This window comes from Diospyros lotus, chromosome 12, assembly GCF_014633365.1.
Source record: "Diospyros lotus cultivar Yz01 chromosome 12, ASM1463336v1, whole genome shotgun sequence".
In the NCBI taxonomy this organism is placed as follows: Eukaryota; Viridiplantae; Streptophyta; class Magnoliopsida; order Ericales; family Ebenaceae; genus Diospyros; species Diospyros lotus.
Window position 1 is genome coordinate 11,280,362 of NC_068349.1, and position 72,089 is coordinate 11,352,450.

At 34.9% G+C, this 72,089-nt stretch overlaps 4 protein-coding genes across 5 annotated transcripts; 3 read left to right on the plus strand and 1 right to left on the minus strand.

Moving 5' to 3' along the window:
* The first annotated feature begins 9,308 nt into the window (after positions 1-9,308).
* LOC127787708 (E3 ubiquitin ligase PQT3-like) lies at positions 9,309-38,783 on the plus strand. 2 transcript variants are annotated; one of them, XM_052315780.1, is made up of 16 exons: positions 9,309-10,024; positions 10,598-10,709; positions 10,963-11,047; positions 11,212-11,378; positions 11,496-11,560; positions 11,778-11,843; positions 11,979-12,135; positions 12,304-12,452; positions 12,836-12,997; positions 13,080-13,229; positions 14,456-14,497; positions 14,659-14,905; positions 19,245-19,352; positions 36,346-36,625; positions 37,305-37,442; positions 37,545-38,783. In XM_052315780.1, exons 1-14 carry the CDS (start codon positions 9,859-9,861, stop codon positions 36,437-36,439), a joined length of 1,770 nt encoding a protein of 589 aa, XP_052171740.1. In that variant the 5' UTR covers positions 9,309-9,858; the 3' UTR covers positions 36,440-36,625; positions 37,305-37,442; positions 37,545-38,783. The 2 variants fall into 2 exon arrangements, with proteins under 2 accessions (XP_052171740.1, XP_052171739.1); XM_052315779.1 differs by lacking the exons at positions 36,346-36,625; positions 37,305-37,442; positions 37,545-38,783 and adding an exon at positions 20,496-21,417.
* Positions 38,784-40,706: 1,923 nt separating this feature from the next.
* On the plus strand, positions 40,707-43,324 carry LOC127787151 (60S ribosomal protein L15). Its single transcript, XM_052315051.1, has 4 exons — positions 40,707-40,864; positions 40,958-41,124; positions 42,478-42,675; positions 42,776-43,324. Exons 1-4 carry the CDS (start codon positions 40,861-40,863, stop codon positions 43,019-43,021), a joined length of 615 nt encoding a protein of 204 aa, XP_052171011.1. The 5' UTR covers positions 40,707-40,860; the 3' UTR covers positions 43,022-43,324.
* Positions 43,325-45,575: 2,251 nt separating this feature from the next.
* On the plus strand, positions 45,576-48,121 carry LOC127787152 (60S ribosomal protein L15-like). The gene is made up of 4 exons (XM_052315052.1): positions 45,576-45,724; positions 45,858-46,024; positions 47,395-47,592; positions 47,693-48,121. The coding sequence occupies exons 1-4, from the start codon at positions 45,721-45,723 to the stop codon at positions 47,936-47,938; spliced, it is 615 nt and encodes a 204-aa protein (XP_052171012.1). The 5' UTR covers positions 45,576-45,720; the 3' UTR covers positions 47,939-48,121.
* A 7,108-nt stretch (positions 48,122-55,229) lies between these two features.
* LOC127787013 (probable aquaporin TIP-type RB7-5A) lies at positions 55,230-56,449 on the minus strand. Its single transcript, XM_052314839.1, has 3 exons — positions 56,237-56,449; positions 55,801-56,051; positions 55,230-55,711 (listed from the first exon to the last, which is right to left on the minus strand). Exons 1-3 carry the CDS (start codon positions 56,361-56,363, stop codon positions 55,337-55,339), a joined length of 753 nt encoding a protein of 250 aa, XP_052170799.1. The 5' UTR covers positions 56,364-56,449; the 3' UTR covers positions 55,230-55,336.
* Between the last annotated feature and the right edge of the window lie 15,640 nt (positions 56,450-72,089).

Sequence of the window (72,089 nt, forward strand, 5' to 3'; positions counted from 1 at the left end):
AATACATTTAATAATATACTATATGTTATCTTACATTTTTAATTATACTATAGATACACTATATTTTTAAAATTTTAAATAAATATATAATTTTATTTTCAAAATTTAAGAATAATTTTTTTCCTTTTTATTTTTATTTTTATTTTTCTTCTTTTTTTCTCTCTGGTGCCATGCATCTTTTCCATTGCCGACGACCACCACCGATTGGAGATTCACACGATCAAAGTCTACCATTAGAAACTCATATTCACAAAAATGAGTTAAATTTAAAGGCAAGATTTTCATAGATTTGATTTTTAATTTTCGATTAAAATTGAAAAACGCATTGTCAGTCGTCACCGGCTATCGTGGCTGGTGGTTTCCAATGATCAAAGGCAACCATCCAACACTCTAATCTCCATCGACTAATATACCAAAAAATTAGCAACATTCAATGGCAAAATCTCCTCCATAGATCGAAGCTTAAATTTTCAGCTAAACGCACACCCACATAAATGCACTGGCAATCGCCACCAGCCACGAGGGTCGGTGGTTTCTAGCGATCAAATCCAACCACTCGACATCCTTATCCACATCGACCAATATACTCAAAACTCAACAAGAGAATGAATATAAGATTGGAGAAAAGGGACAAAATCAGTGGTCGGGCAAACGGCGGGGGGCGATCGACGGCGGCTCGCAATGGTAGCGGGCTCAGTCAACGACCAAGCCTTGAGAAGGAAGGGAAGATAAGAGAAATGATAGAAGATACGAGGGAAAGAAATGAGAAATCTGTGTGCGAGATTGGGAGGGGTGAGTGTTTTTCGTGTTTTGATGTTTTCAGCCTATTTTGGCTAAGAAAACCCTTTTTGGGGTTTCCTTTACAAAAAAATTTCTTGTTTTTGAAAATAGCAAAGTAAACACGTTTTCAGTGTTTTGAAAAATTAAAAACTTAAAATGAGATGAAAACAGCAAAGAGAACGCAGTCTAACCTTATTTATTCTTTTTGATAGGGCCAAGTAATAACTTTTACAGTGCTTTTTAATGGGCTGAAGCAATAACTCACATGTAATACCTTTTCAAGACTAAAGCGATAATCTTACAAGATAGGGAGTGAAATACAAATAGAGAGAAAAAACTCTTAGCACTAGGGTTCCGTAAAAAATAGGCTCAACACAAATAGGAGACAAAAATGAATAAAATTAAAGAACTCTCTCCGTGGATGAGAAAAATGAGAAGAATAAGGATCAGTTAGGCTCTTGTTCTTTTTTAACTCTGTTCTTGCTCTCTTGTTCTTCTTCTCATTGTCATTTTTGTGCTCTAATGTGGATATATATATAAGGAAACCTTTTTAGCACTTTAGAACTCTGTTCAACAATAATAACTTTTTTTCATGTAAATGATTAGATAAAACATTCTACTTACAGATAAAACATATTAGAGTTTGTAATCTCTATAACAACTCTTTTTCATGTAGATGATTAGATAAAACATTCTACTTATAGGTAAAACATATTAGAGCTTGTAATGTCCAAGAAATCAAATGTATATTAAAAGAAATGTAATAGAGATTCAAACTAGGAGAATTACATGTTTCATATTGTATTAAATGCGACCATAATTATAAATTTCAAATTTTAAGTTTCGCAGGCCATATTACTCAAGTAATGTATGAGTGTTATTCGAGTAATATCTTGAACACATTTTAAATTCTTTTTAGGTAACTCGAGTAATAAATAATTATTACTTAACTAATTTTTTGAAACTGTTTCTCTACAAGTCACTCGAGTAATAAATACTTGTTACTCATCTAATTCTATAAGGCTCTCTGTTTCTCTACAAGTTATTCAAGTAATGTAAATCATTACTCGACTAAAACTCATAAACTCTTAGTTTCTTTACAGATTACTCGAGTAATGTTCAGAATTGCTCAACTAATATTACATATTACTCAACTAATATTGTATGTTACTCGAGTAATGTAAAGAATTACTCAATTAATACTGCATGTTACTCTAGTAATGTAAAATATTATTCAACCAACTTTTTTCTTGATGCTTTATAACTTTAATTTCTTAATGCAAGTACTCAACTAATAAACTTTGATACTCGAGTAATGTCCTCAAATGAAGGCAAAGTTAGATTTTCATAGACAATACCCGATTAACATATGATTCATAGTTTGATTATCAATTAAGTTTTTAACGTTCTTGATTTATTAGTAAAATACTAAAGTAATACACTTCAATACTTGAGTAAAACTTTGTCTTTCCAAGATGTGTCTTAGACTTCGTCTAAGTTACTCGAGTGATATATTTTAACTTGGGAAAATACTCAAGTAGTATTTCCTAGAGTCTTGATACTCGATTACATAATCATTTTCTTTTGAGTATTACTCAAATTCTTATTAAGCTACGAAAATAAAAAAAGTCAATCCTTGAGAGTTTATTTCAGAACCTTTAGATTTGTTTTGTTGAGCACTAACACTCCATTCTAGTTTTTAATCCTTATGATTCAGTGAGATTACTTGAGTAATAATATTTGATACTCGAGTAAGGAGTTAAGATCAAGTTTAATATATATTACTCGATTGATACATGTTCGAACACTTAGGATTTCATCTCAAATCATTCACACATGTCTCGAAACATGTTCTATTACTTTCTAATTGTCATAAACCATGTTTTGTTAGGTAACCCTTGAGATTTTATTTAAACACTTATATCAAGTTTTGTTAAGTATCAAAATCAATCCAATAAGAGGTTGTGTAATGGAGTCAACAATTCTTACGAAGCACTAAAGGCAAGAAAGGGATCGCCTTGCTTGTAATGTAAGTCCCTAAGCCCTCATGCTTGGGACGTTAAAGATGAGAAGTGGATCGCCCTACTCTCAACCTAAGTCTTAAACTCTCATACTCGAGACTTCAAAAACAAGAAGGGGACCACCCCATTTGCAACCTAAGTTGCAAGCCTTTGTGCTTAGGATGTTAAAGACGAAAATGAGACCACCCTACTTGAGCTCCTCAACCCATTAAGCTCGAGGCAAGTATCAACCCTATTAAAGGCGTAACACTAGAAGAAAAAAAAAAAAAGAGGAAAAAAGCACAGTATAAGGGGCATGATATTTGTTGAGCATTTGATACTTAAAAAAAAGGAAACAAGCAACATTGATGTATACAAAAAAAAGTATTTATTATTCACAAAACAAGTGGGTCGAGACTGAGTGTAGAAAAAGGAAAAAAAACAATGGAAAATGAATAGTATAAAAGAAAATTAAGCTATTTAGATGGCCTTTTGCAGTGGCCTTTGCTAAGGGGTTACCCTTATCCTTGGGGGTTGGATCAATCTAGTACCCATCACCTTACCTGTCAAAGGTTCCTCTAGTGCAGAGTGATTTTTACTTGGGAAAGGGTTTGGGGTAGCAGCTCAACCCCGCAAAGTTAAGCAGTGATCTCTTTAATGGATCGACACTAATTCCAGTTGAAGAAAGGGGTAGCCTGGGACACTTATGCCTTGCATTGTTTAAAGCCCATCTCCCAGCTCTTCATGAGTTTGGGCAAAGTACATCAACAACCTCTGGATTGCTAGTTGGGTTCTTCTCCAACTACTTTACAAAAGGACAAGCTTTCCCTCATCAACTACTCGGCCTAGCTTCTCCATCACTACTCTCCCTACTAAGTTGCATCCAACTTAGTCAAAAGATGAACATTATCCACGTTGGTCTTCTGCTTCACCCTTCAAATGTTGTCTATATCAAGCAATGAAGCCTTTATCTTCTTCGCAACCTCATCCATTTGGCTATATTTGCTCATCAAAGTCTCATTGAGCTTGATTAGCTTGGAGGAGACGTTTGCTAGATACTTAGAAAGTTCTGAGCAACAAAAGGATAACTGCACACTAATAGAATAATTAGAAAAAAAAATCATGACAAGTCGATAACAAATCTTTAAAAGACTAAAGCTCACTCAACCGATACTCTTAAAGCCTAAATTAATGATGTTGTCAGAAGTCAATTACACAATGTTGGTTCCATTCATTGGAGTATTGGAGTCGAGAACCAATTGTCTTGCCACAACCCTACTCTTAAATCTATCTTTCTCTTCAACTAACCATTTAGGCATAAGGATGTCACCTTGAGGATGATTCCTACTTATTCCACAAGTAGGAAAAACCTCTTTCCCTTTCTTCCTCGAATTAGAGGTCGAGAAAGGGACTTATACTCAAGTGTCCAAAGGGTTGGGTGAGAAAGGGGGCTTGAAGAGACCTTTTTGCTCAAAAGGTGTTGTCTTGGTCTGTTTTTTCTAGTGCCTCTTTCGCTTGGCCCTCTTAGACTCCTCCTTGACTACACATCATCGAACAACCTTGATTAATATATGATACGCTCTTCCATCACAAAAAGATGGAGGTGTGTTAGTCAAATATTAATATATAATTCAAAAAAAAAAGAATATAAAAAGGGGAAGAAGATGACCTAAGTAAGGCCTCGACTTCAAGCAAATATGAGGGAAATACCAGTTAACCTCAAAGAGTAGTCGCTCACAAATTTTAAGCACTAACATGTTTCAGGCACACCAACTCCTTGAAGGTTGTTCTCTTTTCCTCAATCAACTTGATCGATGGGGCACAAACCTTCCCATTCATCTAGAAGGTAGGGAAAAAGACCTTGATAGTGGCTAAATGTCAACTATGAAGCATCAACAAGCAATGGTTGTGAAAGAACATCGCCTTTGCCCTCAAGTTGCAGCTCATAACAAGGATAGGAAAAGTCAAGTCATGGGGGAAATCTATTTAACTACATAACAAATGAAAATGGAGAAAAAAAATCCTCCACCCATTTGGAACGAACTAGGAGGGGTTCATTTCTAAAATATAGAAGACCTCGACAGCTAAGGAATATGGAGACTAATCTCCAATGCATCTACATAAATTACCAAGGTGCCCTGAGAGCTTCATGGGCTCAACAAAACTTAGGATGAGTATAGCAATATTCATCCTTCGATAACCTAGACATACCCATGAGAGCCTCGATTGCTTCCTTATAGAGGTAAGTAACCTCCTTAATAAGGGGAGCATCTGAATTTGAGTCAAATATGTTAGAACCTACCTAGAAAGACACTATAACTCCCCATTTCCCCCCTTTCCCTGGTGGATTCTAATGTTGGATCTCCCATCGAAGTTCGAGGAGCTAGAGTTGGAAGAAAAGCCTTAGCTAGAGCTTAAGCTAGCCTTGTTGCTTGAGCTCACAGTTTTTATGTCTACTTGCTCAGAAGAAGAAGACATACCTAGTGAATGTTGGAAGAGAAATAAAACCAAGCAGAGAAAGATGACCCAGGACTTTGAAGTCAAAAACAAAAATAGAGAAGTCCAAATGCGAAGTAGGGAAAGGATTGGGTCAAGTTGCCAAACGATGCATGTTCCTTCACCCTAGTGATGCGCCAACCCCTCATTCATTCACACCTAGGAGTGAAGAGATAGAAAAATTTCTCTACCCACCAGTTAGATGAGTACAACTAATAGTCGAGTAACACATTAAATGCTAAAGGATATGTTGATCAGAAGTTAAAAAAGCCATCATACTTTATTCTCTAGCCTAACTTTTGAGACTTAGCCTAAGGAGTAAAGGGCAAGTGATGATGGGGGCATCCCAGCTCTAGGGAAAAAAATGAAATGCCTCTCATTGAGATGGGATCTAAGATAGAAGCCTAGAGTTAGAGGCCCATCCAACCCATGAAGATTAGATGGGTTGGGTTTGGACTTAACTAGGCCTAGGGCTCAATTCGCTTTTGCACCTAAGGTGACCTATGGGCTCAAAATCTAACTTCACATGGGATATACTGGGACATCCACAAGGTTGGAATCCTAATTGTACACCACATCGACCTTCGATTGGCCAAGTGGCACAATCATAACCCTTTATTGGTCCCTTAATGTGTCTTTATAAGAGCGTAACTTTTCAGAGCTAGGTATCTCATTTATTGCATATTGATTGCATTATTCAATCTTGGGTTTAGTAACTGGTTTGAGCATAAAATGATAGATATGTGGGGGATTGAGCCCCACTTTTTTCTTACATGTCAAGCTAATCCTAGACAAGGTTGGGCTCCGGACCAACAAAGACTGCCTTAGGATTGAGCAAAATTAATAACAAACACCATTACCAAACTAATTGGATCGAATTTGAAAGCTCATTATTAGTAGTTGGTTGTTTATGTTAGCATTTTCAGTACATGTAACATATGAGCTAAATCCTAATAGATATGAATTTGAGTTAATGGGCATTTGTGAGTAAGAGCCTCTTTGATTAAATAGTACAATCAAGTCTATTTTTTTTTTGGGTTTTGTAAACACATAAAAGGTGTAATTATGTATGTGCTAAGTAGCAAGTGCAATAGAGATATGCACGTGTTTTTAATATTGGTTAGATGTACAAAATAGCCAAACAAAACATGAGCACTTCTAAAAATTTAGAAAATTCTCATAATAGAGAAAACGTTCACTCATGAGTGCTAAACTAGACAGTTGTATCAACACATGACAATGTGTATAATAATTGAATTTTGTAAACTTATCAAATTTTATAAGTTAACTATTACTTATTGAAATTGTAATTTTTCATTAAAATTTTGAGAGAGAACAATAACTTGTCATTTTTTATAAATTTAAAAACTTGTGTTAGACTTTTATTGTGCCTTTAAATATTTTGTACATTATTCTTGTACATCATATTGTCACTCCTACTCCCTCAATTCGTTGAGATGTTAAAAAAAATTAAGTAATCATTAGCATAGTAATTTTTAGTTCATGAAGTGAATTTATAAAATTTTCTATTATTTTTCAATCTTATTACAAAAAGGGACACAGAGGCTGTCTCGTTAAGACTAGCGGGCTATCTTGGCACTGGAATCTTAATATATATTAAAGTAATAGAGTTCTTGCAAATAGTTTCCTGCCCAAAAGTTGTCTCTAAAATTTGCATTAAATTTATATGAGTTTTCCAATGTGTTAGGATTTGTGATTCAATATATATTAATAAATGTTTGCATTTGATTTCCATTTTATTTGCATTTCATTTGGCCTTAATTTCATTTGTATGTGGATTAGTTATTTGGGTTATGTATAATTAAGCTGGATTGGGCTATTGGTGTCTGCAACCAACGAGTCCAAGTCCAAGCTTATTGTGAAACCCATTAATCCCAGCCATGTCCTTTGGCCTGCATATATATAGATAAGATTGGGGGAAATTATTATGTGTGGCTTTTCTCTTGCACACACACACACGAATAGTGAAGCCTTAATCGGGCAACAAGAACGTGCATAGAGAGAGAGGGCAGAACGGAGAAGCTCATGAAGAGCTCGAAGGTGCTCGATGATCCAAGAACGAAGAAGAAGACGCAAGGTATTTCCGATCTTGAATCCCAGTAAGTGCATAATTGCTTGGGTGGTTTGAGGGAGAGATCTGTGAGGTTTGAGTGCTTGGGATGCTCGGGTTTTGAGCATTGTACTCTGTATAATTTTGCCTTGTTTGTTTTGGTTTCTAATTTGCAATGGTCGTGAGGTTCTTGTGCGTGTATTGTGTAAATCCCTTGTTCATATTCATATAGTGGATTGACTAGAGGCGGAGCTTCTGCCGTGAGTAGGATTCGTTTGGATCGAACACGTATATCTTGTGTTCTTGCGTGTGTGTGTTGTGTGGTTCATTTATGTTTCTTGGATTGGTATTGTTCTTGGCTTTGTGGTGGTATGGCCGATTACAGGAAACTACGACACAATGTTATTAATTAATAAAAAATAAATATTTTCTGTTATATCTTCTCATCAACTAATCTCTCAATTAATTAAAAATAAATATTATTTTTAAAAATATGAATAAACAACTTAAACTATTAATTAAGTCATAAAAAACCATTCATATTTTTTAATATTTTCAATATTTGCAATGTTTTGTTATTATTGCATAAATTAAATTTCAATAGTATAAATCAAAATCCATATTTTTAATACTATTACATACAATTTCCCGCCAAAAAGTTGCCTTTAGTTTTTTTTTTTCAATAAGTAATATTCCTTCCAGTTAAAAACGTGTTATTAAATTCCTTTGAAAACATGTTATGCAATATTCAGATCATGAACTATTCGATTTTCGTGTATAGATTACTTTATTATTTGATATTAAAAATTGAAAAACGTGCATCAACAATAATTAATGGCTTTTTCAATGTAATTAATTAATCAAAAATAAATATTTTATATTATTTCTTCTCATCAATTAATCTCTCAATCAATCAAAAATAAATATTATTTCTGAGAAATATGAATAGACAACTTAAACTATTAATTAAGTCATAAAAAATCGTCCATATTTTTTTAATATTTTCATCATTTTCAATATTTGTTTATTATTGCATAAATTAAATTTCAATAATATAAATCAAAATCTATATTTTCAATATTATTGCACACAATTTTTTGCCAAAAATTTGCCTTTAGTTTTCTTTTTTTAGGAAATAATATTTCTTCCAATTAAAAACGTGATATTGAATTCTTCTGAAAACGTGTTATGCAATATTCAAATCATGAACTGTTCGATTTTCGTGTATAGACTACTCTATTATCTGATATTAAAAATTGAAAAACGTGTATAAGTAATAACCAATGAATTTTTCAATGTAATTAATTAATCAAAAATAAATATTTTATCTCATATTTTCTCATCAATTAATTTCTCAATTAATAAAAAATAAATATTATTTTTGAGAAATATAAATAAATAAATTAAATTATTAATTAAGTCATAGAAAATCGTCCATATTTTTCAATCGCATGTAGGACTTTATTTTAAAAAATTAGTATTCAGTCATGCTCATTTATATATAATTGTATCAAGAGTTACAAGTTGGAATAGATTAAATATACTAATATGTGGTAAGAAATGAGAACAAACAAACTCAACCACAAATGTTGTATTCAAATAAGTTTTTCAAAATTTATAATATTTAATCTTATTATAAATTTTATTTTTTATAATATTTACAATTTAATAAAACTAAATTATTATGTTTTTAATATTTATTAAAAATTTATATATTTTTTATTGAATTCAATTTATGCACGGGTGAATAGCTAGTATGGGTTAAGCCCTATGGGCCGTGGTGGGCTGCTCGCTCCTCACATTGGGCACGGCAAGGTTATACGATTCACGTGACCTGCACGTCACCTAATGGACGTGGCTCCGCGCTGCACGTTTCGTTTGCATGCCGTGCACGTGTTGAGTTGGGCGCTCTTCGTAAGATGCAACGTACCAGCACGGACGTTCTGTTTTGACACCTTTGAACTCCAAACCGAAGTTCTCTCTCATCAGTGTTCCGAAGCTCTAACCCTGTCGCTGGTAAGTTTCCTTCTTCGATTTCTGCTGTCTGAAGATTGAAGCTGCTCGAAGGTCGATCTGATCCCTGGGATTGAATTTGGATATCACCATAATCTTCAAGCGTGGAAGATCCTTACGCTCTATCGCGATCGAGTTCGTGTCCTTCTTCGAGGAATCGGCGGATCGGCAAATGTCGGTTGTCTGATTGAATCAGGACGCTTAGCGTCAAGACGGTGCGGTGCTTTTTCATTTTTGATTGTCCATCGGTTGATGGGGCTTTTCCGTCCGGTTTCTGAAGGAAGGGTGTCCTGCTTCGCGCGGTGCTTGATATCCCCAAGTGCTTGAATGAAGGGAGAAATTGAACTTCATTTTGTACTCTTACATACTGTTCTCCATGTTCAACTTCCGGCCATTGTTTCTGTTCGACGGCCTTTAGCAGTTTAAGGCTTTTTTTGTTTGTTCCCGATTTCTCTATATTTTGAGAGCAGGGGGAAGACAGGCCATCTTAGAGAAGATATGTCGGTGTATTATAAGTTTAAAAGCGCGAAAGATTACGACTCAATTCCAATTGATGGTCCTTTCATATCAGTTGCCGATTTGAAAGAAAAAATATTTGAATCTAGGCATTTTGGCAGGGGCAACGACCATGATCTCGCTATTGCCAACGCCCGGACTAAAGAAGGCTAGTTTGATCCTATAGAAGTAGTTTATTTTCATAAAGCTTGATATAATTTTGTATGCAGTTTCTGTTCTATTTTTTGATTTCCTCAAAACCTTGGGTGGGGGTATCAGAGTAATGCATGACTTTCCCTTTGATTTTGGATCTCTGTAGTTTGTTCGGAGTGGGGCGTGCTCATGAAAACACAGTTCAAGCTTATGGGTGTTCAAAAGGCAATATATAGCCCAACATATTTAGAATGATAAGCTGACTAGAGAACTGTGAATCTTCTGTACTGTAACAATGTCGATTTGTTGTTCATGATGTAATAATGTAATCTGGCTCTATTTTTAAAGCGTTTGAGTTTGCTTGTAATCAGAAAGTGTGATGTTAAATTTGAATATTTGGAATGTGAAGGTTAAGCTGGTGCTTTAGTGTAAGGTCTTATTGATGTATGTTTTGAACAATTCAGCTGATTTGGTTTTATAGACTAATGGAAAATGCATTTGGGTGGTCTAGTTTTAGCCAATTGTGTGCTTAGTTATATGGATAGCTGTTTGCCGAGTGTTACAGACTTTTCTCTGCGTGCAATTTCAGAGTACCTTGATGAAGCAACTTTGATTCCGAGGAATTCATCTGTTTTAGTTCGTCGACTTCCTGGACAACCTTGCATGCGCATAGTTACTGAACCAATTATTGAACAGGACAAGTACAATCTTGATCTTTAAGTATTTTGACCAGTTAGTTGTTTTCATTCCTTTGGCTAAATATAACTTGCATCTTCAGAGCTCAACCACACCACATCTTTTTATTTCTGAGCATGCTGATACTCTAGTGCTTGCAAAACCTATTTAGTATTGTAACAAGGTTGTACTGACTTTTTGTTTGTTTAATAACCCTTTATCAGTGCAGCAAAAATGTTGTTCTTGGCTGACTGCGTTGTGGTGTATGTTCTTGTGTAGGCCTAGGATGGAAACTAAAATGTCTGATGGTGCTCAGGCAGTGAAGACTAGTTACCCAAGAGCTGATTCATCTGGTATAGGACATGTAAGGTCTAGTTTGCTTTGTTTTGTTCAGTTGAAAAACTGACTTTTATTAAGGTTCCAAGGATTAGTAATAGTCTTCTGTGTCATTTTTACAAGAAAAAGGAAAAAAAAAAAAAAAAAACATTGATCTTGGCATGATGACTTAATAATTGTGGGGCTTTGCAGCCTGAAGATACAGAATGGGATGAATTTGGAAATGATTTATATGCAATTCCAGAGGTTCAACCTTCTTTGTCTAGCAAGCTAATACGGGATGCTTCCCCTCCTAGAAAAGTTGAGAAGGACAGCAAGATCAAAGCTTTAGTTGATACCCCAGCACTGAATTGGCATAGGTGGCATGTTGTCCTGTTATTGTTTCTCCGTCTGTCAGTTTGATGATTGGTTTCTGATTATTGATGTGGAATTCTATTTGATAGACTCTCATCTGGTCTAGTTCTTTTTGCTTGCAGGCAAACTTCTGACCATTTTGTCACTGGTAGAGGTTTTGGATGGGGTATGCATGGACGTGGTTTTGGTATACTCTTGTACCAATTCTGGTTTTGTAATATACTTTATTCTGCTCATCGGTTGCATGAATCATGTTGCTTAGTACTTCAGTCAATTATCTCCATTGTCTACTGTGCATGTTTGTTTGGATTGGTTTCTTTTGTGTTGTGATTGTGGTGGATCATGTACAATGCTAATTAATTGTTATGCTTTGGGGACTAAAGTTAAATTTTTTATTTCTGGAGGTCGAGGTGGTTTTGAGCTGAAAACTCCTCCACAGGGCTATGTGTGCCACAGGTGTAAGGTGCCTGGTATGCATATTAGATGATTTCTTTTGAACTTATAATAAGAGAGCAGGAGGGACAACAAGAAAGAAATGGTTATTTCTAGTTTTCAGATATACTGGCAAAACAGGTAAAATATACTTGTGTAATTGTTTTGTTCAGGGCATTTTATTCAGCACTGCCCTACTAATGGGGATCCTAATTATGATATTAAAAGTGTTAAACCTCCAACTGGTATACCAAGAACTATGTTAATGACAACTCAAGATGGCTCATATGCGTTGTCAAGTGGAGCTGTTGCTGTTTTGAAGCCAAATGAGTAAGATTATTGCTTCAGCATGAAATCTTGTATTGTTTTCTTTTGCTAGGATTCTTGTTTTGCTTTCTTTTTCTTCTTCTCTTGAAGGGTTCCCTTGGTTTTCTTTTTCTTGCTTTGTTTCAAGACTACTTTTATATGAGTGCTTATTCTCTATCAGATGTCTTGCAGAGCTGCTTTTGAAAAAAAAATTAAAGGATTGCCTTCCACTCGTTCTGTTGGCAATCTTCCGCCTGAATTTCACTGTCCTTTGTGCAAACAAATTATGAAAGATGCAGTGCTGACTGGAAAGTGCTGTTTTAGAAGTTTCTGTGACAAGTGTAAGATTCTAAGTTGTAGTGTCTTTATATGCTGCATATACATCTTTTAAATAACATTCTAGTTTTCAGAAATTTGGCATGTTCATAATATTTAACTTGTTTAGTCTGCCTTTTTCTTTTCCCACCTGGGCAGTTGCGCTATTTTAGATGTTACTGGTGGGTACTTCTTGTATTTTCCGTTCTTGGTGCTCGCATAAATGCTTTTATGATTCTCACTAGTATCCATAGGAAGCTACATTCTAATTGTTCACCTCCACTCTCTGTCTTGTGTTTATTAGAGTGGTGATGCCATGGTTTCCTCTCGTGGAGAAATTGAATTTGTTTGGCTCATGTTTAAAATTCAATTTCTCCGGATTTATCTAATTGCTATTATTTACTTTCAGGCATAAGATATCACATCTCGTCTAAGTCAATGTGTGTTTGTGGGACCACAAACATACTTGCTGATGATATTTTTCCAAACCTGACTTTAAGAGAGACAATTAATCGAACATTGGTGTCCTATAACAACAATGCGAATGGTGGTAGTGCTTCCCAAGTCCGAGGTTCGTATTTTATTTATTTTTCAATGTTTTAAGTTATAACGGACTGTAATTGATCAATATTTTGTTGATTTTGTTATGTTAGAGATGGACTCTAAGATTCCACAGCCTGAGATGGAGCTGAAAATTCCATCAGCTACTTGTGATTTTGTGAGCATGAAGGAACCTGCTTTCCAGGGGAGTGCTCTACCAGCTGATGAAGGCGGCCAACAGAAGCCAGTTTGTGGTGAGGCAGGTGATGTTTGTGTCTTAGATTGACTCTTTGAATGATCGGTGGTACTTGCTTAACCTGCTTAGACATGCCTTATTATTTTTTTAAGTCCTGAAAAATCAACCATTCTTGGAACAATTAAGGGATACTCGTGTCCATCTTATTAATGAACTTTTTCATTGCCTAAACTCGGATGAAATACATTGCATGTTTAAAGAGAACAATCAAATATGGAAATTTTACTAATAAAAAGTATATGTTTCCTTTGTTACCATGTTCCTGCAGTGTTGTAACTTCCAAACCAACCCCCCCCCCCCCCCCCCCCCAAAAAAAAAAAAAAAAAAAAAGAAAGAAAGAAAAACAAGGATAAAAGAAAACAAAGGTGCTACAACACTTTGCTGTATCTATTTCATTTGGTTTATAGTGTCATTCTAGAGAATAGTAGCCCTGTTCTCAATATAGTTATTTTCTCTGTTCATAAAATTTTTTTATTGCCACTATATCTATTTCATTTGGTTTGTGGCCTAGTATTTTCTTTTTCTGTTAATCTCCTCACTATATTATTCATGTCATACACGTGTTTGTATCTATCTTGTTAAAACATAGGCAAGAAAAATCTTATCTATTTCCGGTAGAATAGGACTCAATATGTACAGTTTTGAGGGTTAACAACCCACTCCCCTGAAAAATAGGACACACTATCTACCCACTTAATCTGAAAACAAACAAAAAGATAAGGACCAAGACTCAGTCCTCTTTGACCATAACAACCGAATAAGACTAACCAAAAATTAACCAACAAATTAAGGATAAAAATAATGAGACATAAACTCATCAGATAAACTTGATAAAATAGGGAAAATAAGCTCCTTATCTTCCGACATATCTTCTTGGCATTTGGATAATCTGCTATATTGTCGTCGAGGTGATTGATTTCTTCTCTGCATCAGGTAGTTAATGAGTTGTCAATTATGTATCAAGTGATCGTGACCCTCAAGCTTCATGTTTCTATATTCCATCACATGTCGTATTAAGAATAAATCTTACAGGCATAAGAGGTGAATGTGCACGAGGAACAACGTTTAATTACTATTGACACTTTGGAGAGGAACCCGCTAATTATAATATGTTGAAGTACAAGCACCATTTTTACTTCTACAACAACAATTACAAACCTTAATCTCACTAGGTGGGATCAATTATATGAATTCTAGACCTCCAGCAATCTCTAATAATTTTTAACTTCTCAGGGAAGAAAAAGAAAAAGAAGAAAGCGCACTTCTCAGTGAATGGTATGTTTGTCATTTGTTTGATACACATTTGGGGTCATCGGCAAGATATTTCCCTTTTTTGTTTTTGTAAATTAGATACTGAATATCTATCACACTCAAATCTGAGTTGTTTGCTTGTATGATGCTGACATCATCCTGTTCCACTCATGGATGGATTGCAGCTACAGAGCTTGAGTGGAAAAATTCTCAAGACCATGCTGCTAACTATATGATGAATCAGGGACATGCTGCCTATGATCCCTATTGTAGTGGTACGCTAGCTGGCATGGAAGGATATGCAGCCCTTTATGGTAGTTCCCTACCCTATATGGGTTACAGTCTTGGTCCTTTAGACATTCCATTTGGCATCTATCCGCAGGATCCATTTTTAGAACAAGGTTATATGATGCCTCCAGTTCCATCTGATAGGTATGCTTCATGTGCTGTCATTATTTATGCTTTGCCCCTCCTTTATATACATTGAATATCATAGTTTCATTTTTATGGCATGGATTAGTTGACTTGTTCGCCTTTTTCTTCTTATGGCTTTAAAAAATTAGTTAAATCTAACAAATCACACACAAGATATAATGAAAGCAATAAAATAGGGATGCATATATATGTGTGTGTGTGTGGAAACTAGGGAAGATAATCATGAGATTGCCTCTCTCATCTAATATGATTTTTTAACTATAATATTGAATGGTTACCAGGCAACCTTCTGGGTAAAGCTGCGAATGATAATCTACTTTGGTTGATTACTGAATTCTTGTAAACCATTCCTCATGCAAGATTTTGCTGCACCAAATTCTTACCTATTGTGTTCACCTTTGCCTTTTGTTGTACATCAACAAAGTTGAACAAAAATTTGTGAAGAATGATACTGAATCTTTGAATACTTACCCAAGAATCAGCACAGTTTTTCTCTTGTATGAGTCTGTGAGATGCTTATGCGAAACCCTGCATACCCTCGTACCTATACTGGAAGAAGATAAAACAATTACACTATTTATAAAAAAGAAGTCCATACAGAAACAGGAAAATTTGGATTCATCTTCTGTACTATCTTGCAGACTTAGAGCTAGGGGGCTTGCATGTCCCAGAAAAACTTGAGAAATAAGCCCGTTAGACCTGAATCCTGTTTGAATGGTCACAGGCAGATTGAACACTCTCAATTTGTTCTGGTGGGGTATATGGCATCTCCTCTTATATTTAATCCAATTTTGATTCCCCGAAATTTTTGTATGATATAAAGTGACATCTCCTCTTATATTTAATTTTAAATGGTTCACAAATCAGCTTTATTTATTATCTAAGAAAAATGTCATGGCCAAAACATTTTATGGTGTATAAAGTTGGAGTTTTCATTTCTTTAATATTGCTTGGAAATTGATTTTCCTTTACCCATTATTATTGGAGATCTATACCATGAATTTTATCATTTCAAAACTAAATCTAGGATATTAGTTAAAAAGATTTTAATTCAGGCATTTTGTTCACAAAATTTTATAATATTGAAAATTCACCGTATAGAATTTATTTGTCTAGAACGAGGGCATGATCTTTCACATGAAAGAGTGCATCCGATGTTTATGTCATAGTTACTGAGTTCCCTCCAATCCTTTGGATATGCAATTCAGATCACACATTTCGAATCATAGTTCTTTTGCGTCTTGGGATTGCGAGGAATTTAGTTAAAGCAATTAATGGAGTCTTATTATCACATAAAAAACTTAGTTACCAAGAACTTGCATGTTCCGAGTCATGGTACGGGGTACGCTAGTATGCTAATTTTGGGTGTGAGAGTGAAGGAAATCCCGTATGGCGGTATGGGTAAAATTAAAATTTTTACATGTATCAGATACACAGCGGAATTAATCATACACAAACCATACGCAGCTTGGGTATTTAAGCAACACGCATATTCTTCACATGAATATAAATCATACCTGTTGTTTGATGTAGGGTTGAGTACATAAACTATTTTTGTACTGAGACCGTGTCCACCTTAGCCTGTGGTGGGTCTAGTCCGTCCACACCTAGTACATTGTGCGGTACCATTTCGGTCACCTATTCCCGTGCTAAACACAAAGGTATCTCGTATCACCCATACTCGTGTTTCAATTTTTTCCTGCGTGACTCTCACGCGTATTAATTTCATAGTGGCAGCAGAATTTACAAAAGAAACAAAAGAAGATGCAGAAGAGTGCAACAGTAAAACTCTTTGCTTCTCCAATTTATTTCTACCCCCAAATTCGTTCACCGCCTGCCTAATTGCGCACACGTGGCGCTTTAATTTGGCTGGCAGTTGGGACCGAGAATCGACTCTCGTTGCCCTCAAGAGTTGACGCTTATGGCCTGCTAGTCAACTTTCGACCAACCAATCCTTGAGACACTTTGGGTATGAGATGTCGATATTGAACGCGACACTATAGGGTGTGTGACTTTCTAAGTTCACTTCTTATTAGTAATCAGATAGCACCAAAACTCATTTCAGTATTAGCCAACACCTTGACCCATCATCAAAATCTCTCCATATCCCAATGACGATCTAAGGGTTTCTGAGAAGTGGCTAGCAGCGGCTCAAGACAGTATAAGTGGCAGTGAACTCTCACTTCAAGTGAACCTATTATGGCTGACGATTATCGTGTGTTATAATCCTTCCATCACCTAACATCCCGACTGAGCGAGAGCCATGGAGTGATAAACTCACAAGCTCAGTAACTATTAGTGTTCGAAAATTCGGCCTAGGCGGCCGCCTAGGCGTTGGGCGGCCACTGGCCGCGACGATTTAGGGCTGGTTGGCACCCCTAGGCGCCGGCCTGACTCTCGGGCCACAGTGGCCACCTGGGTCGCGCGCGGCCTGGGCCGCCTAGGTCATGTGCGTCCCTGGGTTGACCTTATTTCCCCATTCCCTTTCTCTCTGGTTGTTCATCGCGGGTCCTCTCTCTCTCTCGCCTTCGATCTCCTCTTGGTCGTTCGCCGCTGCCTTCAATCTCCTCTTGGTCGTTCGCCGCCGCCATCAATCTCTTCTCTTGGTCCTGCTCTCTCGTCGCCGCCGACCTCACCTGTTGGTCGTTTTCTCTCGTCGCCGCCAATCTCATCTGTTGGCTGCCATCTCTCGCCAATCTTGTCTTCCTCTAGTTTGTATCCATCTTCCTCCGCCTCTAGTTATTTAAGAAAAAACATTGAAGAAGCTGCAGCAGCAAGCTTGCGTTGTTGCTTGCTGCTTGTTGCAGCAGGGAGAATATTAAGAAAAAAATAAAAAATATTAATTTTTTAGGTGCCGCCTAGGCGCTAGGCGCTAGTCTGCCACCCGACTAGCGCCTAGCGCCTTTTAGAACACTGGTAACTATGTGTTTGACCTCATCAATGTAACTAGATGACACCTCAGGAACTTGACCACCTAACCATTATCCACTATGCAATGTGGTCAGTCATCAGCGTCACATTTTGCTAGTTGCTCCCCAACAACCACCCACAAATCTACTAGTGACATCTCCATGTCATATAGTGTGTGATACACCACCCTCCCATCAGTAATTTGTACTGAACGATGTAGTAACCTCTGTGCTAGTCCATACTCAACTAATCGGAGTCCTCGTTCGAAGAATCTAAGGATTAGGAATAGTTTAAGACATTCTGTTATCAAAGAATCCTATCACACAGTCTCAATACCTTGATAATAAGATTTTCAAATAGAATATCTAGGAACTCATTCATGTAAGAGAGCTCATGAATGAAGAAAATTTGCCTTTTATTAAGATATACAAAGACACAATAAATGTGTTCAGTTACAAGCCCGCTAGACGTCATCTAAATCTAGCATTAGGGCACACAACACTAACAGTGTAGGCTTAATTGGTTTGTTTCTCAAGTTGTACATTTTATAGTTGTACTCAAGTCAAAATTAGTTGGATTGGTGCTTTACTGTTATAAAAGTGTGTTTGTTCCATTTTGTTTTGAATTTTTTTCTATGTTCTTGTACAGCTTGTGGAATGAAGAATCATATGTGCAAACAAAGTTAGGTTTGAATATAATTCAAAATGAAATATAGTATACAATAAAGTGGGGTGGGCAAGCTTTTTTTTTTTAACTCATGTTCTTTGAAAATTGTTCTCACTCTTAAGTTTTTTTTCCCGTAGTTTTTAATTCTTTTAACTAAACTTGTGCACCACTTGGGATCCCCATTTTTGTAATCTAGATCACATTCCTTGTGATCCCAGGATGCAAATGAACCATGATTAGGAATGTATGATCCACATTGCGGTTTCAAGGGTGTAGGAGAGAACCCAGGTAACTATGGATTTGATATTTGGGGATGTGGCACTGTTGATAATTGCATCCGAGAAATATAGACATTTTATATATGAAATACATTAATGAATGTATAGGCATGTATATATGTGAAAAAGATGGATGGAGGGTAGTGGTTAGGTGGGGATTTGTTGTGCTATAGGTTAGTGAGGGATCTATTTTATTCAGGATTATGTGCCACGTGATGCATATGGTATTTGTCTATATGATATTATGTGTGGGAAAATAAGGGATAGAAGAATAGTCAAGGAAGTATAGGGCACTGTAAATGATTGATATTATGCCTGTATGATATTGAATTTGTATCTTATTTAAATTCTAATGTGGAAGTGTTCCTTAGGTGAATGCATTGGGATACGAAGTTTGGTTGGCCTTTGTGCATCTGCAATTAGATGTTCAGTTATGTTGGATTCATATATGTTGCTAACTAAGATATTTATTTAAATTATAGGGATGTTGCAGACTTTGGGGGACACTTGAATGCTGGACCACCAATCATGACCAAGGAGGATTTTGAGGCTCAAAAAGCTAATATGAGGAGGAAATGTGAAATTGAGAGGTGAGGTGAAAGGTAACTTTTTAAGTGATACTAGTTTACTTAAAGGTTGTTGATGTGCCATTAGATATTATTCTGTATTGCCATGTCATCTACTTGAGTTATTAGAAAAGGGAAAAAAAGGAATGTCATCGCCATGTTTCGTTATCTGGCTTTGCTAGGTTTGATTAAGAACTTTTTTTCTCTCTGTTCTTGTTTTTTTTTTGTTTGAGACTAGTGAAATGCTAATTCAAGAATTTTTCAGAGTTTTTCATCAAAACATTTGTTACACAGTCACTGGAAGGAGCATTCAACAACTCCCTGAGCCCAAAAATAATAATCAATAATGAGAATCGGGTGGGATATTTTTTTAACTACATTGTTGGTGAATCTCTGATGTGCTTATTCAGTCCTATTACAAGGCTAAGGTCTAAGTAAACAAGCCATCAAAGGGAGTCCTAGTGAAGCAACAATTTTACCTCATAAGTGAGTCTTAAATGTTTATACTGTGTGAATGGAACTCCCATAAATACAATATTAGTTGGTGGATCTAGACAAAGTTTCATAGATTGCATGGTATGTAAGATATTGACTTGGCTGAGCTATGGTAATGATAGACTATAATCTTTTTCTTTAGAATAGTTATTTAGGCAATCTTACATTTGGCTAATGTATTAATGCCTTCTCTTAGAGGAATCTCATGGAATGGAAGGAGATCTGTCAATCTAAATTTTCTGGTTAATTTCTTGACGATGGTATTTTTTCTTCTTTATTTGTTCTCTTTTCAGGCCAGTCTTAATATCTGAATGGCATTTTATTAGTTTAGTTGACACTTGAAGCTATGGATGCATTGATTAGATATTAAGACCATTTTATTTTTCATTGCTAGCCCCATCCCTTTCAGAAATAATTCCAGTATTTGCTATGCTTACTTAAATTTGTTAAGTCCTATCTGTATGCTTGTTTCAATTTGGATCCTTTTGCTCATTTTGATTATAAGGGTTAATTTTTGTTTGTAAAACTCTACAAAGTTAAATAGTAAATGAATCAATTGAAGCATGGATAACACTTCTCTAGTTATATTTTTGCTTATGATGTATTGTTTTCTTTGTAATTTATGTAGAAGTGGAACCAATAATTGATTGAAGATTTACATTTCTTTTGTAGCAAGGAGGTCTCCAAAGATGTGAAATTCAACAGCAGTGGAAATGTTTCTTCATTGAAATCAAAATCTGTATGTTATTTGTTGTCTAAACTTCCTTTTTCACTTCATGTTCTTTTTTATGGAGAAGGTTCACTTAGTGGTTAAAATCAACAAAACTTTGGGTAGGAAAAGGATAATGTGAAACTTGCAAGAGAATGGTCACAATTTCTTCTATGTAGGATAAAGAAAAAGGGGAATGTGTTGCAATTTGGTTTAAAGAATCAAAAATTTAATTTATCTCTCTCTCTTTCTCTCTCTTTTGATTTGATACTCTATGTAATTGCCAAAAGAATTTGTTGCCAAAGAAACAAACAGTTGGACCCTTTTCTGTTTTATTTTTATTTTTTTGGTCTTTTTTCATATTATTATTGCATAATCTCATGTTTCCATTTTTTTTCCCCAAAGCTTGGCCCTTTGACAATGAAATGGATGGAGCCCAAAGTAGGAAATGGAACCCATTTGCATGCATGAAAACATTTGAGACATTCACTATCATAGCTTAGGTTTAGTTTCTATATTTGGCATTTGTAGGGATTTCACTAGTTTTTATCTGCTTTATTTTGGACTATATTCAAATATATATTAAAATTTTGTTCTTTTGAACTTCTATATTTGACTCATCATTTACACTTGAGTCATTAGTTTATTTTATGGTATTCCCAACATTCTTAGTATGAGAAAATTGAGCTCATTACATGCATCAAAATTGATAAACTCTCTACCTTCAAGGATTTTCTCTAAATTTAGAAAGCAAGGGTAACATAATGTGGGTTTTGGCTCTTGATTTGACTTGTGCACTAACATAATGCAGATAATAATGAATGCCTATTGATTCCTATCAATCTTGGGCTCATATTGATTTGTTTAAAGTTTTGGGGTAGCCCATATACTGATGATGGTGTGCTCAAAATGACAACTAATGTGCTACTTTTATACTTGGGCAGGGCTAAACCATGTTAGAGCTTGGTTGGCCAATCAAAATGTATGAAATGAAGTAAACCTTTCTCTTTTCTGATAAATGAAAAGAAGTAAACTTAGTAGTAGTAGTAGTAGTAGTAGTAATAGTTGTAGGGCATTAAGAAAGGATATTCTATAAATAAAAGTTTTGTAGTCATTAGTTATATTTCTTTTCCTATTAAATTATAGCTTATTTTCTTATTAATTTAATTTGTTACTAGTGAAACATTACATGTTTTTCTTCCTTTATTGAGTTCATACTTAAATGTAATTTAAATTTGCTTGTTTTGTGTAGAAGCTCCTTTCACAACAATCAAGCATGGATCATCATCATCACCATCACCGACCAAAGAGGTCACCGATGGAGCACCTTGCACATAGAAGGGAACTTTCACCCATATCCAGGAAACCAAGTCAAGATAACAGTGACCACAACCACCACCATCATTGTAGCAATCACCATCATAGTTTAGATAGGGAGGACTAGAAGGAGAAGAATGAGAAGGCGTCACCAAATTGAAAAGATGAGGGGAAGAATGTCCTCTTGCATCAATTTCTTAGACGATGACTTGTTCGCAATAGCAACATCGAATAAGAAAAAGATGTTGTCTTCTTTGTTTTGTTTCGTAATCAATGAGGAGGCCTGTAAGAGGAAAAACGCATCGGTTGGCAGCAACGAAGAGTCTAAGTAAGGTGATGATGTTGGTATTTAACATAAAGCTAAAGTACAATCTTCAGTTGTAGTAGCAACATCCAAGAAACATAAGATGTTGTTTTCTTCGTCCCATATAGTATTTGATGAGAAGGTTTGCAAGAAGAAAAACACTTTAGTTGGTGACAGTAATGAGATGGAATCAAGTGATGACTATTGGTATTTTAACAGAAAGATGAAATAGAAGTCATCACTCATAGAAGCAACATCCAAGAAGCAAAAAAAGATATTGTCTTCTTTGTCTCATGTTGTAATCAATGAGGAGGTTTGCTAGATGAGAAATGCTTTGGTTGGCAACAATAAAGCGAGTCTTGTGATGAAGATCAATATTCTAAGAGAAAAAGCTGAAGTACAAGTTGTTGCCTGCAACAACAATAACCATGAAGAATAAGGTGTTGTTTATCTCATGTTGTAATTGAGTAGGGTCCTCAAGAAGAAACACTTTGGTTAGTGATAGTAAAGAGTCTTAAGTCGAGTGATGACGATTGGTATTTTAAGAGAAAATCGAGGTACATGTTGTCGCACATAGCAACAACATCCAAGATGTAGATGAAGATGTTGTCTTCATCATTATGTGCAATCGCCGAGTACAAGTCATTGCCAGCAGCGAAGTGAGGGTATATCTCCACATTTCATTTCATTTTTTGTGAAATTGACAAATTAAGAATTGGTTCGTTGAAAGCAAAATGTTTTGTTGTAACATTTTGTCAATTTCCAACTAGTTAATAAGATTTAGTGGGCAAGTAAATGAAAAAGCTCGATCATTACCCAATCTTTCATCATGTAAATATGTGTTTCATGAAGCAAAACATTTCATGAGCTAGTTCAAAATTGGTGGTTATATTGAGGACAAACAAGAGAGACCTAAGAATTCCCAATATGGATCCACAAAACCACACAAAATAGAAATTGTACATGATAATGATATGTTGCTTGAATTAATGGATCGAAGTCCAGACTAAATGGGAAAAATTCCCATTTTTGTCAAGCCCTTGCAAGGATAGAATGGGAAAATTTTCAATTCAATCAAGGGCTTCAACTTGTTAATTCAAGCATCATATCATTATTCATTTATGCACAATCTGTACGGGAAATCTAGGCAAACAAAAGATGATTCAATTGCCTATTGGTCGTTGTAGCCCAAACGACTAGCCTTGTCTCGTTAGTAGTAGGTTTTGTTTGTTGAAAAACTCTAATCTATGACAACTATCTCTTAAACAATGAACCAATTCCAAATTTGTCAATTTCACACACACAAAAAAAAAGTATAAGAGAGACTTGCACTCTCTCACTTACATTGTTGGCAACAACTTCTACCTTGGCTTTCCTCGTCATTTTTCTCTTGTGAACCTCCATGTCGATTACAACACGAGACTAAGAAGACATCATCTTTTGCTTCTTGGATGCTATGGCTATAGATGATGACCTGTACCTTGGCTTTCTCTTAAAATACTAATTGTCATAACTTAACTAAAACTCTTTACTACTGCTAACCAAAGCATTTTTCTTCATATGGACCTCATCAATTACATCATGAGATGAAAAGACATCATCTTATTCTTCTTAGATGATGTTGTTGCTAGCGATGACTTGTTCCTTGGCTCTCTTAAAATACCGTTCGTCACCACTTGACTCAGACTCCTCACTGCTTTCGAACTGAAATGCTTTTACTATTGCAAACCTTGTTGATTATAGCACATGACGAAGAAGAAGATCTTCTTCTCCTTCTTGGATGTTACTACTACGGATAAGAACTAGTATTTTAGCTCTCTCTTAAAATACCAATCACCATCACTTGATTCAGCCTCTTTACTGCAACTAACTGAAGTGTTCTCTAGTTGCAAACATTCTCATCAATTACTACATTGGACGAAGAAGAGAAAATCTTATGCTTCTTGGTTGGTGTTACAATAAGAGACCAACTTGTACTTTCCCTTTCTCTTAAGACACCAATTGTCATCACTTGACTCAGACTCTTTACTACTACGAACCAAAGTGTTTTTCCTCTTGTGGACATCTTTGCCAATTACAACACAAGATGAAAAGGACAACATCTTCTGCTTCTTGATGTTGCTATTGCGATTGGATCTTCGTTTGGGAAGTTAATGCAAGCAAACATTCTTCCTTTCTCCTTATCTTTGTCTAGTGTTACCTTCTTGTTCTTCTACCTCTAGTCCTCCTTGTCTGAACTATGGTGGCGGTAGTTGCGATGATGGCGGTGGTAGTGGTCACTATTATCTTGATCTGATTTACTAGATATAAGGGTGAAAGTTCTCTTTTATGCATGGGGTGCTTCACCAATAACCTCTTTGGTCAATGATGGTGGTGGTGGTGGTGCTGGTTGTGAAGGGCTTCTACACGAAACAGGTGAAATTACATTACATTGCAAATGAACCTGGGAATGGACTAAATTAATAAGAAAATTAGTTATAATTTAATAGGTAAAAATAAATATGATGATTAGAAAACTATTTATTTATAGAATATCCATTCTTAATGCATCACTACTACTAAATTTACTTCATTCTATACATTTTGATGGGCCAATCGAGACTCTAACATGGTTTGCTCATGCCCAAGTACAAGTATAAAAGTCGCATCTTAGTTGTCATTTTGAGCCAAGCATCGTCAGTATATGGTTTTAGTTCAAAACTTTAAACTTTAAATAAAATTGGTATGACCCCAAGATTGGTAGTAAAACCAATAGGTATTCATTATTATCACAATTAATTTTGGGTGCAACTCAAATTCAAAAGCCAAAACCCACATTAACATAAGCTTCCTTTTCTAAATTTCAATAAAATCCTTGAAGGCAGAGAAAGTTTATCAATCTAGATGCTTGGAATTAAGTCATTTTCTAACACAAAGAATGTTGGAAATATCTTAAAAATAAATTGACGACTCTAGTGTATATGAAGAGGCAAATATAGAAGAAGTTTAGAAGAAAAAAAATTTAAAATATATTTGAGTCCAGTCCAAATAAAGCAAATAAAAATAAGTTAAATCCCTACAAAGGCTAGATATTAGCAACTGAAACTAATATATGATTGTGAATGTCTTAATGTTTTCATGCATGCAAATGCATTCCATTTCCCACTTTAGGCTTCTTCCATTTCATTGTGAATGGGGCGAGCTTTGGGAAAGAAATGAAAACATGAGCTTATATGCAATAATAACATGAAAAGTGTCCCCCAAAAAATAAAAAGGGCCTAGGTTTTCATTTCTTTTGCTACTAATGCTTTTGGCAATCAGATGGAGCATCAAATCAGAAAAGAGAAAGAAATCAATTTTTGATTCTTTACACTAAATTCTAATGCATTTCCCTTTTTCTTTATCCTACATGGACGAAATTTTGAACCTTTCCTTGCTAGTGTTGCATTTTCCTTTTCTGCTCAGATTTTTGTTGGTTGTAACCACGAAGTGAACATTCTATATAACAAAGAAAATGAAGTGAAAAAGGAAGTTTAGACAACAAATAGCTTCAGATTTTGACTTCAATGAAGAAACATTTCCACTGTTATTAAATTTCACATCTCTGGAGACCTCCCTGCTGCAAAGGAAATGGAAATATTCAATCAACTAATTGCTTATTCTGCTTCTACATAAATTGCAAAGAACATAATTTTAAAGCATAACTAAAAGTATAGCTAGAGAAGTGTTATTTGTGCTTCAATTGATTCATTTACTATTGAACTTTGTAGGTTTTTACAAACTAAAACCAACCTTGTAGTCAGAATGAGCACAAATGGATTCAAATCAAAATAAGCTTATTGATTGGACTTAACAGATTGAAGCAAGCATAGAAAATGCTCAAGACTGTATCTGAAAGGAATAGTAGTTGGGGAGGGGGTGATAGCAATGAAAAATGAAAGGTTCTTAATATTTTAACCCCAATATCCATAGCTTCAAGTGCCAACTAAACTAACAAAGTGCCAGTCAGATAATAAATCTGGCACACAAAAAAGAACAGATAAGGAAGAAACATTAACGTCGTCATGATAGTAAACATATAATTCAGAGATATAAAACCCCCTTCATTCCATGAGATTCCTCCACAAGAGAAGGAATTCATACATTAGCCAAATGTAAGATTGCCTAAATAACTATTCTAAAGAAAAATATTCTACACTATCATTTGCAGAACTCTGTCAAGTCGTTGTCCTACTTACCATGTAATCTATGAAAGTGGTCTAGATCCACAAACTAATATTGCCTTTGTGAGAGTTCTGTTTGCACAATATAAAGCTTTAAGACACATTTATGAGGCAAATTGCTACTTCACTAGCACTCATTTTGATGGCCTGTTTATGAAGATCCTTAGCCTTTGTAATAGGATTGAGTAAGTACACAAGATTCACCAACTGTGCAGCTATGAGAATATCCTACCTGATTCTCATATTTAATTATTATTTTGGGGCCCAGGGAGTTGTTGAATGTCCATCTTGTAACTGTGTAACAAAAGCTTTGATGAACAAGGTCCAGAATTAACATTTCACTACTCATGCACACACAAAAGAACCAAAAAAAAAATTCTTAAGCTGACATAATGAACACAACGAAACATGAAGTTGAGATTCCTTTCTTCTTTTTCTAACAACTCAAGAAAATTACATGGCAATACAGAATTGTATCAAATTGCACCCCAAAACTTTCAAGTAAACTAGTATCACTAAAAAGTTACCTTTCACCCCACCTCTCAATGCCACATTTGCTCCTCATATCTGCTTATGGGCCTCATAGTCCTTCCTAGTCATGATTGGGGGATCCAACATTCAAGTGCCTCCCAAGGTCTGCAAGATTCCTATTATTTAAATACATATCCTAATTAGTAGCATATATGAATCCAACATAATTGAACATTCAACCCTCCAAAATATTGACGAACAAATTATCAAAATTGGGGAAATATTTATAGATATATACTTTGAAAAATACTTAAACTGAATTAAATAAACATTTCCCACCTGCCTGACTAGACGTCACCATTTTCAAATCTGATCATGTCTTACCTTTATTAACCTCTAACCTTGTTGCTTTTAATCTCTTGTTTTGTAAAACTCTATTAACGTTCAAGGCTGATCTTGCGTAATAGGATTGAACCTTAACTCATCTTCATACAGTTTAAATGCATACCTTGGCTGAATAGTGAGATTTGGTTGACTGTCTCTCATCTTTTAACTGAGTGACCATGTTCGTGCACAATTCAATCACGAAGCACTACTAGTTCTTGCGTGATTCTACCACAAAGCTGATAACCACCTACTTGTCACACACTAGGTGCATTCTCTACACTACCACATGGTTTCTTTTACATCATTTACACTACACATATTCACGTCAAACATATGATAAAACTAACAAAACCATGCTTAGTACAAAATAGATATTAATTTCTTCATTCTTGAAGCCTTCCTTTTTCTCTCCAGCTACTTGTCAAATCTGACACATTTGAATGTGCCATATGGTTACTACTGACTGCAGCACTCACTCAACAATTAGTACGCTATTTATTGAAAATAAGAGTGAGGTGTTTATACTCGTCAGTGTACGAGTGAACGTGTAGCGTAAATTTAATTTCTGGATGAGTCCAGGTCGATTCACTGGAAGATTGTCTATGGACATAAATAATTTTACCAAGATTTTTGAATTTGAACAGTAGTGTGTTTAATTAAGCTAAGAGTTGCAAAAAAAATAATGAAATAAATGATAACTAAGTGTAGAGACCCTTGAGTCACAGCAAGTTTAATACCAATCCCATGATTTCCCAATGGCTAGATAACTGAAACACAAATCTAGACAAATTTGTAAGGCTTTGCTATTAAAATGTATTCCAAGATCAATAGCTCTAGATTTAGTAATTTCCATATATGATATGAGAAATTCTAAGTTAAATAACTACCATAAATTGAGATACATTCAATATGCAGAAAATAATTCACTTGAATTTAGGAATAGCGGCATCTTCAGTTTTAGTAACCTCCATACATGATATGGAGACTCTAAGCTAGGCTCATGCTTATAATTTAGATCCAAAAATTCAATGCACACACAACACTTAAGTTAACCAGATTTCTATTCATGCATATGGGGTTCGGTTATTCTAGACAGTCTATGACACTGAATTGCTCAGCCACAAATTTCTATTATTATATGCAAAAGATTACAAAGTATAGAAGAAAAAAATAAAGTTACAAAATGTAAGCCTTCAGTGTGTAATTTGCAGTGTTTAAAGTGTCAAGAACTTAATTCTGAAAATCAAAGGTGCAACTAAACTTACTTAACTAAAAATGGTTGAGATGAAGTTTCTTGAACAAAGACAAGACGAATCTGTTTAATCGAAAATGGAAGAAAAGAACATTGCAAGGAAATAAAGAAAATAAAATAACCAGACATATTGACAGTAGCTGAGTCTCTGCTTCAAGGTAACTAGTAAGGAGATTTTGATGATAGCCACGATCTGGAAAAAACCTTTAGAAAAATTTCATCCCCCCCAAAAAAAATCGCCCTTCTTCAATGAGCATTAGCCTCTTTATATTTCTTTCTAACGGAACTCTCCATTTTCAAATCTCTCAACAATTCTTTTTCATTTCTCATTATTCCTCATCATTCCTCTGCCCATGCTCCTGCAAAAAGACTATCCACTCATGCTCACTTTTTAGATGTAAAGCATATCTGTACTCAATTTGTTTCCATCATGCGAAGGTGTGCTCGATGCAATTATTCCTCATGTATTCGGATATGTAATGTAATATCCGGATATGACTTCACTAATATTCAGACACGTTGTGGGGTATCCGATGTTAGTCTTTGCCTCTTCTCTCTGATATCCGGATACGTTGTGCAGTATCCGGATGTGTTGCGCGAGTCTTGTGTCTTGTATCCGGATGCTTCAGTGACTCATCCGGATGAGGTTTCATTAATATCCAGATATGTTGTATGATATCCGGATGCTTCTTCTTTGGATTTCTCTTGTATCCGGATGTGTTTAGGGACATCCGGATATATACTCTTCATATCTGGATACGTTGTGAGGTATTCGAATATCTCTCTTGGCAGCTTCTTCATTTGTATCCGGATGCGCTGAGTGGCATCCGGATGTAGCATCTTCATATCCGGATGGCCTTGGATGGCTATCCGGATACGTCTTCATGCATTCGGATGCGGCATCTTCATATCCGGATGTTCTTGGATGGTCATCCGGATGTGCTGAGTAACATCCGGATGTTCTCTCTCCACACACCCAGATATGACTTTGATCACTTATGCAATTTGCATGGCTTAGGCACAATTTCAATAAGTCCTTGCAAAAAATAAATAAACATGCCAAATCATCATATTCATTAGATAAAAAATGGATAAAAATATGATAATATTTGACATATTTAACCACTAATCAACTACTACTTGATAAGGGTTAGAAACACTACATTTACATGCATGAATGATGTAAAGCATGAACTGTTTTGAATTGTCATATCAGGGGATATACTGTTTGAGCTAAAATTCTGTCATTACCAAGCTAAGGTGAACGTTGGACCACCTAGACCATCTACACTCTATCATTGGCTATAACCAACCATGGTAAGTATCCTGTTCTGGTCCCCATGACAAGTTAACTATACTATGGCCATAGACTCTTCAAGAAATGCAACAATATATAGCTAAAATGCATATAACTGATAAACATGCTTGCATAGCTAACAATAAATAATTCAACTATATTTTTGCATTTATGAAACTGATACTGACAACCTTCTTGTAGCTTGGAGAAGACTTAGTGAAGCCTTGGTTTCATCTCTTTTATCTCAGCTTCCTAGACAAAGAACAAGTTTTCTAGTTTTTTTTCTTTCCTTCTTTGATTCAAATTAACCAAGCAATATTAAGATTGATGAGAATTTATTTATTTAGTAATTCAAGTCTCAGTTGAAAGCCGAGCTTGCTCCTCCTCTTGGTTCTCTCTTTTCTTTCTAAATCCTCCCTCACTTGAGAGCTCTTGGTTCTTTCTATTGAGACCACCTCTCTTATTCTCTCTATCCCACCTTTTATCTATTCCTCTCTTATTTCACTTGCCCAAGCACTTGCAAGAGATGCCAAACTTCTCAATTTGCTAGATTAATCCATTTTTACACTATGTAGGTGTTCTACCACCTCCACGGAGACTACACCTTGTTTGAAACTGTCAAATTCTAGTAGGCTCTGGATTTTAAAGGTTAGCTGAGAGCTTCAAATTCCAGTAAGAATTTTTTGTTTCCCTTCTATAATTGTGTTAGATCATTTCTAAATGGTTCTCATCATGATAAATTGCCTAAATATTTGCAAGAGATGCCAAACTTCTCAATTTTCTAGATTAATCCTTTTTTATACTATGTAGGTGTTCTACCACCTCCACTAGGCTACAACTCGTTTGAAACTGACAAATTCTAGTAAGCTCTGGATTTTAAAGGTTAGCTGAGAGCTTCAAATTCCAGTAAGATTTTTTTTTTTCCTTCTATAATTGTGTTAGATCATTTCTAAATGGTTCTCATCATGATAAATTGCCTAAATATTTGCAAGAGATGCCAAACTTCTCAATTTGCTAGATTAATCCGTTTTTATACTATGTAGGTGTTCTACCACCTCCAAGAGGCTACACCTCGTTTGAAACTGGCAAATTCTAGTAAGCTCTGGATTTTAAAGGTTAGCTGAGAGCTTCAAATTCCAGTAAGAATTTTTTTTTTTCCCTTCTATAATTATGTTAGATCATTTCTAAATGGTTCTCATCATGATAAATTGCCTAAGTATTTTCAAGAGATGCCAAACTTCTCAATTTGCTAGATTAATCCGTTTTTATACTATGTACGTGTTCTACCACCTCCGAGAGGCTACACCTCGTTTGAAACTGGAAATTCTAGTAAGCTTTGGATTTTAAAGGTTAGCTGAGACCTTCAAATTTCAGTAAGAACTTTTTTTTTCCTTCTATAATTGTGTTAGATCATTTCTAAATGGTTCTCATCATGATAAATTGCCTAAATATAACACCCAATCTTCTAGTAATTAAGTTGTTTAGTACCTAGTATTTTTAAGACTCCAAACCTCAGTTGCACCCCCAACAATCAAGTTTGTCAGCCCCACCTCATGGAAAATAGATTAATCACTATGTTCTTTATTTCTATCCCTCGGTGCTTTCACTTGACCAATTCCCTAAACTTCTCAATTGCAAAAAGGAGACTTCCTTTTGTATCCCTAAAAACAGTCGCTGCCTTAAGTGATGAAAAATAAATCATCATCTTAATTTGCTATTAAGTTGACACCTCACCATCTTAATGCCACCTTTAATTCCAACATTTTACCCCTTTTGCTTGGAGAATGTCAAAACCACCACTTAGCACTCTTGGCTGATCACTTTTGTTAGTTTATTCTAATAATTTTAGCCACTTTAGTTTTCATCTCATGAAGTTTAGCACACAATCAGCCAACTTGCTATGAAAATTGGCCACTAAAGTGACCATTTCAAGATAACTTCAGCCACTTTGTCTTGAATCACCACTTAAGATGCCACCACATGCATGGAATCTCGCACCTAAAGATCACTTGGCAACTTGTTTTTCTCAACTCAATTAATCTCATGTGAAAGTGTCACGGCACATCAAAGGCCCATGATTGATGTCCAACCCTTAATAAGCCAAAGGCCCCTTAGGATTAAGCAAACCTCTGTATGTATCATATCATGACAATAATAACTATCTATGAAGCACAAACACTTCCTAGGGGCTGTTGTATTGGTGTCACCATCAGAGTGTCGAACACGCCTCCGACACACCCATGTGGCATGTTCACACTTTCTTAAAATTTTTTAAAAGGATAAGGGAGGGGACACTTATAGGATACACGCAGCACTTATGCAGACACTTTGAAGACTACAAAATAAGGTTTCTTTGTTATTCTTTAGTTTTACAATTTGGTAATTGTGTGATTATTTTGTTTTTCCATGTTTTGATTACATAACTATTTAATTTTCATACCTTTCATGCTTCTATTCACTACCAGTTTTTACATTGATTGGATTGTAAGTGACGAAGACAACTAGATTATGAGTTGATTGCTAATTAGATTAGAGTTATTCATTTATAATTTAAACTTATGAACTTTAATGCATGTTTGTGAGTTTGGAATATAGTTTTGAATCTTTTGATACTTTATTATGTTTTAAAAATATAAAAATTATTTTATTAATTCGTGTATCTCGATTGTGTCATGTCCTACTTTTTTGTACAATCCCTACCTATAGCAATCCTGCAACTACTTAGAATAATAAAAATTACTAAGACAAAACTAATGCTCACAAGAACAAAGTGGGTCGTACTAAAATGAAATAACTAAGCTAAACTAGACTAGACTTGACTTCTTCCAATAGTCTGATGCCTCGGCTTAACAATTGAAACTACTACCCAAAAATTTAAAAGAATCTCTAATGAGTTGAAACCTAGTGAGCAAAGTAATATATCATGGGGAATCGGGACAAGTAATATGCATGAGCTTTTATTCAAGAAATATTTTCTCATGAAATAAATGCAAGAAAAATTATTTTTTGTAATAAGGCAAATAAATTATTTTTCAAGAAAATTCGTTTTTTTCCAAATAAATTATTTTCTTTTTGAAAGTGATTGAGAAACCAATAGGTTCAATTTCTTGGGAGTACCCTAAGCAAAATGAATCCATATAACAATTATTGGTTGCATCTGTGTCAATGGAAATCCGTGTGTGTTGGACGACACACGATTAGCATTATCCCTGCAAACTTTGGTTGTCAAGATGCACCAAGGCTAATGTTTATTGACATTAACTTGTAGTACTCTAACAAAGGTTCTCCCCAAAATATTTCTTATGATCTTAATTTCATGTATCCATCAAGTATACTAAGAATACCACTCATAACAAATCAATCATAAACATTTAACAATCTGGTTTGTAACAAAACAATCCTTTTGCAATCAAATCCATAGCAAATATCAATTAACCATTGAGCAGGCAAAAGGAGTAATAAAAGACTTATCCCTGACATTTTAAGCTCCACAATTATAACATAAACAATTTGGCAGAGGAATAAAATATTTTTCCTTTTCCCATAAGCTTTGCAAATTTCAATTGAAAGATAGTAAGTGGAAGAACTTGATTGAGTTCATTTCAGTTTTCATTATCTATTGTGTTGTTGTTAGTTAGCTATTGTGTCTTGATATATATGCTGCATGGTTTGATAGCTAATTAGTTTGGCGGTGATTAGCTTAGTGGCTTAGGCTCGACAGTATATAAACTCAACGAGCCTTTCTCTTGTAACGTTGAGTTCATTTTTCATTCTCTCAATTGAAAGTTCTCAAGAGCATTTCTTCTTTCTCTCTCTCATTTTCAGTATTTTGTGCCCTAGGTTTCCTATTGCCCTAATTGCTTTTACAGAAATTATTGTATGCATGAGATTTGACAAGGAAATGAAAACCATCTATCACAACATACATTGTCTACTCACCTTGATCATGTCTAACTATAAGGACCAAACTTGAATGAGTGTTTCTAAAGAACTAAGCTAGACCAAAACTTGCTAAGGACTCATTCCTTTAATCCTTCTCTCTATCTTTCTTCTTTCATCTCTGACTTGCTCTCCTACCTCTCTATGTGTATTGTGTATATGCACATCTACTAATGCATTTTCCTATATGAATTTTGAATAAGATATATCCTTATTTCTATATTTATTTAGTAAAACATGTATACCTATTCCTACATCGATTTGGTGTGTGTGTGTGTGTATATATATATATATATATTGTAGAAATTGGTATAGATTGAATAGGAAGAGCAATGAAATTGTTCTCAGTTGATCATTATAGACACTGAATACATTCCTTATTAATAGGGAAGAAGATTACACTATAGGAAAGTTATAGAAAAGGAAAAACAAATATGTTGTACCCTATACAAGGAAACTAAGGATACAATTACAGAATTAGGAAACTTGTTAAATCAAGATCTAATCTTGGAGAAGATATTTGCCTTGACTTTAGGAAAGATAGCTCACGCTCCTTTAATCTCCTCCGATCTCTGTGAATCATTCAACACTCTCCCTCAAGCTGGTGAATGAATATCTATCATTCCCAGCTTGCTTACAAGTTCTTCAAACCTCTTAATAGGTAGGCCTTTTGTTAGTACATCAACAATCTGATTTGCTGAAGTAACAAAGGGTATACAAACCTCCTTAGCTTCCAACTTCTCTTTAATAAAATGACGATTAATGTCAATATGTTTGGTCCTATCATATTACACAGGATTATGTGCAATGTTGATAACTGACTGATTGTCACAACACAACTCTATTAGTCCATTGCTAGGGATTTTTAGGTCTTGCAGCACTATCCTTAGCTACAGTAGCTCAAATAAATCGAGAGTTATTGCTCTAAACTCAGCCTCTGCACTAAACCGAGCCACCACACTTTATTTTTTGTTTCTCCAAGACACCAAGTTACCTCCAAGAAAGACACAATACCCTGTAGTTGACCTCCTATCCACCAATGATCTTCCATAGTCAGTAGCCGTATACCCTAGAACTTTCATTTCCTTCCCTAGTCTGAACAACAAGCCTTTCTCAGGAGTTGTCTTAAGGTAGCATAGGATTCTCCTCATTGCTTGCATATGTTCCTCAGTGGAATTATGCATGGACTGACTCACCAAGCTAACAACAAATGCAATGTCAAGCCTGGTATGAGATAAGTAAATCAGACATCCCACCAATCTTTGATATCTTCCTTTTTCCATAACTGGACTGTTAGAATATCCCAACTTCTGATTAGGCTCTAAAGGAGTGCCTGTTGTCCTCCAGTGGACAAGGAGACCTATCAACAGCTAGTAGGAATATTGATCTATCTATCCTTAACTAGGCCAGACATCGCTTTTAGTGTGAGCTGGATCAGCCAATTCATGCATGCTCCCACGAAAAGGCATATGGATTCAACAATTCAGATCCTGAGATATTTAAAAAGAAGTTCAGGAAAAGGATTACTGTTCAGAAAGATAAATACTAGGGATGTAGTGGGGTACTTAGATGCAAATTGGGCAGGAGCAGTAGATGACAGTAAATCTACAACTGGGAATTGCACTAAAGTTTGGAGAAATCTAGTCACTTGGAGAAGTAAAAAACAAACTGTTGTTGTAAGAAGCAGTGGAGAAGCCAAGTTTCGTGCATTGGCTCAAGGAACTTGTGAGCTCATTTGGATTCAAAGACTTATGGTAAATTTAAACATGTCTATCACTAGTCCCATGAAACTTTATGGTAATAGTAAATTAGCTATAAGTGTAGTACACAACCCAGTTCAGCATAACAGGATGAAGTACGTTAGAATCGATAGACATTTCATCAAGTCTGAAATAGATAATGGAACTATACTCTTGTCCTATGTTCCCACAACTTCTCAAGAAGCTAATGTTCTCACCAAAGCTCTATCCAAACCAAGCTTTGAGTCTTATGTGGGCAAGTTGGGAATGATTGACATTTATTCACCAATTTGAGGGGGAGTGTTGGAAAATCAGCTTCCACAATCTATGGGATTGATTGTCAATCCCAATTATCCCACAATCTATGGAATTGATTATAATTAATCAATCCCACAATCTACAGGATTAATTATAATCAATCTTATCCCACAATTTATGGGATTGATTATAATCAATCTTAATTGTTGGGATTGATTGATTGATGTAAATTAGTAATTGATGTAATTAAGATTCCTTCTTTTTTTCTTAGTTATAGGGATTTGATTGATTTCTTTTTCCTATATATATTGTAATTATTCCTAGTGAAGACGTAGAGAAATTTATACCAAGTTTTCTCACAATTGTTCGCACTATAAAAGGAAACAAAAGATACAACACAACATTAGGAAATCTCTAAAACTGAACAGCTTTCTAAATATGGAGGATAGGATCAGGGCTAATTTTTAGAAGGCTGACTTATCTCATTCTATACTTCTGTGGATTATTCAACAGAATTCATTAAGGATGCTTATATGGTATTTTCATCTAACTATCTCTGAAACCCTTATTTAATTTGTTTCTATCTTCTTCTCCAAATCTGACTTAGTCATTTCCCTTTCTTTTCTTTTTCTCTGTTTTTTGTGCAGTATGTTCTCACATTATGCACCAACTAGGAGAAAGAAGAATGCTCTCACAAATCGTGTGATTCGCATTTGTTTGTCTCATTCTGCAAGCAAATAAAGCTCGTGATATCTGCAGAAACACCTGTACGGGAGTTGAATTAAGAGAGGAATAGCTTTGTAAAATTGAAATAAGTTCTTGGGTAATGCATGAAGAAACATTTTAGAAAAGACATTGCATGAGTTTCTGATAGATGGTGGTGATAAAGGTTTCTATCAAGCCGCTCTCATAGGCCACAAAAATTTGGTAATGCTATTCTTTGGAACTTGAATTGAAAGACTAAGACCCTGTTATGTTGCATGTCCCAGTTATCTTCTATGCCATCTACTATGGAAAACATATTTATATCAAATTCTAATTTTAGCTTTAAGTCTTGATATGTTGTTGGTATAACTAACAACCTTAGTATTATGTGCTGAGATTGTGTAACTGGAAGAGGCATAACCTCGACACTTGGAGATATTTAGATGAAATTTTTGCTTCAAATTTTCAAAATTCCAAAATTATTATCAAATTTCTTTCAAACCTCCCTATTCTAATTCGAACTCGTTCACTGGACATTCTGTCTAGACAATTTTATTTTTCTTTATTTTGTAACTCATACTTTCTATTTTAACTTATGAATCAAATATGAGCAGAACCCCTTGCCTAGAAAACTATAAATAGATCTCCCAGTATATTGTTATTTTACTTGTCATCATGCTTATATCTAATGATGCTCAGGCAGTGAAAACTGTTTACCTAGGAGTTGATTGATCTGCCATGAGACATGTAAGGTCTAGCTTGCTGTGTTTTCTTCAGTTCAAAAGCTGACTTTTCATAGGGTCCCAAGGATTAGTTATAGTCTTTGGTGTCATTTTTACAAGAAAAAGAGAAAAAAATATTGATCTTGGTGTGATAACTTAATAATTGTGGGGCTTTGCAGCCTGAAGATACAGAATGGGATGAATTACTAAATGATTTATATGCAATTCCCAACCTGGGATGCTTCCCCTCCCAGAAAAGTTGACAAGGACAGCAAGATCAAAGCTTTAGTTAATACCCCAGCACTGAATTGGAAGAGGTGGCATGCTGTCCTGTTAATGTTTTGATGATTGGTTTCTGATTATTGATGTGGAATAATATGTGATAGAATCTCACCTAGTCTAGTTCTTTTTGCTTGCAGTCAAACTTCTGACCATTTTGCCACTGGTAGAGGTTTTGGACGGGTATGTGTGGACGTGGCTTTGGGGTATACTCTTGTACCAATTTTGGTTTTGTGATTAACTGTATCTGTTCATCAAATGCATGAATCATGTTGCTTAGTACTTTAGTCCATAATACCTATTGTCTACTGTGAATGTTTGTTTGGATTGGTTTCTCTTGTATTGTGGTGGTGGGTCACGTACAGTGCTTGCTTAGTAATTATGGTTTGGGGACTAAAGTTAAGTATTTTATTTCTGCTGGTCGAGGTGCTTTGGAGTGGAGAACGCCTTCACAGGGCTATGTGTGCTACAGGTGTAAGGTGCCTGGTATGTACATTTGATGATTACTTTTTTTTTTTTTTGATGATTACTTTTGAACTTATAATAAGAGGATGGACAAAGAGGAAAGAACTATACTGGCGAAAGAATTAAAATATATTTATATAATTTTTTGTTCGGGGCATTTTATTCAGAACTGCCCTGCTAGTGGGGATCCTAATTATGACATAAAAAGAGTAAAAACCTCCAACTGGTATACCAAGAACTATGTTAATGACAACTCAAGATGGACCATATGCGTTGCCAAGTGGAGCTGTTGCCATTTTGGAGCCAAATGAGTAAGATTATTGCTTCAGCATGGAATCTTGTATTGTTTTCTTTTGCTAGGATTCTTCTTTGTTTTGCTTTCTTTTTCTTCTTCTCTCGAAGCCACTGTTGGTTTTCTTTTTCTTGCTTTGTTTCTGGACCACCTTCATACGAGTGTTTATTCTCCATTGGATCTCTTGCTTGCTTTTGAGAGAAAAATTGAAGGGCTGCCTAGCTTCCACTCGTTCTGTTGGGGTGATCTTCCACCTGAATTTCACCCTTCTTTGTGCAAAAACAGTTATGAAACATGTAATGCTGACTGGCAAGTGCTGTTTTAGAAGTTCTTGTGACTGAGTGTATACATTTTTTAAATAACACTAGTTTTGAAGAATTTTGGGATGTCCATAGTATTTAACTTTGTTTGGTCTGCCTTGTCCTTGTTCCAGCTGGGGGAGCGGCATTATTTTAGATGTCAATGGTGGGTGTTTCTTCTTGTATTTGCTGTTCTTGCTCCTCACTTAAATGCTTTTAGTTTTATTATTATTATTCTCAGGAAGTTACCTTCTAAATGTTTATGTTCGCCTCCACTCTCGTCTTCTGTATAATATTAGAGTGGTGGTGAGGTCATGGTTTCCTCTCATGGAAAATTTTAGTTTGTTTGGCTGGTGTGTGTTTAAATTTCAATTTTTCTCCGGATTTATCTTGCTGCTATTATTATTTAACATCTGATCTAAGTCAATGTGTGTGTGTGTGGGGGGGGGGGCGCACAAACATACTTGTTGATGATATGATATTTTTCCAAACATGGTCTAAAGAGAGAATCCAGAAAATTTGTGTCCAATAACAATAATGTAAATGGTGGTCGTATTTCCCATTTCCGGTATTTGTATTTTATTTTTCTTTTCAATGCTTTAATTTATAACCAACTTTACTTTATCATTATTTTGTTTTTTTTTTCATTTTTATTTTAGAGATGGACACTGAGGAATTATTTACTTGTGGAGAATATTTTTTGTTTCTAATTTTTTATTTTTACCTCTATTTTTATGTTTTTATTTCTTCAAAAAATTAGAGAAAAATAAAAAATACGTTTATTTTTATTAGATATGAAATCAATTTTAAATTTTAAAAAATAAGAGAATGCATTTAAATTCATGTTATTTTCGCGCTTTCTTTCACTTCAACGTTGGTAATCCCACAATTGAAAAGGATTAGAAAAAGAAAAAAGAGAGAATTAGATAAGACATACGCGTGTCTAGATTCGATCTACGATTACTTTTTACGGTCAAGGCTAAGCTGTAAAAGTTAATAGCCATTGCAAACGAGAGGTCGATGATTTGCAAATGATCTATAAGAAATAAAGAGTCAAACAATTCAAATAGTCAATTTGGGAATAAATTTACAATAAGAGAAGAGTCAAATGGTTTGCAATCCTTCAAAATAGGGGCTAAGGCTGAAGAATGTGCGATGAAAAGGCAAGGTCGATAAAGGATGTGTAGCTTGGAGGATTCAAAATAAGCATTTTCCATAGAAAATCATATATTTTTTTCTTGAAAATGTGAGAAAATATGAATAAAATGTATAAAAGAAATATTAAAAAAGATGTTTTTTTAAAGTTTAGTATAAATTTACAAAACAGAAAATTTGTTTTCTCTATTTTAATTTAAAAAATTGTTTTGAACATAATTTTTAATTTTCTTGTTCTTTTGATTTTTTTTTTTTTAAATGACTCCAAATTCTTCAAAGTAGACAGCCGTATTTAGATGCCGGGTAGTGAGCACGAAGGAATCTGATTTCTAGGGGAGTGCTCCACCAGGTGATGAAGCAGCCCCCCCAACAGAAAAAAGCCAGTCTTCTGGTGAAAAGGTGATGTTTGTGTCTCAGTTTGACTCATTGGATGCACGCTTAGGTAGCACTTGCTGAACCTGCTTGGTTGGACATGTCTTATTATTATTATTTAACGTTTACATTCTTGGCACAATTAAGGGATGGATACTTCTTGTGTTCATCTTATTAATGCACATTTTCATTGCAAAATAGTAAGTTTATAAAGAGAACAATTAATCATTAGTATGGAAAATTTACTCTTGAATTACAAGATTTGGGAGTGGGACCTATGAGATTATTATTATTATAATATATATTTTGTAATATAAATTATTATAGTGAAATATTATATTGCTCGTATAAGATAACATAATGTTTGTTCAACATGAATGAATAAAATTAGAGAGGGAGTGGACCTCACTCCTTCTCGCTGTATGTCTGCGTTAAGCGCAAACAACAGATTAAAGTCCATTTATCTATAATATAATGTAATTATTATAATAATAATATATTATATACTCAAGTAAAATGACATATCATTAAAGTTTTTAATAAAGTAGCATAATATTTATTTTTATTCTTTTCAGTAATAAATTCGAAAGAACAATTTCCAACTTCTCATCTCTCGAGACCCGAAAAATTAGAAAAAGTCGGTATATTAAAAATGTAGCATTCCAAACGTTACGTGCCATCAATTAAAAATCCAAGAAATTATTATATCCCCTAATTCCAAACGTTGTCGTTCGGAAGCAGACCGGATATCGGGCTATCATCAAGTCCATGAACTGGGCCCAGCTGAAGCCCATGTGTAATAACTGTATTATAAGGGGAACCTCTCTCCTTGCAGTTAGGGTTTCTCTCAGCAACAAACCCTAGCCGTTCTCGATGGGTACTCTCTCTCTCTCTCTCTCTCTCTCTCTCTCTCCACACAGGCTTTCTGCTTCATTCGCGATGGTAACGTCTGGTTTGCGATGATTAACAGGGGCTTACACTTATGTATCGGAGCTATGGAGGAAGAAGCAATCGGATGTCATGAGGTTTTTGCTTAGAGTGAGGTGCTGGGAGTACCGCCAGCTTCCCTCCATTGTTCGCGTCACTCATCCCACTCGCCCCGACAAGGCTCGCCGTTTGGGTTACAAGGCCAAACAGGTAATCGACTTTACCACCATATCATTTACAGTTTGTGTGTAAGTCTTTGTTTGTTCCTGGTTCTGTCGATTCGCATTAAATGCTTAGGCTAGGGTTGGATCCTGTCTTTTTTGGGAAAGGAAAGGAAATGAAAACGATGAGATTTAAAATAGCCAGATGTTTCGGAACATGGATTGTTGAGGAAAATGAGAGCGAAAGGACATATTATAAAAGAACATGAAGAATTGAAGATAGATGTATTTCTCCTCTCAATTTTGTTAGAGAATGAGAATAATTTAAATATACCTGCCCAAAGATTTATTTTCCAATCTAAACCGATGCAGCTTATTTATCATAATTTTCGTAGAGTCGGAATAAGAAAAGAAATCAAATAGATATTACTCACGAAAATCTTATTTGGTTGGTTGACTGTAAAAAATTAAAAATGTATTGTACTACTGGTATCAATTTCGTATTTGTTTACCCCTCCTTCAAAATATGCTACTTTGAAGCATGATATTAATGTTCTTGTTTATTTTTCAGTTTGTGACACATTCTTTGCTTTTGTTAACAATAATGTTAAATGTATAGATACTTTGTGCATTTTGATCGCCATGCATTTTTTGATAGGATCATCCTTCTCATGGTAGATCAGCCTTTATTGGTCCATATGTATTTAGATTTGTGTGACCTGAGTTGTCACTATTGCAGTTTATATTCACATGTTTAATCTGGTTCTTGAGCTTGTCACCAAGTTGCATGGAGGAACACTAGAATTGGTAAGCTTGTTAAATTGCTGATATGTTGTGATATAGTTGCTTCCAAGATGAATGAATATGAATTTTGTAATTTTGGGAACTCATCCAACTGTTGTTGCATGACTATGCAAATAATCTCTGCACATACATAATGTATGTTCATGTTTTAGCCATATGGATCAATCATGGACTGAGTGTAGCATTGACTTCCAGTTATGTTTCAATTTGTATGTGTGGCAACCTGTTCTTTTGGTCATACCCGATGAGCAAGACTCTTTAATTGGTTTGAAGTGTTTGTTAAATGTGTTTCAAATGTATGTATGGATCATCTTTGTTTGATTAGTAGTCCCAAAGATGGAGATGGTTTTCTAGAAACCACGAGCAGTTGTGGACCTTATCTAGTCAATATTTTCATATTACAGGACAAGTGCCTTGTTGAGTTGCAATTAATTACTAGTACAAACGCATGCTTGGTGGACTATTTTGCGAGTTAAATAGCCACGTTTGAGTGAGAGAATATTCTGATTTTTAACTGCTATTGCCGAAAGCAATTAATGCAATATTAGTTCCTCTAATTATATCATACAGACAGTGAGACTAGTCAAACTGTTTGCAGGGTTATGTGGTCTACCGTGTCCGTGTTAGAAGAGGTGGCCGCAAGAGGCCTGTTCCCAAGGGTATTGTGTATGGGAAGCCCACAAACCAGGGTGTTACACAGCTGAAGTTTCAGCGCAGCAAGAGATCAGTGGCAGAGGAGCGTGCAGGTCGAAAATTGGGTGGCCTTAAAGTTCTCAACTCATACTGGATTAATGAGGTATGTGTTCTAATGCTGATCAAAGAGTCATCCTGCCCATTTCTTATTAGGGATATCTCATGTTTATTATGGGGCTCCGTGCCCTAATTTATCAATGTAGGATTCAACTTACAAGTACTATGAGGTAATCCTTGTGGATGCTGCACATAATGCAGTGCGGAATGACCCAAGGATCAACTGGATCTGCAAGCCCGTCCATAAGCATAGGGAACTCCGAGGTCTCACTTCTGCTGGAAAGAAATACAGAGGTCTACGTGGAAAGGGGCACTTGCATCACAAGGCGCGGCCTTCTCGCAGAGCAACCTGGAAGAGAAACAACACCCTCTCCCTTCGTCGCTACCGCTAAATTTACTTAAACTGCTGCTTTCTTTCTTTTCGTTGCAATATGTTTTTGTCTCATAGACATCTTATATTTTTCTCTGTTGGTTGAAGTTGGAGTTCGGCGAATGTGAGACATGTTTGAGGGTTTAACTTTCCATAAAGTTGATAGTTTTGTTCCTAAAATTTTGGATTTTGGTAGCAAGTTTTCAAAATTTGTACCGCAGCATAGGTTAGGGGAATTTAGGGGATTCCCTAAAACCTGAATACTGAATGCTGAATGCTTTAGTTTTCATTTGAATCATATGTTGAAGGATTGTGTTTGATTGTAGGATTTGGTTTACTTGCATTTGGAGAGGAGTAATGTCTCTCTCCCCAAGTGGCACTTATCTATGAACAAAGAATTTAGAGTAAGACGTCTATGACTCTGTATAAAACTGTGTTTTATTAGTTTGGCTATGCGGGTTGACCGCTTATAAACTATTCATTTAGCTTATAAGTTATCAAACGTTTTGCAACTATATGTTTGGCAAACTCAAAACAGTTTAAAAGCTGTATAGTTTAAACACTATACCAGTTTTTTGAGAAATTATTTCCCCTCAGCTTTTACAAAAAATTACTAAAATAAAAGCTGAGTTACCATAAAATTACCTATTTATCCTCAATAAAAACATCAATTTTCAATTCATTTTCTTTTTATTTAACCCTCTGCAGCCAATTTCTGGCTGCCCCTGTAGCCTGTCATTAGCTCATTTCCAATTACACTACCTATTCTATTTTTTATTATATTATAAATAATTCACTTCATATTCTGATTTTATTTAAAAAATTATGCGTGTTCTAACCACACTCTTTATTCTTCTCCCTATCACACTCCCTATCTCACTTATTTATTAATAAATTTTAATTCTATTTATTTTATCTCACTTATAATTTTTATTATGTATTTGATAATTTAATAATAAATATAATGGTATTAGATTTTTATAATATTTAATATATTTATAAATAAATTTTCTAATATTTTTTAAAAATGATTATTTAACAAAATTATTTAAAATATTTCTATAATTCGAAATTTAATTGGCAAACTGTGTAAAAAATTTTAAAAATAAATACTATCCTTATGATATAATAATTATTATTTTAAATACAATATTAAATAATCTAATTGAGTAATTTTGACATTCATTTTTAGGATCAATTTCAAAACATTATATTAAAATATATAAAAAATTATGTAATACACAAAATGAATAATCGAGTACACAAAATAATTAAATATATGCATACACAAAATATATAATCAAATACACAAAATAATTAAATATTTACATACAAATAAATATATAATCAAATGCATAAAATATAATTCACTCAATACTTTAATACATATAAAATATATATAAAATGAAATAGGGAGCAAATTTCAGCTCCTTATCTATAGGGAGCCATTTTAATCAAAGTCAAATTTTGAGGAGTGACAAGACATATAGAGAGCTGCATTGGAGATGAATTCAAACACTTCACTCCTCATTTTTTGACTTAGGGAGCTGCCTTGGAGATGGCCTTAGCCTTGCCATCGCCCTAGCCATCACCTCCAACTCCTTAGTCGTTGTTGGTAGCTGTCACCTCAAATCTATTCTCATCCCTATTAGCTGCTGCCTCCAGCCGCAATAGTCATTCGCTGCAACCTCAATCCCTGCCCACGCCTCCATCCTTGGCGGCTGCCCTGATCGACTCTCGTTATATATATATTGTATATATAGTGATATTAATCTAAAGATAATATATTATAAGAAAAAAAAAGTGTATATATAGTATGTTAATATATTTTTTAATAATTATATATAATTTATTAACAGTTAATGATAAAATTTTACATTATTCAATGTGTCTATTTTTATCTTTTTATCAAATTATAATAATTGATCAACTCTTTCAAACTAAATACATAATTGTTAATTGATAATTTAAAAATTTATTTATCCAAACGCATTATCAGTTTAAACATTACCCAACTTAAATGCTATAATTAATTTAAACATTACCTAGCTTAAAAACTTAAAAAAAAAAACACATAGTCAAATTAGCCCTTAATTGATTCATTGAAATGAATATAGAATTGAATGGTAATTCAGAAATATTTTTGTAAGATTGCCAAAGAAGTATTATTTTTAGCAAATGAAAGAAGTGGGAACAAACGGAAATGACTACTATATTACTATTAGCAGTACTTGAATCCAATTAAGTGTTTGTGTGATAAGGGTTTTTTATTTAGTGTTTTTTATATTTTTGTATCAAACACTATAAATTTTTCGTAAAATCTTAGGTCTCATAACCATTTATAAGTTTAAACTTAAACTTCACCTTAAAGCCACACCAAACTAACCCTAAATCAACCCTATAATTTTATTTGGTACAAACTTTTATAATATCTAATTGTATAAGAAATAAAAATGCTTTTATTAAAAAAAAAAGAAAAAAAAAAGACTCTTCTGCCATCTCATAGCGGCCAAACAGATTTACAATCTCTCTAAATATCGGGCCCATTTAGAATATATATCACAAGGCCCATTATTGGGGGCCTAAACAAAGAAGGTCTCAAGCCCAAGTCCGTTTGCAGTGAGGGGAAACCATTAAACCCTAGCAGTTCAATAAACAAAATCCCCTCTCCTTCCACTGAGACCCTCTGCAGTTCGCGTTTCTGATCAGCAGCTCTAATCAATGGGTCCTCTCTCTCTCTCTCTCTCTCTCTCTCTCTCTCTGTAAACACGAGTTTACGATTTTCAACTGTATTTGGTTTCCCTTTTGGTCGATTAGATTTCGTATTAAAAGTCCACTTGATTTGCGATGATTTACAGGGGCTTACACCTACGTGTCGGAGCTATGGAGGAAGAAGCAATCGGATGTCATGAGGTTTTTGCTTAGAGTGAGGTGCTGGGAGTACCGCCAGCTTCCCTCCATTGTTCGCGTCACTCACCCCACTCGCCCCGACAAGGCTCGTCGTTTGGGTTACAAGGCCAAACAGGTAATGGACTTTACCACCATATCATTTAAAGTTTATGTGTGAAAGTCTTTGTTTGTTCCTGGTTCTATCGATTCGCATTAAATGCTTAGGCTAGGGCCGGATCCTGTTTTTTTCTGGGAAAGGAAAGGAAATGAAATGAAAACGATGAGATTGAAACTAGCCTGATGTTTCGGAACATGGATTGTTGAGGAAAATGAGAGCGAAAGGACATATTTGAAAAGATAATGAAGAAATTGAGGATAGACGTATTTGTTTTCTCATTTTTTTAGGGATGAGAATAAAATAAACCTACCTGCCAAAGATTCATTTTCAATGTGAATGGACGCAGCATATTTATTTATTATTTAGGTAAGAGTCAGAATACGAGAAGAAATCAAATAGATGTTACTCACAAAACCCTTATTTGTTGGGTTTCTGTAAGAATGTATTTGTGCAAGTGATATCAGCTTCATATTTGTTCTTCTTTCCCTCAAGACACGCCACTTTCAAGCATAAGATTAATACTCTTCTTTATTTTTTAGTATGTGGCATTGGCACCTGCTATAACTAAGTTATATCCAAGGCACATATTTTTTATTTTGATAGCATTAGTTTTATATGTATCAATTGCAATTTTGATCACCTTGCATTCGTGATAGGAGCATCCTTCTCATGGTAGATCAGCCTTTATTGGTCTCTGTGCGTTAAAAAAGTTAGTGTGATCTGAGTTGCCACTGTTGCTTTCATATTCACATGTTTTATCTGGTTCTTCAGCTTGTCACCAAGTTGTATGGAAGTAGACTGACATTAGCATGCATGGTAAATTGCTGATATATTATGATTTACTTGCTTCCTAGATCAATAAATATGAGTTTTGTAATTTTGGGGGCTCATCTGACTGTTTCTGGTAGATTATGTATTTAATCTTGGCACCCACATGATGTATGCCCTTATGTGTTAGACATATGTTTTGTCACTGACTTCCAGTTATGTTTTGCATTTGTGGCAATTTGGTCTTTTAGGCATGCCTGATGAGCAAAACTCTTTTATTTGGTTTGAAGTGCTTGGTAAATGTGTTTCAAATGTATTCATGGACCATCTTTGTCTTCATAGTTCTCCTAAAAAATGACCTGGGTTTCCCGAAACTGTGAGTAGCTGTGGACTCTATCTGGTCCATATTTTCAAATTCAGATTAAAGGAAAGTTGCCTGTTGAATTGCAATTAACTATTAGTGCAAATGCCTGCTTCTTAGGGTATTTTGTGAATTAAAGAGCCAAGTTTTAGTGAGTGGCTCTTTCGATTTTTAACTGCCTTCACAAAAGCCATTACTTGCACCATTAGTTCCTCTAATTATATCATACAGATAGTGAGACTAGTCAAACTGTTCGCAGGGTTATGTGATCTACCGTGTCCGTGTTAGAAGAGGTGGCCGCAAGAGGCCTGTTCCCAAGGGTATTGTGTATGGAAAGCCCACAAACCAGGGTGTTACACAGCTGAAGTTTCAGCGCAGCAAGAGGTCAGTGGCAGAGGAGCGTGCAGGTCGAAAATTGGGTGGCCTTAAAGTTCTCAACTCATACTGGATTAATGAGGTATGTGTTCTAATGCTGATCAAAGAGTCATCCTGCCCATTTCTTATTAGGGATATCTCATGTTTATTATGGGGCTCCGTGCCCTAATTTATCAATGTAGGATTCAACTTACAAGTACTATGAGGTAATCCTTGTGGATGCTGCACATAATGCAGTGCGGAATGACCCAAGAATCAACTGGATCTGCAAGCCCGTCCATAAGCATAGGGAACTCCGAGGCCTCACATCTGCTGGAAAGAAATACAGAGGTCTGCGTGGAAAGGGACACTTGCATCACAAGGCGCGGCCTTCTCGCAGAGCAACCTGGAAGAGGAACAACACCCTCTCCCTTCGTCGCTATCGCTGATTTCAGTAAACTTGGGTTTGTCTTTGCGTTACAATGCATTTGACTCATCGATATCTTATATTTTCCTGGTTGTTGAAGTTGGGATTCATGGGATGTAAGACATGTTTGAGGGTCTGAACTTGCATTATGTTGATAATTTTGTTCTTAAAATTTCAGATGTTATTAGAAAACTTTTCAAAATTTTGCCTGCAGCATAGTGGGGCTATGGACCATAAGCGTTACTTATAGTGATTCGTTGAACCATATAATTCTGAGTACTTAAGTTGGCATCTGAGTCATATGGTAAAATCTTTATAAAACTGTGGTTCGTTAATTACTAGATTGAGAGTAAACCATCGGATCCATACAAGTCATCTATAATTTCAAAAATATGGATGGTTGATTATTTTTTATGGCATTTTAGACTTATGATTTTCCTTGTTTTGAAGTAGTGTAGATTGATCTGTTTTTATTTCGTGGCTTAGCCCGCTGAATCTGATCAACTCTAACTGATTGTGCTTTATCCTCTCTAGTTCGTAAGTAATTTTACTCGAGAGCAGTTGTATCTTGCAATTGAGCATTATCAAGGGGACTTTGACATGCGCATTCATTATTCACACACAGCATCATCTCATCTCCGGGAAGAAGGGAAGCAGCTTCAAGTGCTCTGCTTAACATGCACGTCTTAGTGTTAGTAACTACACAGGTGCATCACTAATGCATTAGAATCTTCAATTCGGAGGGTGACCACTAAGCAAGCTACCCTATGATTCCCTTCGTACTCTTAAACTTAATAATCCCCATTGTCGGAAGTCAATAGATCTCATTGGTAAGCATCTGCCTCCATACACTGCTGTTTAAAGACCACACATAGAGCATTTTCACTTCTCACACCTGCTAAAACCCTAGAAGACCCCTTCAAGTTACCAACTAGACATCCCCATCAATGGACAACTACACCCTTAGCAGACAAAACCTTGTGGGGGTGAACAAAGACACTAGTTTCTCTAGGGAAACATGATAAAGAGCACAAATGATCTTGGGGAGGAGAAAGCTTGGTGCCTAAGTTTCACGTTCATAATCCCAACATTATTGACAAGGAACGTCCCCACCAACATGCAGTTTCATCACAAACTAGTTGTTCTGAAAGCCTTCCACCTTGTTTGAAAGGTTGATAAAAAATTTGCTTACCCTCGGGACATGTAAAAGCAGTTGATGGCATAAGATAGAAAAAGCAGTTGAATAACTTAGGAGATGCTATCACACCCCCCCCCCCCCCCCCCCCCCCCCCCCATTTGATGGCATAAGATAGAAAAAGCCACTACTTGGGCCTATCCATTGGGATGAAATTGGAACGGGACCAAAGAGAAAGTCTTTAGAAAAAAGAAGTTGAACTCAGGAAAAGGAAATTGGAGACCTACTGCCAAAGAGGCTTCATAAGCGCCTATACAATCCTCTTTTACACAAGTAGTGTAGGTTTCTCCCTTAACAAGCAGTTTTGCCTCATAATTATTAGGTATTGAATAAGACGCACTCACCCTCTCAAAACACTACAAGAAAATTTAAATTTAGTGATGAATTTAGTGACAGACACTCGTCACTACAAAATTTAAAGTTAGTTTTATATAAAATTTAAGATTTAGTGATATGGCTATCAACCTTGTCACAAATTTAGTGATGGGGTTGACATCCCCGTCATAGATTTAGTGATGGGCTGTCAACCCCGTCATTAAACGACGACTTTAAAATTCTGTCCTTCCTCTTTTTTTTCGCGTTGTTTTCTTCTTCCCCATCTCCCTCTACAATTTCTCTCTTCTCTCCCATCTCTCTCTACGATTTCTCTCTTCTCCCCCATCTCCCTCCGCGTTATTTCTTCTTCTCCATCTCCCTCTGCAATTTCTCTCTTCTTTACCATCTCCCTCTACGATTTCTCTTTTCTCCTCCATCTCCCTCTGCGCTGTTTTCTTCGTCCGCTATTGCCTCTCGCCAGTGCTGCCTTTGTGCCATTACTATCGCTTTTTCAATCTTTTGAAGGTAATTTAATTTAAGGTTAGTTTTATTATTCAGTTAATAGTTATTTTATGTTAGTTTAATTTGAATTATTTTGTGTTGTTTAGTTATTTTGTGTTATTCTGTGTTGTTAGTTTAGTTTAGTTTAATTGTTTAAAGTTAGTTATTTTTTGTTAGTTTAATTTTGTGTTATTTTGTGTTGTTAGTTTAGTTTAGTTTAATTGTTTAAAGTTAGTTATTTTTTGTTAGTTTAATTTTAGTTATTTTGTATTATTTTGTGTTGTTAGTTTAGTTTAGTTTAATTGTTTAAATTTAGTTATTTTGTGTTAATTTAATTTTAGTTATTTTGGGTAGTTTAGTTTTAGTTTAATTGTTTATATTATTTGTTACAATTAGAAATTAAAATGTAAAATTTATTGATTGTTATTTAGTAGTCATAGTATAAATGTATCCTATTTTGTTATGTAATTATATTAATAAATATTTTTTTTATTTTTTATTTTTTATTTAAAACAATAAAAGTTTTCAATTTCAAATTTTTAATATTTTCTTTTCAATGTTAATTTTTAATTATTTCTATAATTAATTTTAAATTTTTATTTATTATATATAATTTAAATTTTTAAAAATGTTTCTTGTTATTTATTAATTTTTTTTATTTTAATTTTTTTTTAATTTTTAAAAAAATTTGTGACGGGGTTGCAGAGCCGTCAGTGTAAGCACCCCCGTCCGGATAATCCCCAACCACCCGAACTACCCGAACGGGAGCGCCTACGGGAGGAGAAAAGTAATAAACACAAGACAAAGACCACCCCGGCATGCATACACAAAAATAAGAACAGCGGAAGCAAAGCTCAAGACATGCATGCACTATGGGTACCCTGCTAACACAGCGGTCACAAGATAAATAAATAAACACAAACTCCTGTGTCGACATACACAAGACTCGAGAAAAGACTTGGTACAGTACGAAATAATAGAGTAAATTCTACTTAGACATCAGAGTGGATAGGGATTGACAGGACTATCTGTACACCGCACCGACTCTGCCACTAGACGCTGACTCTCTTGCTCGGACCCACGCTTGCACTACCTGGAATGATGGAAAGCAAAGTGAGTCGAGAGACTCAGCAAGCATAAAGAAAAGAAAGGCTGAAGGCTGAACATAACCAGAAAACTCTCCCCAAAATAAACCCCCAGGTACACACAAGTCATGAGACGCTACAATACAATAGTAGAGCATAATAAAAGCACATACCGGTCCTTGGGGCCCACACAAGACACATGGCACCCAAGTCCCATACCAACCTGCCGCTGCCCTGAAAGGCAACAAATATCTCCACAAACCTGCGTGTGCAATCCCGGGTCGGTACTCCCGTCACCCGTATCCGTCGGTACTCCCGACAACCGAGCCATAGGCTCCCTTGGAACGGTACTCCCGTCCGAGAACTAAATACTACTAGTATCCATGCAATGCACATAGAAATGCAATGGCGTAGTGAGCATCAACGTGATACAAGGCGCCCATACATCCAGGCATCAGGCCATGCTCCGCCCACTTAGTAAACCACACGCCATGCATATGCCGCGCTGGATGCAACCTAACCAAGCTAGAATGTCCGTGTCCAAGCATACTCAATAAATGAATATCCCAACATGCATCCCGTACCCATGTACATATCAAATCATGAACAATAATACAAGGTATCTAATCATGCAGTAAATCACATACCGATAGAGCTAGTCAGCAATGCCCGGCACCGGCCAACGGTCAGTGACTAGGAGTGTCCGCCCGACAGTCCACCTCAGGGCCGTACCGTAGTCTACCCCAACGTCACCAAACGGTTGACCCCTGCCCCACTGCTCAATAACTCTAACCAAATCATAAGTAAATCTGAGAAAAACCGTAAATAAAACCCGCACGACTAGGAACCTAGTTCCCCAACTGGGTTCAGCATCATTCCGAAAGGAATGGGGGCGATACAAACCCCCGTAGGCTCACAACGAATAAAATTATAGAAGTCTCAGATTTAATTTAAATTAAAATAAATGATTAATAGTTCAACCAATAAGGCAAGGTGCCGAATTAAAGTAAGGGAGGTGATAAAATACAGGAAATTATGGGGTCTTTCATGGGAATTAAAGATCAAGAAGAGAGGGTTAAGAGCTTGCCTCTACACGGTCGTTCCTTGCTTTTCTTGCGCACCCGCTGCGAAGTAAAACGTCCGCTGGCAATAAATAAAATCGCGGCTTTCATTAAATAAATCTACCGTGTAATATAATTAATTTAGCCGTTTAAAATCCCACGTAAGCGCACCACAATTAAAATCTCAACGAGTCTCATATTTATTTTAAATTAAATCACGCTAATAAGATCCTCGAAGCCAGCTTAATAAATTAAATTTAAATCAAATGACTCAAATTTTCATAATTAATAAACGAGTCGAAACAGACGAAGAGAGCATATAAAATATGAGAAATCACATGATTTCTCACGGGAATTGAAGAATACGAGGAAAGGGTTAAGAATTTGCCTGAAACTAGCTGATTCTGACTTCTCTCAAGCTCCCGAGATAAATTAAATCATTTCCTAGCAAATAACACAACCGAGACTTAAATTAATTATTTCTAATCACGCAAAATTTATAATTTACACATATCACACTTTTACAAATTTTTACTCACATACTTGATCATTTCCTATGCCAAAAAAATCCCAAAAGTCATTTATTTTTTCCTTATTTTTCTTTTCTTTCCTTTCCTTTCTTTCTTCTTCTTCCTCTCTCCTTCTCCTTCGAGCGCCCCTGCTCCTACGCCTTGCTTCTTCCTCCCATTTCCTTTCCTTCTTTTCCTTCTCTTCTTCCTTTCTTCTTCTTCTTCTTCTTCTTCTTCTTCTTCTTCTTCTTCTTCTTCTTCTTCCCTCGGCCGAACCATCACCGCCACAGCCTCCTTCCTCCACCCGCCGCCTCTGGCCAGCGGCACCACCGGCCAGCCCCGCCTCCAGCTCCGCCTTCCACGACCGCGCACGCCACCGCTGCTCCGTGTCGCCGCCGCTGCCGTGTGCTGCTAGTGTTGGCCTTACTGCCACCTTTATATGCACTTACACACTGATATATATATCAAGCTGCAACTGTAAACCTATTTAGACGATCATACATACACGGATATATATATATATACACATTTACAGTTACTCACTTACGCAGACACCGAGCTCACGCTCCAGCTCGCTACACCCTATGTAAATAGATGGGTTTGCACCAAACGACCATGGCAGCTTCCTGACCCATCAAGCTCACTGTTAGTTATATATATATATATATATCACAGCTTTGCAAAACTAGCATGCAATTGAAACCTTGGAGGCTAAGTCTCTATCCCATTTCACTCTCCCCAGACGTAATCATGGCCTCCTGCCAATTTTCCCTTTCAATTGTCTTTTCTCCCTCGTCTATTTCCAACCGATTGATTTTCACCTGCTAGGGACACGCACACACATGCATTAATTGAGGTGGCAGCTCATGGAAATATCCTCATTTCCATTTCCCTTGATTTTTTTTCACACACATAATATGTTTACTAAATTAATATAATAGGATATTAGCATAACATGTATAAACTTAAATTAATATTTGCTATTAACAAAGTATATCATCACATATACGCACATTAGTCACTTCACTTCAAGATTCCTTCACTTGTCTTATTTTATTATTATTATTTAAATTTATCCCATACAACATATTAATTATTATATTAATATCTCTCTTTATTAACTAGTTCTAATAATTTAATTAAGTATTTTTAATCCCTTATTTTCCTCAAAACCACTTAAATAAATATTTCCTCTTAAATTTTTAAATATTCATTAATGTCCTTAAACACCGATTTAAATAATTATTATTTATTTTCAAATTTGGGATATTACAGTCACAATCTATGACGACTCTGCAACCCCATCACTGATATGTGAAGAGATTGAAAAATTCGTCTCTAAAATTTAGTGACACCCACTTTAGTATTGGATTCCTTATCCATAATTAAAAAATTTAGTAACGAAATTTCTATTTTTAGTGATGAATTTTTTTGTCAATAAAAATAATTTTTCTTGTAGTGAAAGAGAGCCAAAGGTTCGAGGAACATGAGAAAGTAGGTAGAGAAGATTATGAAAAACTTAAAAAGCTTTGGAAAGTACAAAAACCAATATTCGAGAGGCCATAGAACTCGAGAAATCCAAAAGAACTCTAGAGAGAATCCCTCAAAGTGAAAAAATAAAAGTTTGAAAATGTCTGTGACCCCTTTTTATAGGAAGAAACGATAAAACCCCAACAAATACTAACTACATAGTTAAAAAAAAAAAAAAAAAAACACTAGAAGATCATAGCTAGAGGATGAAAAAGAAGATCCCGTGAGAAGCCTATGAAAAAATGAAAGAATGCTCATTTGAGAGAGTCTTTGAAAGGATAATCAAGCATACTTTTTTCATCGAGAAATTTTACAAAAAAAAAGTACGAAACAATTGATATGTTATAGGCCATAGCTTGAAGGATCAGGCCTAGGATAAAAGATCATAATCCCCAAAGAAGATAAGCAACAAAAATTTTGAGAGACTTTCTAGATGCAAAGGTCTCTTAGAGACCTCTCCCCGACTAAGTCCCACTAAGCAAGAGGGGGAAAGCTTCAGAAGACTCATAGATCTCCCAAAAACTTTTCTTGAATTGATTCTCACATAAGAAAGATGGAGGAATTCTCGAGAGATTCGTAGGTCTCCCAGAGACCTATCCCACATGGGTTTTCCAATAAAGACACGTGAACAAATAACACAAATAATCGAAAATCCCTCTGAGAATCTGGATAAAACTTATTTATTAAAAATCTTAATTTTAGTCGATTTTGAAATATCAAGAATATTTATCTCAAACCCCCGCACTACTCTATAAATAGAAAAGCCATTATTCTAAAAAATAGATACATCTCATACATACCAATTGAAGTTTTATATTTAATTATTTGACAATTTTTAATATCTAACTTGAGTATCGAAATGTTTGCATAGTTAGAAACGTGTTGCCTCTATGATCATTCTCTTTCTTTAAGATTTCAAGTGACTTAACAAGGACTTTTCTTAACAAATAAATTTATTGTTGTGTTCAAGTATCAACAATAATCTTTGTGATTATTTGCATTAAAAAAGATTTAAATTTTTTATATTTTTTTCTGATTAGATTTATTGGATCTCGTTTAGCTGTACTTTTGCTCTCTGCTCCTTGTACATCCTTATCCATACATGACACTACAATAATTTCATCAAGGGGCAAAAGTAACAAATCATATTCACTTGCAACGACCACAATCACGCCTTAAAACACAAGACAAACGTTTTGACAATTGAAAACATAGTTCCTCCCCTTAAGGATAGGCATCGGAGGCTGGGATCGGGTCGTGTGACCCAATGAAGATGTCACCATATATCAAGCCAGCCAACCCTCCACCAATAAGCGGGCCGACCCAGTAGATCCATATCTCCGAGAAGTCTCCCGCGACCACCGCTGGCCCAGATGACCGAGCCGGGTTCATCGAGCCACCACTGAATGGACCGGCGGCCAAAATGTTGGCACCAACGATGAACCCAATTGCTATGGGAGCAATGGTTCCGAGCGAGCCCTTCTTGGGGTCTGCAGCCGTGGCGTAGACTGTGTAAACCAGACCAAAAGTGATGACTATTTCCATCACCACCCCCTCCAATTTGCTCATCCCCGTAGCCACCGCGTGCGTTGGAACGCTCTGCGAAACCCCACAACCATCATCACTTGATAATTCCTTTCATCTCATGTAAACGAAAGGTTAAACAACAGGTTTAGAGACTTAATTACCATGCCGTTGGTGACGAACTCAAGGAGTAGACAAGCGACAATGGAGCCGAAAACTTGAGCAATCCAGTAGAAGACGCCGGTGAGGATGGTGATGTTGCCGCCGATGGCCAAACCAAAGGTGACGGCTGGATTGAGGTGGCCGCCGGAGATGTTGGCTGCCATGGACACCCCCACGAAGAGCGCCAATGCATGGGCCACGGCAACAGCCACCAGCCCTGCCGGATCCAAGGCTGCATCCGATGTGAGCTTATCTGCAACGTCATATACAATACATGATATTCATTATCCCCACTCCCTATCTTAATTATTCTTTTATAAATTTCTTGTGATTTAATGTGAAGTTATTTATTCTTTTTACAGAATATTTAGATGAAAAAAGTTTGTGTGATCTTGGGAATGTTTGTCTAACAAAATCAACTGATGAGTTATCACTTACTGTAAGCTAATGCAGATCCAACACCAGCAAAGACAAAGAGAAGGGTGGCAATGAACTCAGCCAGATAAGCCTTCAGTGACCCAACACTTAGAGAGTCACCAATGCTGCCAAGAGCCAACTTAACCATTTTTTGCAGCACGAGTACAGGGAGCTAAGATTAATTAAGCTACGATTGATGAGCAATTGCTATTTGCTATGCTTGGCGGGCATTGTTTTAGACCACCCCTATATATAGCATTGCAGGATGCGTAGTGGAATGGGTAAGAAAGGAATATAAAACCACCGACCTTGGGACCCACACGGCCTAGTTGGCACCGGTCCATTGGTGCCGTCCCACCGGCTTTAATTTGATATCATACATACGCATTATGAGCATGGAAACAATTAAGTTTAGGAGATTAATATACATGCAAACCACCAATTTAAAACCCTTTCAACGGCCTTACCAAAACCATATACTCTTATTATTCATAAAGTTGATGAATGCGTAGAGTTGGGCTTTAGTTTATTAAGCTAGTGGTTGTGCTTAAAAAGTGATTTGCATATTTTCTTTCTTTCTTTTTCTTTTGCACTCGATTAGAAGACATAATTATTAATATTTTATTAAATAAATTTATTAACACACATAGGTAATAACTCATTACAAAATCTTAATATTAAGTAAATACATAAAAATTTGTATGTCAACTCTTTCTTAAAAATGTTGTTATATAGAAATGATTTGGAGACATCGTTTCAGCTTTTTCGAACCGTTTTTAGTTTCTGAAACGACAAAGACGATTCAAAACGTTTTTCAGACCATTTTTGTAATTTACAAAATGTTTCGGGGCCATTTCGCAAATTACAAAAAATAGTCGAAAATGCCTTTCAGCGACCAAAGTTCCCAATCATTCAGTTTTCTTCTTCTTCTTATTTCATTTCTTTGTTTTCAAATCCCAAAATTCCCTCTCTCAGTCGCCAGAACTTGTTACTCCAAATGCTATGTCGTCATTCTCTCGCTTCCAATTGTTATTGTTTCTTGCTACTCTGCCGCCGTTCCTTTAGGATAAAACGACTCTGGTATGTTGTCGTCGATGGTTGGGAGTTGTCGAACCTCTACTCTAAGACCACCACTATGAAGATCGAGACCCCTATTTTGTAGATTTAGTGTCAGATTGATGATCCCATTGCCAAATTATTGGGAAATTGGTTAGCAATTGGGTGAAATGGAGAAAGAGGAAGAGAGAAGGAAAATGAGGCATGTAACACTAAGGTTTGGAGAAAGATGGGTCTTCCTTGCATTTTATACTTCGATTCTTTTGGTTGGTTCAAATCCAATGGATCAGATTGACCTAGTCCATCTTCTCTTTCATTTTTCTTCTTTTCTCTTTTTCTCTTTTTGCTATTTATTTTATTATGATCTTAGTATTCTTCATTTTATTATTTTTCTCTTATTACACCATATCTTATGTTTATTATTTATGTTTGAACTAGTTTTTATAATTTTTTACATTAAAATATATATATAACTCTATATTTTTTTAATTTACATTTTATGTCGCATTTCTTTTTTCTATATTTTTAGAAAAATATTATTTTCTATTTTCTATTTTCTATTTTTATTTTTAATTTTGTGTAACTTAACTTAAAAAGAACTAAAGCTTAATAATAACAAAAAAAAAATTACTACAATCTTTTATTATAACAAATCATCTTTGGGTTGTTAATTGGGAATTTTTTGATAGCTATGAAGTTGGATCAAAAGTGCATCTTCTGTATTTATTTTTGTTTTTGGAGGTTTGATGAGAGTGTTGGGAAGGGCATATTCTAGCAATCATTCATCTAAATTAATGTGGAGAGTGATGTGTTTTTCATATTATATATTATCCCAACGCCGCCACTGACATATTATAGTGATTGGAAACATCTTTTTTGTTTTGGAATCGACCATAGCAACTATATTTTTTTATTTTCTTTACAAGATTGATGGAACTTTCTAGAGAATATCAAACCAACCCTTAATTAATTACATTTGGACAAGGCATATCGATCATTTCAAGGGTTTGATAATCATGAGCATCTAGTGTACAATGTAAGACTTGAATTGACAAGGTCGGTAGTCCTATATGAGTGCAAATTTGTTCACCCCATTTAATGGGGGAGAACATGACCCCTACTTCTTTGGGGGTTAAATTTAACAGAGGGGGGATAGCAAATCACTGTTTGATTTGGGTCCCCCGCCCCCTCCTCCGTTAAATTTGACCCCAAAGAATTGGGGGTCATGTTCACCCCGTCAAAGGGGGTGAACAAAATTGCATTCGTCCTATATAAAAGGGATGTTTCTAAATTTATGAAAAATATGATCTAAAAAAATTAACATTTCATTTTTTATATAGTTTAAATTAATCTTTTTGTAATGACTAAAATAAATTTTATTAGTTTTTCATATGGGAAAAGTCTTGAAAGTCAGAAAAGATGACCGACGCGGTTATAGAAAGAGGACAAAATGACAAAATTACCCCTGTCCATTTTACAAATTTACAAAATGGGTCACTGCAGCGACTATCGATGAGACAAGGCGACAATGGCAGTAAGGCGACGAAAGCAAGACAACGATGACATGGCAGCGAGACGCGGCGACAACTATGAGAAAGGAGGGGAGTGAACAGGGCAGTGGCCCACTTTACAAATTCGTAAAGTGGACAAAGTCAATTTAGTTATTTTTCTCTCTTTTGATAACCACGTCTGTCATATGTTTCAATAAAAATCTTTATATATTCTTTCTTACTTGTAGTTACTTTATATTTATATATCTATAAAATAGATTTCTTAAATTATATATTATGTAATTGCAAATTATACACGAATTTATTAAAATATACTTTATATGTATTAATAAAATTTATATATCATTTAGTTTATATATTTATATATAATTATACTTTTTATATTTTTTAATTACTAACATTCTAACTCATTTACCCAAAGACTACTAATTGAAACTCATAATTTACCAAATTTTTCATTTAATCAACCTCAATTCATCTAGTCACATCTCAACTCGCATACCTTGCATCTCCTCAATCCCAAATGAGACCTAACATGCATAAACAAGACTAAAGTAACAATTGTTGCCGTAACATTCGAAATTTTGGAAGATAAATTATAGTTATTAATTCTAACGTTTTAGAGTGAATTATGATTTATGAAATATTTATGATCTAAAAATATTTAAAAGAGGATATTAAATTTATTGTATTTCTAAATGAGAAAGTGATCGAAAGTTTATAAAATTTCTAGAACTTAGATTATTAAGTGATTAAAGAAAAAAATATATATATTATAACAATTAATATGTTTATATATAATATAAAATAATTAAATAAAGGAAGTGTTTGTAATTTGGAACAAGTTGCTGGAACAAGTTAGTGTGCGTGAATTGCTCTTAATAGGAATAAGTGAAATACATATGTATATATATATAATATTAACATATACTATATTAATATTAATGGCATAATACATGATATTGGCATGTTAATATAAGGGCAAGGTGCAGCCACGCGTCCAACTCAATTTCCAACTCATTTGAAATTAAGCATGGCTAGCCTAGGGATGTGTGAGTAGCTTGGCTACCATGGTTTGCTTGCCAATTTAAATGCCATTTTGGCCCACGCGCTCACGTGAAGCAAAGAAGAAAAGAGAGAAATGAGGAGAAGAAAGAAGGCGCGGCTGGCAGCTCAAGGAAGAAAGGAAAATGGATGGAAGAAATTAATAAGATGTTGGAGGTTCTTTGGTATTTAAAATATTTAGGTAAGTGGATAAAATTAGTATAAATATTATATGTTTAAATTATAAATTTTATATAATTAGATTATACAGTTTACGAGGTTAGAATTAACTTATTTAAGTCACCATTGTATTAATTGTTAGGAAACGTTTTACTTCGCATCGAGAGCACAAGAGAGATTGAAATCAGTCGTTTTTAGACAAGCTCCTAACCCTCTCCTCATGTTCTTCATTTCTTGCAAGAGTCTTCGTTATTTTTCGTATTTTAAACCCTGTCTCACCGTGATTCGGTTCTATGTATAAATAATAATAAATCCGCGTAATAACCACTTTATGACTTATATTTTGTTAATGGGTTTATTGTTAATAGATTAAGTTAAACAGTGATGTTATGGTGTTGTTTATTTCGACTGTCATGGAGTCTCGTATCGCTCCGCTTCCGTTGGGAATGATTGACTGCTCTCTCACCCTGCAATTAAAACACAATAAAAATAAATCATAATAAAACTTTTATATTTTTTTTATTTTAGTGAGAGATTTATACTCGCCAGTGTACGAGTGCAGTTGTAGTCCAAATTTAAATTTATATTTTTTGGATGAATCCAGGTCGTCCACTGAGAGATTTATTTATGGTAAAAGAAAAAAAATGTCACACACACGCACACGCATTTGAACAAATTGATAACAAGATTTTTTATGGTTTTGTTTTTAGACAACAGATACTAGAAAATAAAGTAAGGCAAAAATTGAAATAAACATTAAACGTAAAAATATGAATTTGGATAGTGCTTGAGTTAAGACAATTTCAGTACCAACCCGTTGATTCTCAAATTTTAGCATAAAAGATTAGCAACATTAATTTAATTTTAGATATGAGGGTTTGTTATTAAATGCAATTAGAGATGATGATAGTTCTAGATTAAGCAATCCCCATACATGATATGCGGGATTCTAATTTAAGCAACTACCATAAATCTAATTATAATTAATATACAAAACAACTAAATTAATCATCCGGGTTTGGGTATGATAGCGTTTCCAGTTCTAGTAACTCTCATACATGGCATGAAAGCTCTAAGTTAGATTTACGCTCCAATCCAAACCTAGTGATTTCTCAATAATTAAGATACACTCATACTGAAATTTAAATTAATGTTACTTATTTAAAGCGCAGCTTTCTTTGGGAATCATTGGCGTTGGACACTGTCCTTGCCTTAACCCAAGATTAGATTTAGCTACTCATTTCCATTTAAAAGTTAATTGACATGAATTTAAACGACGTAATTTAAATAACAGAATTTAAATGACAAGAAATTTTAAAGGCATAAACTAACCGGCCATTTAGGCGGTGAATAATTAAATAACAAGAATTAAAATTGCAGAAATTTAAAGACATAAACTAACCGGTCATTTAGGCGGTGAATAATTAAATGACAAGAATTAAAATTACAGAAATTTAAAGGCACAAACTAACCGGCCATTTAGGCGGTGAATAATAAAGTAATAATAAATGACATAAGAATTTAAAAGAAGAAAGGAAGGAAGTAAGATCACAAGAGAGAATACTAAAGAAAAGGGGAAAGAACAAGAACAATTCTCAAAGAGAGAATTATAAGGAAACAACTAAACTTTAATTCAAGAATAATAATCACCCTTACAAATGCAATCAAGTGACCTATTTATAGGCCACAAGATGCAATACAAACTACACAATTTCAATTATTCAACTAGACATAATTATATCTAATGGGCACTCACACACTTAAAGTTAAATGGATTTTAGCTATAATACACACATAATATTAAATAGATTTTAGCTAAAATACATACCTAATAAAGCACTCATAAAGTTAAATGGATTTTAGCTATAATATCCACCTAATAGTTAAATGAATTTTAGCTAAAAAACACACCTAATAAAGCTCTCACATAAAAAATAAAAATAGATTTCTATAAATTGGTTTTTAATCTTCATTAGGATTAAAAATAATTCTTGGGCCTTCTCCAAATAATATCTTCCATGGGTTGCTCAAATTGGGCCTTAATTCTTCATGGGCTTGAATTCTTCATGGACTTTAATTTTTCATGGGCTTGATTTCTTCATGGATTTGAATTCTTCATGGACTTTAAGTCTTCATGGGCTTGAATTCTTCATGCCTAAAAAAAATAAATAAATAATAATTTAATGTTATTAATAAATTATATATTATATATATGTATTACACATGACACATATATATATATTAGATTATATTATATATATATATTACATGCATGCATATAATGATGTATATGTATTATATATAATTTTATATATTATTATTATTATTATTATTAAATTTTACTTTAAAATTTCATTTCATTCATTTTTTAATTTAAACTTGCATATAACCATAAAATATATATTAATATCTAATTTAAACCATTTTTAAGATCAAAAGAAGAGTATAATTATAACAAAATTTTTACAAAATTAACCACTAATCATACCCCCCAACTTAAACATTGCTAGTCCCTTAGCAATCAGATTATACACCTGCCAAACTTTATTCACAATAACTATATGAATGTAAAAATTTCAAATTCGAAACCAAAATGCATAAAATCGAATAAGTAATTTAGAATTCTAAATCAGATTTTTTGTTAAAGGTCATACAATCTCAGGAATAGAAATTAGGATAACCAACACACAGACTTATTCCTTCAAAGTTTTGACTTCAAATCTCACTATGAATTTTCTCTCCAATAAAAAGGATTCATCAGGTGTACACATAAGGGGGTGCACCGTTATAAGAGTAAATGCAGAACAAGTTCAAAACTCGGTGTCATCCCAAATACAAGGAACGTATTTTCATGAAAGAACAAGGAAATTGACATAGCTTCATGATTGGAATAATGCTCTGGATGAGTAACTTCTGAATTTAAACATGATTCCCTACTCCAAACTCGAATTCTGAGATCACATGATTTATAGCATAAAAAAGGAACCAGAATGGGTTGTAATGGGGCTATAAGGTTAATACAGGTTGTCAAAGAAAAGGTAGAGTGTGCAAAGGGTGTGTCGGGATTATTTTTTTAATTTTTTTTTTTACCAGTTCTTTTGAAACAGTTATGCTGAATAGCTAAGAGAATTTTCCCCCTTTTTTTCACTTTTTTTTCTTTTTTTTTTTCTTTTTTTCTTTTTTTTTCTCTTTAAATATGAAAATAGATAAACAGACTAATTCCCAAAATCACACCAAACGAGGGTAACGAAAGAAATTGTACTACAAATGGCTCAAATGGGATAGCAAATGAGGTTAATTTAAAGAAAGAAAAAGGTTTAATAAGCTCAAAATGAAAGAAATTGATCCCTCTATCATGCTTCTACAAAACGATGATACTCAGTCATCTAATTCAGAGTTTGAAACCAGTCAAACTTATCCATTATCATACTAGACATTCAAAACGAATTGATATTTTGAAGCCATTGAAAAGATAAGATAAACAATAAAACATATTTAGAGTAAGTGTTATTTCACTCAGAATTAACGGTTATTAGGCTCAAACACTCACTTGGGTAATAGTCTCCACTTCTGTTGAGAGATCATACAATGTACTAATAAGCTAATTACTGTTACCTTTGATTTTATGACCGATAACCAATTTTTAAATTTTGAATCCTCGATGAATGCAAATTACTTATTCTAATGCATATACGTTTTCAAATAAGAAATCAATGCATTCATGTTTCGTATTGCAAACTTAACTGGCTATCAGTGCATAACTTCAAAACTTTAGGAATAGCGTTATTTAAAACACAATTTTTTTTTTTAATAAGAGCAGATAAAGATAATCAATTCACACAAGACTATAAACTAGCAATAGCAAACTCACAGTTAAATATAAACCAAATAATTCATAACTAAACCTTACACCCCCCAACTTGAATTGCAGTAATAAATTAGGGTTGTTAAGAATACCTGTAACTCCACAAGTCCATTTTGCTGTGAACTGCTAAAACTTAAACAACAAATGAGCACACCATATATATATATTTATATTTTCATACCAAAATAAAAATTGATGCAAGTCATAAGATAAAAAAATGCGTCTCAAGAGTACAAAAAGTACTCCTTACTCAGCCATCTTATCAAAGACTTTGCCCAACAACATTCCACAGTTTTTTTTTTTTAAGAACACAACCAAGAAAAATCCTGGAAGTTGTACAATAACTAGATGCGTCTCAAGAGTACAAAAAGTACTCCTTACTTAGCCATCTTAATAAAGAGCATTTCTCACAGTGATAAATCTAAATTAATCGGACCCCTTTGGCGCTTGTTACTAATTGCCTTAGACCAGTCTATCCGAGGCTCATGAGGATCGTACTGTGGAACATAAGCATGTAATTTCTCTAGCAGCTTATCAATGGTGGATGCAGAAATGAGAATCTTTCTTGCTGAACGAGAAATGAACTGTTGGTCCACAGCCTGATCAAGAAAAGAGAGTAACCCATCGAAAAAATGGTTAACATTTAAAAGTCCAATGGGTTTGGTATGGAGATTACTCTTGGCCCAGGAGATTATACAAAAGATTTCTTCAAGTGTTCCAAAACCTCCTGGTAAAGCAATGAAGGCATCTGACTGATAAATCTTACAAGCCATGCGCTCAGACATAGAAGTCGTTTCTATAAGTTGACCGCGTGTAATCCCGGAAATATGTGGTTCAACTAAAGGGATTGACATTATACCTACCACAGATGAATTTCCAAGATGTACAGCTTGTGAAACATAACCATTCAATCCACGACTTCCCCCTCCATATACCAAATTAATTTTTTTCTCTCCTAATTTTTTACCAAGTTCGTTCGCTGCAAGTGCGTAACAAATATCGCTCCCAAGTTGAGAGCCACAAAGTACGCATATGGTATTGATTCGACGAACTAACTGGCCTTCCATGTTTGTTCCTTTTGTATGTCCTGAAAAGAAGTTTGGCGATCAAAAGTAGCTATACAACAATTCAACAAGAAATAAATACAAACAAAAATCATGCGTATGTATAAGTAGTTGTGATTGTGGCTCACATCTTCCTCTGGTTTTACGTCCAGAAACGGCTTAAACACTTTCTATGAAGCGGGGATAAGCTTCCCATCCAATTTTCTTATAGATTGGCAAACATGGTCGTTTTAGTCAGATTCTCAAGACTATAGCGTTGGTGGTCATTTCTGAACTGGGTCCATAAAGCAAGAAGTTCTCTTTGCACTATTCCACATGGATGCGTCTCAAGAGTCAATCGGATATCATCCAAAGACTCCTTACTCAGTCCATCATTTATGAAACTAATTTTATCTTCTCGATTTATGGACGTAAACCCCACAGATTTGCATCGTGTGTTACAGGTCCATCGAGCACATTTATAACAACTATTCACTCTTTTCGCTCTTCTTTTCTTCGCAAAACTACTCTTCCCTAAGCCTGGAAAATGCTTAAAACTAGGTGAAGTTTCACCAGCTAATCGAACTTTTGCTTCGATCAGCCAACGAATATCTTCAGGGATGTTATTACGCATCAACAGCCTAAGTCTTTCACACCTAGCAGCATAAATTTTTTTCAAATCATTCTGCGGGAGAGATGGATAGTACTTGTGAATTTTTGAGAGATAAAGATCCATTTTTTTAAAAAAAAAAAAAAATTATACTAAGAAGAAAGTAAAGAACTATAAACTTTACAAAAGGGATGAGAGTACCTGATCAGAGAATAACACAAAGGAGAGAAGATTGAGCTCAAGAGGGGTGACTTGCCTCATACAGATATGGAGTGTCTTATAGAGCAATGGGCATCACTATTCTACACTCGACTCGAGGCATGCCATAATTGCACTGTCAGACTTGACGTCGTTTAGCGTCTCATTTTTCAACATTTGGCAGTGCCTTTTTTTTTTTTCAACGCTCGGCGCCTCTGTTTTCAACATTTGGTAGTGTGCCTTCTTTCTTTATAGGGCAGTGTGATTGCACTGCCCAAGAAAAGATGGCTACCACCAGCGTCAATTCTGTCTCTCTCAATTCAATTTTTTTTTAATTAATTTTGTTTTAATTTTTGTTTTTTTTTTTAGGTAAAATTTTGTAGACACCTTACCCCCCAACTTAAATTGCCCATTGTCCTCAATTGGCAATAAAAGGATAGAAGATAGGCATGCATACTTGACGATCTTCAATACATAAACTCGTATGGAGAAATTTTATTTAGACTGCACATAGAGAAACACTAGTTAAGTAATGCAGAAAAGGAACAACTTATATGTATATATATATATAAAAAATTATTTTATTATATATTTTTATTTTATTATTTTTTTAGAGTTTTTTTTTTTTTTCTTCCAGTTAAGGATCAAATGAGTGGTTGCCCACCTAATCGTATAATATCTCTCATTCACTACACCACTTTTAAAGTTATTTTCAAAATTATGTAAATTGATTTTTCTCATGAATGCACATACATATTTTGAAAATATATCGTCCGGAGGTGTTGGTTTTATTATATCTGCGTATGGCACATTAATCTGTACAAACATCTCACACGTGTTTGGTTTAATTTGATCCTCAATAATATCGACTAACCTAAAAGATAGAAATTGAGGGGTAAATGTGGATAAACTTATGATTTTTTCACATTTTGGCTCTCGAATTTTATCCTCTTCTTCCTCCCAGGTTTCTTCTTTTCTTACATCATTTTGGTCTTTTTCTTCCTCCAAGGCTTCATTGACATCTACCTCACTGTGATCAACCACTCTCTTTTCTTGCACCAAAGGGTGTACTGTCCTAGGGGCATCAAGTTTCTCAATTATTTCTCCATTCCTTAAGACAGTCACTCCTATGTCCTGCTCCTGACTTTCACTTTTGATGATGGGTTTTATTAATGGGATTTGGAGTGAGTTGGGATGGACAGGCTCTGACATGCTCAAAGTCTGTGTTAGCTGTGTCAATTGGTTCCTAATGTCCTCTGTAACTCTAATGGTATGTTCTTGACATTTGGACATTTGTGTAAAAATTTCCATTTGGCCCTGCATAAATAGATTGAAGGTTCTAATGAACTCCCATGAGGGGGTTGATATGCATCGAATGTAGACCCTTCATTCGTTTGAAATGATTGAGGCTGGGAAAGGAAGTGCTCATGTGGTTGGGCTACAAAATCATTTTCCCATGAAAAATTTGGATGAAAGTGTGAATTAAGGTGATATGCATCAAAGTCCGAATGGTAGTTTTCCTCATGGTTCTGGTAATACATTCCCTCATAGTTGTGTGTGTGTGTGTAACTGGATTGACCATACAATACCTCCTTAAAAGCAGGTATTATAGGGCAGTCATCCGTTAAATGAGCTGAAGTCTCACACACAGCACACCAAACCTCAATTTCATGGTAAGTGGGTAACAAATGGGTAGTGTCTGGTTGCAAATCAAAAGTGGTTTGCCTAAGAGGGTATAGATAATCCTTAAGAGGTCTAGACAAATCAGATTCAAAATGATAATTTTCATCATGATAAGTATCTTGAGCAGACAGATTGTAGTAATTTTGAGACATGAGTGTAAAGTTGACAATCCAATTGCAGGTAAAGACTCAGAATGATATGAAAATACTGTTTCAAAATTCTACCTGATCTCAGTCTCATATACAATGTACAAACAAAAATAAAGTAAAAGAGAAATAGAGTTACCGATTTTATCAAGAGATGCTTATTCTTTTATTTTTTTATTTTTTTTTTCTTTTTGTTTTTGCCTTAATCTCCCCGGCAACGGCGCCAAAATTTGGCTGCTCTCTCACCCTGCAATTAAAACACAATAAAAACAAATCATAATAAGACTTTTATATTTTTTTTATTTTAGTGAGAGGTTTATACTCACCAGTGTACGAGTGCAGTTGTAGTCCAAATTTAAATTTATATTTTCTGGATGAATCCAAGTCGTCCACTGAGAGATTTATTTATGGCAAAAGAAAAAGAATGTCACATACATGCACACGCATTTGGACAAATTGATAACAAGATTTTTTATGGTTTTGTTTTTAGACAACAGATACTAGAAAATAAAGTAAGACAAAAATTGAAATAAACATTAAACGTAAAAATATGAATTTGGATAGTGCTTGAGTTAAGACAATTTCAGTACCAACCCGTTGATTCCCAAATTTTAGCATAAAAGATTAGCAACATTAATTTAATTTCAGATATGAGGGTTTGTTATTAAATGCAATTAGAGATGATGATAGTTCTAGGTTAAGCAATCCCCATACATGATATGCGGGATTCTAATTTAAGCAACTACCATAAATCCAATTACAATTAATATACAAAACAACTAAATTAATCATCCGGGTTTGGGTATGATAGCGTTTCCAGTTCTAGTAACTCTCATACATGGCATGAAAGCTCTAAGTTAGGCTTACGCTCCAATCTAAACCTAGTGATTTCTCAATAATTAAGATACACTCATACTGAAATTTAAATTAATGTTACTTATTTAAAGCGCAGCTTTCTTTGGTAATCATTGGCGTTGGACACTGTCCTTGCCTTAACCCAAGATTAGATTTAGCTACTCATTTCCATTTAAAAGTTAATTGACATGAATTTAAACGACGTAATTTAAATAACAGAATTTAAATGACAAGAAATTTTAAAGGCATAAACTAACCGGCCATTTAGGCGGTGAATAATTAAATAACAAGAATTAAAATTGCAGAAATTTAAAGGCATAAACTAACCGGCCATTTAGGTGGTGAATAATTAAATGACGAGAATTAAAATTGCAGAAATTTAAAGGCACGAACTAACCGGCCATTTAGGCGGTAAATAATAAAGTAATAATAAATGACATAAGAATTTAAAAGAAGAAATGAAGGAAGTAAGATCATAAGAGAGAATACTAAAGAAAAGGAGAAAGAACAAGAACAATTCTCAAAGAGAGAATTATAAGGAAACAACTAAATTTTGATTCAAGAATAATAATCACCCTTACAAATGCAATCAAGTGACCTATTTATAGGCCACAAGATGCAATACAAACCACACAATTTCAATTATTCAACTAGACATAATTATATCTAATGGACACTCACACACTTAAAGTTAAATGGATTTTAGCTATAATACACATCTAATATTAAATGGATTTTAGCTAAAATACATACCTAATAAAGCACTCATAAAGTTAAATGGATTTTAGCTATAATATTCACCTAATAGTTAAATGGATTTTAGCTAAAAAACACACCTAATAAAGCTCTCACATAAAAAATAAAAATAGATTTCTATAAATTGGTTTTTAATCTTCATTAGGATTAAAAATAATCCTTGGGCCTTCTCCAAATAATATCTTCTATGGGTTGCTCAAATTGGGCCTTAATTCTTCATGGGCTTGAATTCTTCATGGACTTTAATTTTTCATGGGCTTGATTTCTTCATGGATTTGAATTCTTCATGGATTTGAATTCTTCATGGACTTTAAGTCTTCATAGGCTTGAATTCTTCATGCCTAAAATAATAATAATAATAATAATTTAATATTATTAATAAATTATATATTATATATATGTATTACACATGGCACACACATATATATATATATATTAGATTATATTATATATATATTACATGCATGCATATAATGATGTATATGTATTATATATAATTTTATATATTATTATTATTATTATTAAATTTTACTTTAAAATTTCATTTCATTCATTTTTTAATTTAAACTTGCATATAACCATAAAATATATATTAATATCTAATTTAAACCATTTTTAAGATCAAAAGAAGAGTATAATTATAACAAAATTTTTACAAAATTAACCACTAATCAATGATGCCGAACCCATTGGGGTTAGGTTCTTAGAAGAATTGATTATGGTTTAATGGGGTTATGTTAATAAATTAATATGAATGTGGAGATGATTTTCTGTGTATGAGAAGAGACGAGAACATGAATGACATAATGGTGTCTATGTTGTTATGGATAAAGTGAGCGAAATGATAAGTTAAGTGATTGAGTTTAATTTTGTCTATGTGTGTCCTAAGGGTATGGAGTACAAAACCACTGATTGTCGACCATAGGTCGTGGCAGTTAATGGCTGGATGTATGGGTGCTAGTCATCGGTTGTTACGATAAACGCTAGACGGGCCAGAAGAGCTGGTACTTCCAGATTCCCGCCTTGGCTTGTGCATATCATGATGTGTGTGCTGCATAAGGCTTGGGTTGCATTCACTTGGGGACATATTTTGTGTGTGATAGGATGTGTGAACATCTGCATGACCCAGTTGGTCTAAGAGCTAACCTGGGTTCTCTAGGTGAGCCGGTGCATTTAGAGGCATTTCGCATGTGTGAATTCTTATATGTGGGCGTAGCATGACCTGATGCTTGGTTTATGGGGGACTTGTCATCACATTTATGCTACAAAAGCCGTTGCATTTCTTATTTGTTGCACTGCATGGTAAGAATGTGCCTTTTGGGTGATAAGTATGGGTGGTAGGCGTGGTCACGATAAGACCTTGGGGTGAGACCCACGACGACGTGATCCACGACGTGGCCACGGTAAGACCTTGGGGTGAGACCCATGGCGACAATAAGACTCTGGGGTGAGACCCACGACAACATAAAGACCCTGGAGTAAGACCCACGGCAACAGATTATGTTGTGAGCGACAAGAATGGACATGTAAGGGAAATGGTATGGAGATGGCTCATAAAAGACTGCTAACAGGTTTGTGTGATGGGCTTGGGTGCCAGTGTGTGTTTTATGTAGGCCCAAAGGATCGTTTATGTGAAATTTACTATATGTTATGCATCTAGAGATAAGGCAGGTATTGGGCATGACATGAAGTGACGTTGCATTGACATGAATTGCATGAGGTGTCATAGGAAGAGTCCAATCTTAAATCTATAGCCTTTCTTTCATGAACTTGCTGAGTCTTGTGACTCACGTTGCTTTCCATCATTCCAGGTAAGAGAAACGCTTGTGATAACAGGTACATTCAGCGAGGTTTGGATCCAGGCCGTCGTGTCATGGTAGCAAGTGCAGAGCTCTCCCGAAATTAGATCCTGGGTGTCATTGTACTTGTGTTAAGGTTAATATTTGATATTTGAGATATATGTGTATTATGTGAGCCAAATGGGCTAACGGTGATCAGCTATGTAATGATAATTATGAGAAGTTGTAAAAAAAAAAAAGGGATTATGATTTTAATAAGGGTTGTGTGTGAGTTGTAGTTGTGTTATTGTTTGATATCATTTTAGTAATGACCTTCTCAAGGATCCTTTATGTGTCGCAGGGGCTCCGGAAGACGGGCCGTTACAATTGCCCTATAACAAAAGTACGTTCTCTTAATTCTATATGAGATTTAGAGATTTGTTCTGTTATCTACATCGAATTTGTTTGACGCAGACATACAAGAGAATGGGGAAGGGAGGCCCACGTCTCTCTCTGATTTTGCCCACATCAGACAAACGTTAAAAAGTTTGACATGAGTAACATAACAATTTCGAGGAGATCTAACTATTTATACAACACTAAACTAAAAATTATTGTCACTGCAAGGAAAACTCTATTTGTAGACAACTATATTTACATTATGGGACTAAGTTGGAGTGATTTAGCAATATACATCATTAACTCCTAAACTCGAAGATTCTTTAGAATGTGTGACCACGCAACTTGAACTTGAGATTTTAAGAAGCTATTAATTACTTGTAAAAAAAAAAAAAAACTTTTCTATTTTTTGAAAAATTACTTTGTAAAAAGTAAAAAAAAAAATTGTTTAAATATAGAATTGAGACTTGAAACACAATGCTCTAAATTAAATTGAGTTTCCAAATATTCCTTTTTAATTTGTTGATTAAGAAAATATGTTTTCCCCTTTCAAATCATATTACGGGACAAACTTGACCAAAAATCACTTTCAAGAATCAATAGGTACAAGAAATCACACTTAAAATGACCTCACAATAATTAAATAACAACTTCTTATTATCCAAAATGTATATTTAAATAAAGATAGATTAAAAGAATCTTACATAATTAGCCAAAAGATAGATGATATCACAGAAATACGAATAAAGA

What these genes read in the sequence shown, in the direction of transcription:
- LOC127787708 (XM_052315779.1), top strand. Translation starts at nt 9,859, where the DNA reads ATGTCGGTGTATTATAAGTTTAAAAGCGCGAAAGATTACGACTCAATT. An exon ending in CCAATTATTGAACAGGACAA is followed by an intron (nt 10,710 to 10,962) that starts GTACAATCTTGA and finishes GTTCTTGTGTAG; the next exon opens with GCCTAGGATGGAAACTAAAA. An exon ending in CCACAGGTGTAAGGTGCCTG is followed by an intron (nt 11,844 to 11,978) that starts GTATGCATATTA and finishes TGTTTTGTTCAG; the next exon opens with GGCATTTTATTCAGCACTGC.
- LOC127787151 (XM_052315051.1), top strand. An exon ending in TGGGTTACAAGGCCAAACAG is followed by an intron (nt 41,125 to 42,477) that starts GTAATCGACTTT and finishes AACTGTTTGCAG; the next exon opens with GGTTATGTGGTCTACCGTGT. An exon ending in ACTCATACTGGATTAATGAG is followed by an intron (nt 42,676 to 42,775) that starts GTATGTGTTCTA and finishes TTATCAATGTAG; the next exon opens with GATTCAACTTACAAGTACTA.
- LOC127787152 (XM_052315052.1), top strand. An exon ending in TGGGTTACAAGGCCAAACAG is followed by an intron (nt 46,025 to 47,394) that starts GTAATGGACTTT and finishes AACTGTTCGCAG; the next exon opens with GGTTATGTGATCTACCGTGT. An exon ending in ACTCATACTGGATTAATGAG is followed by an intron (nt 47,593 to 47,692) that starts GTATGTGTTCTA and finishes TTATCAATGTAG; the next exon opens with GATTCAACTTACAAGTACTA.
- LOC127787013 (XM_052314839.1), bottom strand. Translation starts at nt 56,363, where the DNA reads ATGGTTAAGTTGGCTCTTGGCAGCATTGGTGACTCTCTAAGTGTTGGG. An exon ending in TGGATCTGCATTAGCTTACA is followed by an intron (nt 56,052 to 56,236) that starts GTAAGTGATAAC and finishes ATGACGTTGCAG; the next exon opens with ATAAGCTCACATCGGATGCA. An exon ending in AGTTCGTCACCAACGGCATG is followed by an intron (nt 55,712 to 55,800) that starts GTAATTAAGTCT and finishes GGGGTTTCGCAG; the next exon opens with AGCGTTCCAACGCACGCGGT.